Raw genomic sequence first — 70,815 nt, forward strand, 5'->3', positions numbered from 1 at the left:
GTTGTTGGAGGGCTGCTCGCAGGGGGCATTCGTGTCCTGGCACTTCCCACCCATGGTCACAGGCTGCAGCGCCAGTGGGCAGAGAAAGCCCTTGGGCAGAGGGCCGGGGACGTGGCAGCTGCGGGTCGGTCCTGCATCCGTGAAATGGAGATGCAGGTGGAGCATCAGCAGTCCTAGCGAATCATTCCTTGGGCCAGGACACAACGTTGCCACTGCATTCATTTGTCACGTGTGTTTAGTTCATCAGGACGAGCCCCCTGCCTCCTGGTGTCTTTCATGGCCACGGCATTCCCATTTCTGAAGAGGCCAGGCCACAGCCCACTCTGGGATCTTAGTCCATGGCATGTCCCTAATGGTCTCCCATAGAGAACCAGCAGCTCCGTCCTACGACCCAGGCTCAGCCATCCTGATACAACTCTGGGGGTGCGGTGGCGTCTGCACGATAACCAGTGTTTTGTGGCCCTCCGAGATCGGGATGCCCGGGTCACAGTGGTACCCAGGACCATCTATTGTTCAAACGTGGATTCCCCTTAAAGGGAAGGCATCTCCAGAGAACTCCTAACTGGAGTCCGGGCACCCGTCAATGTTACTTGGCATTGTTGTTAAACCTTCCAAGCCCCCTGTGGTGGTGGTTCCTCATTCTCTCCATTTTCCTCTTATAGGAATGGATCCCATAGCCGGGGATGTTCTGGACTGCAGTCGGGTCCCAACACTGGTACTGCTGTTGGGACGCACAAAATGGAAGCCTGCGGAGTTTCGCCCGCCGGTAGAAAGGGTCAATACTCGTCAATACCTTCTGGGATGAGGTACAGGGGAATGATCCTGTTATTAAAGATCCCCTAACTGAAAATACTGCAATTCAAACAGTCTGTATTTGATAGCTCCCTATGGCCAGTTTTAAAGGCAGACAAAATTGAATGGTGATGTCCAGCTGACTGTTGTAACTTAAATGTGGTTGTCGCGTCATACGTCTACCCCTGGCACATCCTATCGAGCTCACTGACAGCAGCTCCTTTCCTGGCATCGGTTTGGCTGGCATGTTTTTTTTTTCTTTAAAGATTTTATTTATTTATTTGACAGACAGCACAAGCTGGGGGAGCGGCAGGCAGAGGGAGAGGGAGAAGCAGGCTCCCCGCTGAGCAGGGAGCCTGATGCGGGGCTCGATCCCAGGACCCTGGGATCATGACCTGAGCCAAAAGCAGACACTTAACCGACTGAGCCACCCAGGCGTCCATGGGTAGCATGTTTTACTTAGATACCTGTATCCCAAACTTCCCAGCCCAAGGAAAGGAGGAAAACTTTTCCCTTCTTCCTTCCTGGGTTCTTTGGCTGGTCTAATAATTAAATTGACCTAAGACAGATTATCAGGAGAAAAACAAATTTAGTTTCATACGTACAGCTGCTCCTAGAAATATGGGACTCAAGGAAGTAACCAAAGCAGGCAGCTTTTATACCTTTTAGACAAGAAAACAATAAATTTTGAAGAATTAACAAGACAAAGGAGTTTGGGCTTGGGCTAGCAAATTACTGAAAATGTCCCCATGTCTGTTTCTACAACAGGCTCAGCCCTGAATTTCTTATCTCTGGTGGGAAGGATGCCTTTTACCCTCCAGGGGCTGGAGGGTACCCTTGACACGTGGAACTCATTTCCTGCAGGAGGACAGAGGAGGGACAGAGTGTTCTTGCACAGGCCATTTATGTTATGTTCATCAACATCATTAGTTTTTGATGTAGTGTTCCATGGCACAGGCCATTTCTTAAGTGATTTTAATTCAAAGTAATCAATTTACCAATGTGGCAGATTTTTGGGGTGGCCTGCCTCAAACCCCATCACGTTCACATTTGAAGGCACTCCACCGACAGTCGCCTGGTTTCCCACGGGTGGTTCCCTGCTATGGCACACGACCTCTGCCACCAGGGCTGGAACAATTAAATAATACCGCATTTGGCATTATGCGGATGGTATTCTGTGTGTGTGTGAGGCCCTGCTATAAAACAGACTTTCCATGGGGAAGAGACCATTCGCATGGGCAGATCGACCCAGGCCCTGAGGCTCCTTGGTCGAATGGCTCTAACTTCAGGTAGGGCCAGACTGTAGGAGGATGACTTCCCCATCTTAGCCCCTTGCCTGAGGCCATGAGGTGGGTGGAGGTACCCCTCAGCTTGCCCCCCTTGGCAGAATGGGGAGCCCCCTGGGATAATGGCAGTGGTACCGTTTTGCAGAATGGAGCTGATGGAGAGGGGTGGGCTGCCACCCCCTCATGCGCAGCCTGACCTGGGGTGATCCAAGGGGCTCTGGGCAGTTGGGAGGGTTGGAAGTGCTCTGTCTGGCTCTTCCAAGATGCCCCGAGGAGAGGCCAACCCCAGGTCCTTGGTTAACCTTACCCAGGGTGGCCGCTGACAGGCTTGCGACACGGTCTGGAAAATGGAAAGAAGCATCATTTTTATCATGAGGGGAACTGCTTTGAGGAGCCACATTTGGCAGGTGCTGGTGGATTTTCTCCTCCCGTCTGGGTTACCCATGTCCCAGCTCACACCCAGGTGTGCACACCAGTGCCTCCACTTAACGCCACGGCACACGATCCATCAAAAATTCCAACGGCCGCATTGGGGCTAGCCGCAAGTCCCAGGGTCACCGATGGGGCCACCCCAACACTGTTTTGCCTCCGCTGCTGGCCATCTAGGCTCACGGGACTTCCAGCCATAGTGGTATCCTGCCTCTGTGCTTGGCACCATCCTGGATGAGACAGCTGTTGATAACTGTCTTCTTTGTAAGATAAGTGAACACGGGAGATTCCCTTGGCGAGGAGCTGTTCCCCGATCCCCCACAGCCGGGCACCTTACTCCCCATGGCACGTCTGTCGCTATCGGTCCACTGCCCCTCTCCAGAGCCCTGCCCTGTGCCCTTACCGTGGGGGACACACACCCCAGGCTAACGCACGCCAGTGCAGGCCCCACACCACAGGCCTCAATCTACGTTGCTAACATGTGGTGCCCGGACATTACAGACTCTGTTCAAGGTTCCTGTTCACTTCACGCGCATATGAGCATGGGAAGGAGAACATAGCATATGGTGGATTTTTCAGGGGCCCCTGGCTTTCAAGGGGCAGGTAAGGGCCTCCTTAAAGGATTGCTATTTAAGTTATAATCAGGCAAATGCCCCCACCCCCCTCGCCAAAGTGCCTGAATGGGTCTCTCCTGCCTCAGGCTATGGTTCTATTAAGTTCTAGACTGGTAGGCCTTAAAAGACTGTAAGCTGCCACGGGTCTCCCCCTGTTAATTTCCAAGGGAGACATAAAAGGATTCCATGTCTGTGGAGATGCTATTTTTCTACTTACCTCCTCACCCACTTCTCCCTTCTGCTTCCCTTTCTCAACATCCGTCCCACAAGATCAGTGACAGGACTGAAGGCGGAGCACATCCTAGGACCCATGACAATAGAACGCCTTGGCGGATCCCCCCTCCCCCCATGGCCCTGCTGTGGGCCCTCAGGAAAAGCCTACCTGCTTTCCCTGCTCCTAAAGCTTTGCCAGAACTTGCAGCATGGGTGGGCTGCTTAATAAATCCTAATACCTCCTCCGACCCCTTGCAGGAAATAGAAATCATTGCCCAGGGCCGACCGCAGGTCCAGGGTGACCCACGAAGAGAGGAGATGACAGACACCCCCTGGTGAATGCTAACCATATCTGAAAATGAGGAGGGAGAAGTTGCAAGTTCCTGTGCCTTCCGTGGAGCCCCCAAACCACACACCGATCATCAGGGGAGCCACACCCTGGGAGTATGCAGACAAAGAGCACCTACACCGTGACGGGCCCCCTCTTCCCTGCAGACAGCGCAGCTCGCTGGAGAGTGGCCGCACGCTCGGCTAGACACAGATTTCTCCAGTGCACCTGTCAGCCGGCTGGTAGTGTCTGTATTTGGTCTGGGCACTTGGGCTGGCCTGCGGCACTCAGGCTCAAATGCTTTGACCCGAGTAGAGTTACGAGCTCCTGGACCATCAAACGTGCTCATGGACAGCTGGATGTTTTGAAATTGGAAATGTATGGAGTGCCTCCTCAGCTTTTGCAGACCTGCTTGCCGCTGTGTGTGGCTAACCCAGGGCCCGGGCCAGCGCAGACGGACCACCCCCCCACCCCCCGAAAACAAAGGACACAAGGCAGCAGATGGATGATGCAGATGGCACAGGGTGCCTGGGCAGGCAGTGACCACAGAGAAGCATGTCCCGCCTACGCTGGGCCCACCTGCACTCTTGCTGACTTGTACTGGGGCTGCCTAGGACACCTGTCTGGGCAAACTGTGTGTTGTTTCACAGCGGTCCTTCCGTGTACACTGGCCTCCTACGTGCTTCCAGTAAAAAGCTGTGTTGTCAGACTTGGAAATGATTGCACAAGCAGGTCGGACTTTTGCCAACCCAGAGGTCTCCTGGATGTTCCCAAGTCCAGCTCTCGAGCCCAATGATGCCAGCAGGTCCTCTCCAATTGCGCCAGCAGGTTTTTCTCTTATGGAGCCCAAAGTTAGGAACCCCGCACCGCTTGGGAAGGCTGTCCCAGGAGATGGTGTCACCCAGCCCCAGACTCACCGCTGGAGAGACCGTGTCTCAGATTCTCCCATTCCCCTGGGACCCCGCGGAGGGTCCCACGCAAGACGACAGCCCCGGACCCCCGAGCGAGCAGCTTCCCACAGAGCGCTGCCCCCCCCCCCGCCCCCGCCCCCGCCCCCGCCGGACGCCGCGGCCAAGAGTCAGCTGCTGTCATTGCCTTTGGCTGGCCTTGTGCGGCTGCTCGCTCCAGGACACCCGCGCGGCCGCGAGTCCTGCCCGTTCCCGCTGTGACCCCGACAAAACTCAAGTTTACTCTCTTTTAGTTTGACTCAATAATTACAAAACACTCCTAAAACAAAGGAGCCCCCCCCCCCCCCGTTACTGCCCTGTCTAGCCCGCGTGGCTCCCCGGAGGGAGGGCCTTCCTCTGCACGCCCTGGAAAACTGGGGGGCTTTCGTTGACCCCAAAGCAAACAGAACAAGCCCTCCAGGAGTACCCCTCTCTCTCTCGTGCTGGAGGACACCCTTTCCAATCAGAGGCCTCCCTGACACGCTCCCTGTCTCTCAAGCGTCAGAGAACGCCAAAATCGCTGGCGCTGGAGGACACCCATCCTCACATGAGGGCTGACAGCACCCCGTTACCCTAGAGAATACCCGTCCCCGAACGGGGCCTTCGCTCACACTCACACCCCCTTCTACACCCCAGATCACTCATCCCAGCGCCAGGCCCCGACTGCCCCCCACTCACGGGACACAGCACACAGCCTAAGGTGAGGCCTCCGGTCACGTGCGCTCTCCCCATTACCGCACGTAGGCTCTGTCACGACGCCAGGCTCCCGCTGGCTCTTTCTCGGTCCCACACAACTCCTACTGCTCCCCGAGTTCTTCCCGGACACCCGCTCTCCTACCGCGGGGAACTCGCGTCCCCGCTCCCGCGCGCGCTGGGCGCGGCTCCAGCCGCAGCCCCATCCCCTCCGGCGGCGGCTCGTACACCGGCCTTCAACACGCGTGGGTGGCGCCCAGATCACCGCGAGGGCTTCAGACAAAGGCATCTGCGGACCTGGCGAGCTCACGCCTTTTACCGAACCCGCCCTGCTCTCATCGGCTCCGCCGATGTCTCGACTGGGGCGGCACCTATGTGAGTAGGGACAGCCACCGTCAAGGCCCACCTGCCCTGCCCCATGTAGCCCGCTGTGCCCCCCAGGCCCCCCAGAGGACAGCCCCCGCTAGACCCGGTCGGTGTCTGTGCTCCCCCGCCTACTGTCCTCCCTCCACTGCTGGTTCTATCAGGTACTTCCCGTGACGTCACCCTCTCTCACAAATCCCCGCGGAGACCGGCCGACCAGGTTGTACTGTGGAACTCAAGCCTCCCTTCGCCCCTCCATCCCACCATATGGTGACCCCCTTTCTCACGGACCCGCTGCCCCTCGCTGGCTCCCTCCTCACTCTGGGATCTCCACCCCCACCCTGCCGGCATCCTTCTGCCGACACCACGCATGCGCCTCATCCGGCTCAGGACGGTTCATCCAGTGCAGGTAGATTCCTCGGGAAGGGGCGCTGCCTGTTCCAAAGAGGATGGCATGGCAGCCCAGACTTGCAGAGGTCAAAGGGCAAGTGTCTGAGACTTTAATCTCTCGCACGACGGAGACAACCCAAGCCTCTTAAATCAAGGACAAGGCTCATTCGTTAAAATGGTGTAGCTCTTGATTTTGTTTGCAAAATTGTCGGAACCTCCTGTTACACGTAGGGGAAGGACATGGGTCGAGTCACCGCGCGAGTGACTTGCTGTCCCTAAAGCAAATTTCACTGGCTTCATTCTGCATCACTCCAGGCTCTGAACATTTCCCAGGATGTCGTGGATTGATTTTCATACTCGCCAAGTGGGCCACCTGGCTCTGCGATGTGCATCAGGGGGTCATAATTACTATCCTAAGAAGAGACCCATGCTGTGATTTTCTTAAATGCTATGGATGCATGGCGACCAGATCTCACCCTATACTCTACAGGTGTCTTGCATTTCCGAGGTCTCAACTACCGAAATCTCCGTGGTGATCTCCACGCATTCCCTGAGTATACCTAATGCCAACAGTGGTGCTAAAGCATGATGGGGCCACCTGCATTAAACACACTTTATTCTATTTTATTGTTATTCTTTTTTAAAAAATATTTTATTTATTTATTTGACAGAGATTTTATTATTATTCTTTTTAAAGTAATCTCTACACCCAACGTGGAGCTCGAACTCATGGCTCTGACATCAGGAGTCACATGCTCCACCGACTGAGCCCACCTGGCACCCCAAACATACTTTAAATTTTGGTAAGCTGATATTTTAACACCCACACAATAGGAATTAGGTGCTCCTCAGTAAACCTGGGCCCATCCAAAAGCATGTGGAGGCTCTAAATAGCTCCAGGCCACATGCTCTACTAGTCACAGTGAACACGGGACCACGTTCAGGGGAGCCAGCCAATCCCAAGCCTGCTCACCTGCCTCACCTGATCCTTTCCAGAAAGCCACAATATAGGCTGTCTGTGCCCACTGCTCCGCTCTTAGTGTGCTTTCAACCCCAGTTCTGCTGCTGCTGCTGCTTCTTTTTTTTTTATGTTATGTTAGTCACCATACTATACATCGTTAGTTCTTGATGTGGTGATCCACGATCCATTGTTTTCGTATAACACCCAGTGCTCCATGCAGTACGTGCCCTCCTTAATACCCATCACCGGGCTAACCCATCCCCCCTCCCCCCTCCCCTCTAGAACCCTCAGTTTGTTTCTCAGAGTCCATCGTCTCTCATGGTTCATCTCCCCCTCCAATTTCCCCCCTTCATTTTTCCCTTCCTTCTCCTAATGTCCTTCCTGCTATTCCTCATGTTCCACAAATAAGTGAAACCATAGGATAATTGACTTTCTCTGCTTGACTTATTTCACTTAGCATCATCTCCTCCAGTCCCATCCATGTGGATGTAAAAGTTGGGTATTCATCCTTTCTGATGGCTGAGTAATATTCCATTGTATATATGGATTTGCAAATCAATCAATGTGATAGAACACTTTAATAAGAGGGAGAAGAACCATATGGTCCTCTCAATTGATGCAGAAAAAGCATTTGACAAAATACAACATCCTTTCCTGATTAAAAGTCTTCAGAGTATAGGGATAGAGGGAACATTCCTCAAGTTCATAAAATCCATCTATGAAAAACCCACAGCAAATATTATCCTCAATGGGGAAAAGCTGAGAGCCTTTCCCTTAAGATCAGGAACACGTCAAGGGTGCCCACTCTCACCACTGTCACTCAACATAGTACTGGAAGTCCTAGCAACAGCAATCAGACAACAAAAAGAAATAAAAGGTATTCAAATTGGCAAAGAAGAAGTCAAACTCTCTCTCTTTTTGCAGACAACATGATACTTTATGTGGAAAACCCAAAAACTCCACCCCCAAATTACTAGAACTCATACAGCAATTCAGTAATGTGGCAGGATACAAAATCAATGCACAAAAATCAGTTGCTTTCTTATACACTAACAATGCAACTGTAGAAAGAGAAATTAGAGAAACAATTCCATTTACAATAGCACCAAAAACCATAAGATACCTCTGAATAAACCTAACCAAAGAGGTAAAGGATCTATACTCTGGGAACTACAGAACACTCATGAAAGAACTTGAAGAAGACACAAAAAGATGGAAAAATATTCCATGCTCATGGATCGGAAGAATAAACATTGTTAAAATGTCTATGCTACCCAGAGCAATCTATACTTTCAATGCCATCCTGATCAAAATTCCAATGACATTTTTCAAAGTGCTGGAACAAACAATCCTAAAATTTGTATGGAATCAGAAAAGACCCCGAATCACCAAGGAAATATTGAAAAAGAAAAACAAAGTTGGGGGCATCACATTGCCTGATTTCAAGCTATATGACAAAGCTGTGATCACCAAGACAGCATGGTACTGGCACAAAAACAGACACATAGACCAGTGGAACAGAACAGAGAACCCAGATATGGACCCTCAACTTTATGGTCAAATAATCTTTGACAAAGCAGGAAAAAACACGCAATGGAAAAAAGACAGTCTCTTCAATAAATGGTGCTGGGAAAATTGGACAGGCACATGCAGAAGAATGAAACTCGACCATTCTCTAACACCATTCACAAAGATAAACTCAAAGTGGATGAAAGACCTCAATGTGAGACAGGAATCCATCAAAATCCTAGAGGAGAACATAGGCAGTAACCTCTTTGACATCGCCCACAGCAACTTCTTTCAAGATACATCTCCAAAAGCTAGTGAAACAAAAGCAAAAATGAACTTTTGGGACTTCATCAAGATAAAAAGCTTCTGCACAGCAAAGGAAACAGTCAACAAAACAAAGAGGCAACCCACAGAATGGGAGAAGATATTTGCAAATGACACTACAGCTAAAGGGCTGTAGTATCCAAGGTCTATAAAGAACTTCTCAAACTCAACACCCAAAAAACAAATAATCAAGTCAAAAAGTGGGCAGAAGATATGAAAAGACACCTCTCTGAAGAAGACATATAAATGGCTAACAGACACATGAAAAAATGTTCATCATCATTAGCCATCAGGGAAATTCAAATCAAAACCCCGTTGGGATACCACCTTACACCAGTTAGAACGGCAAAAATGGACAGGGACAGAAACCCCAGTGCTTCTTCCGAGTGCCCAGAGCCACAGGTTGTGTGCTCCTCCAACACTGTGAGTATGGAAAGACCTTTAAACTCTCGGGCTCTCTCTCCACATCTGCGGTCTGCGTCTTTGATTTCAGTTTCATTGTTGCTGGGCTGCTTTTCAAATGCAGTTTCCAATACCTCACTGCAACAGTTGAGATCACTCTCTTCTCGCTCCTACCCAGGATGGATAGCCTGAGGCATTTACATTTTTTGCTACTCAGGCGGCTTTAAGCTGACATCTCTCGGGACTTGAATTAGCTTTTCCCTAACTACTAGTGAAGCGTAACGTCCTTTATCTCTGTGGACGTTGGGCTTACTCTTCTGTGCAATGCATGCTTCTCAACATGTCTGAAAACTATTTGTCTTTTTCTGGTCAATTTCTAAGAGCTCTCAGAGGCTATAAATATCAGCTCCCTTTCATCCAGTTGATAAATATTTTCCAAATTTATCATTTGCTTGTTAACTCTGATAAAAGTGAACTTTGCCATGCAAAGTTTTAATGTTTGTATGTTCAACTACGTGAATTTCTTCTTTCATAGCATTTGATTTTCTGGTCTACTTAATGAAGTCTTCTCATGCACAAGACTGTGCCCTAGAGTTTCTTGTATTTTTCTTCTCCCTTTTTATACTTTATATTGTTTATGTATCTAGAATTATTTACACGTATGGTGTAAGAAGGGAAATCCAATCCTATTTTCTTTGAGGTGGATAGGCGTTTATCCAGTATCATGTGTTAAATAATTCATTACTGTCCTCTGGATTATACCCCCCCTGTTAATCATATCTTAAATTCTCATATAAATAAAACCTAATTATGAATTTTCTACTCTGCTCCACGAGAAGTTTTGTGTAACCTTATACCAATACAATTATTTTTTTACTTTTTATTTATTTAAAATCAATTTAATTAACACAACCTGTATTATTAATTTCAGAGGTAGAGGTCAGTGATTCATCTGTTGCATAGAACACCCAGTGCTCATCACGTCACGTGCCCTCAATGCCCATCACCCAGTTACCCCATCTCCCACCCCCTCCCCTCCAGCAACCCTCAGTTTTTTGTCCTAGAGTTAAGGGTCTCTTATGGTTTGTCTCCCTCTCTGATTTCATCTTATTTAATTTTCCTTCCTATCCTCTATGTTCGTCTGTTTTGTTTCTTAAATTCCACATATGAGAGAAACCATATGATAATTGTCTTTCTCTGATTGACTGATTTTCTCTGATTTCGCTTAGCATAATACCCTCTAGTTCCATCCACACTGTGGCAAATGGCAAGATTTCATTCTTTTTGATGGATGAGTACAATATGATTATTTAGGTAATTGTGGCTTTGTAATACGTTGTGAGGTCCAGTCAAGACAGTGTCCATCACTGATACTTTCCATGAATTTTCTTTTCAGGAATTTTCTCTCTGGCATTAATTTTTTTTGTACATACACCAGAAAAAATTTGTATATGATTTTAAAAATTGGACTTTTTGGGGAATTTGAATTATAATTGCTGGGGTGTATGCATTATTTCATGAGAATTTAAATTTTAATAAACTGTCCAAAAATTTTGCATACATTTTCACTTGTTCAGATGTTATTTTACGCCTTCAAAGATGTTTTCCATAGAGGTTCCATCACTCTGGTTAAATTTAGTCCTAAGTATTTTGAGGTTGTTATGATTAGAATGCAGGTGATATTTTGCTCATTTCCATTTTGTGGTGCTTTGGTGTAAGTTTTGTGTATTTGTCTTGTACCCAGTCAATGACAGAAGTCTCTAGGTGTATTCTAGTATATTCTTTTCTTTTGCATTATATTTGCATCCTTTAGGACAATTATACTATAGTTAGTGACTTCTAAAGTATGTCTATTTTCACAGTATGACAACTTTTTTATTATCAGAGTTTAGTTAAATGACTGTAGCATTTTGTAGTACAGAAAATAACTGTTGTTTTTGGTAAATTCACACTACTTCTTTTAAAATAATTTCATTTATGTATACATTTCTAGTTTATTGATGTAATTGATAGGTAACCTTGTGTAAATTCAAGGCAGTGTGATGATTCGCTATACATATGTGCTGCAAAATGATTGCTACGGTAAGGTTATTTACTACATCTACCACCTCACACAGTTACTTTGGGGGAGGGGTTGTGAGACCTTTTAAAATTTACTATCTTGGCAATTTTCAAGTGTACAATACAGTATGATTAACTAGAGTCACCATGCTGTTTCAATCCCCAGAACTTATTCACTCGACAAAGGAAAGTTTGTGCCCTTTGACCACCTTTGCCCATTTCCCCCCCACAGCCCTAGCCTGGCAACCACCAATCTACTGTCTGTTTCTGTAAGTTCGGCATTTTAAAGAGTCTACATACTATATTGGAAATGAAACTGAGGAAATTTTAAATATTTATGTGTTGTGTCAATAAAAAAATAATAAGCCTATGACATATTAACATGAAAGGTACCTTTTATGAAAAATAAAAATATTTTCCAAAACAAAAACTCATCAGGGACAAGAGTGATACTGTTTGGTATTTTTTTTTTTAAAGATTTTATTTATTTATTTGAGAGAGAGAGAGAGAGAGAATGAGAGACAGAGAGCACGAGAGGGAAGAGTGTCAGAGGGAGAAGCAGACCCCCTGCCGAGCAGGGAGCCCGATGCGGGACTCGATCCCGGGACTCCAGGACCATGACCTGAGCCGAAGGCAGCCGCTTAACCAACTGAGCCACCCAGGCGCCCTGTTTGGTATTTTTGAAAATCGAATGAGTAGCCCAAGAGAAGACAACGGGAATATCAAATCTGCTTCTGCATTCCATCTGGTACAACATCCCACACTGTGCAAACCTCTGGAAAACTCCACTGTATACATATGAGATAGGATGAAAAAGGAAAATAGTATCTTGGTCTCATGAAGATAGTCTTTCTCTTATGCCTCAAAAAGGGATTTTTAGGGGCCTCCATGGGGCCTGTGACTACACTTTGAGAACCATTGTTTTGAAGTTCAGATGAAGCCAGCTTCTTTTGGTCCTTGGCCACCAGAGCTCTTCAATATTTGAAATTAGCAGGTATGTTATAGGGAATATAAATAATGTAGGAAAAGGAAAGAAAAGTGGTGGGAAAAGGCTACACAGTGCTTGATGTCCATTACCGTGAGGATAGGAAAGTCTGCACCAGTGACATAGGGAAGGGCTCATGAGGGAGCCTGGTTCTGACACAGTCGGTGGTTGAGATTGAACCAGCTACCTTGGCGTGATGCCTTGCCTTAAGAGTCTGGATTAAGAATGTGAATGTAAATTAAGATAATTGTGATCTTGGATTTTGCATAGATTATGGAAGGGACCAATTGGAAAAATCCCAAGGAAGATTGTCCTTGTGTTCTTAAAACCCTTAGCCTGGGACGCATTGCTTTAGCCATGGGGAAGTACATACTTGGTTTATCTGCAGTTAGTTGCTCACCTCATAACCAATAATTGTGTCTAAAGATGCAGGCTCTGTAAACTCCAACTCTGTAAATTGGAGCTCCTTATGACAGAGCAGGTCACGTTTTTCTTTCAGAATCCATACGTACAAAGAATTATCTTGCTCTCCAAACACATTTCTTTGTAATCGGAAAACCGCAAGGATGGGAGCAGCAGTTGCTCAAAGATAGGGAACCAGAGGGGCACCTGGGTGGCTCAGTCGGTTAAGTGTCTGCCTTCAGCTCAGGTCAAGATCTCAGGGTCCTGGGATCGAGGCCCGCATCGGGCTCCCTGCTCAGCGGGGAGTCTGCTTCTCCCTCTGCTGCTCCCTCTGCTTGTGCATGCTCTCTCTCTGACAAATAAATAAATAAAAACCTAAAAAAAAAAAAAAGATAGGGAACCAGAATGCATGAAGGAAAGTTATGGTGCTATTCCAGGCGGTTGTGACAAATGTCACAAAGATGCCAAGTGTTAGGTTAAGTTTCCCCTTGCCAGAGAATCATTTCTGCCGGTTGGTTAGAGTATGTCTAAAGCACTTTTATGACTGGAGAGGAATAGCATCTACAATGAATTGTCCTTAGTTTCATGCTAAGTAGATTAAGCTTACTCTACCAATCAAGACATGGGAACTGATTTTTGTCAAGTATCTAAAAGTTGGTTACATTTTGGAAAAATCATCTCCGAAACAGTTTGCATTGAAATCACAAATTTAACATCACTGATGAGACAAAGTGGAGAAAAACAGGCAAAAGCAATGATTGTAAAAATGTTATTGCTAGACCAACACCTAGATTTCCTTCAAAAAAGTTTGGAGCTCTGGAGTCTATCTGAAAGCTTGCCACATCCAGGGGAAAGCTTGGCCGGTGAATCGAGCTAATATTGGTCGATTAGAGCCCTCAGAGTGGTAGTTCCTAGAATCCCCAACCCCCCGGCCTGCGGCAGGTGGCTGTGAGGATGCAAACAAGAGGTCTGGTAGGGTTTGTTGGATCCAGGGTGGTCAGTATCCATGTTCTGTGTTTCGATGGTAGGTTGCTGCTTCTGCCTGCTGCCTGCAAATACAGAGGCTCTTGCCGTTGTTTTATACCCCAAAGGGTATAAATCTTAATGTGGATTCCAGGAGATTTCAAGGAGCCATCTCTTCTTTTGAAGGCATTCAAAAACACTGTTATTTAGGGCGTGAGTTTGTGGGAGGGGCTAGCATCATTCAGTTCATTTTGTACCTAGCCGCACAAAAGGGATGCTGAGGCAGCGACGTCATGCAGTAGTTTAGCTAAACTCCCAGCAAAGCCATACATTAAAAACCCACAGCTGACGTCCCACTCAATGGTGGAAGGCTGAAAGCATTCCTCCTGAGATCAGGAGCAAGATAGGACACCCATTCCCACCACTGCTATTCAACATTATACTGGACCCTCTAGCCAGAGCCATGAGACAAGCAACAGAAACAAAGGGCATCCAAATTGGAAAGGATGAGGGAAAACTATTCTCAGTCACAGATGACGTGACCTTACGTACAGCAAATCCCAAAGGGCTCATAAGGAAACTCGTAGAGCTAATAAACGAGCTCTGCAAACTTGCAAGGAGCAAGACGAACATACAGAGATCAGTTGTGTTTCTACACATCAGTAGTGAACTCTCCCAAAGGAAATTTTCTGACAGGTACAGAGTTTTTGTTGGGGATGACAAAAATGTCTTGTGTAGAGTTAGTGGTGATGGTTGTACAACATTGTGTATCTAATGCCACTGGACTGTGTAGTTAGGCATGGTCAAAATGACATTGTTATGCAGATTTTGTCACAGTTAAGACATAATCTATAGAAAGATAATCATAGATATCGTAATGTCTACTAATTATATGGAGCAGAGATCCACAAAGTGAGCCCGGCTCACTGCCTGTGTATGTATAGCCCCCAAGCTAAAAATGACTTAGACATTTTTTTAATGGCTGAAAAATCCAAAGGACGAATAATATTTCAGGACACTTGAAAGTTATGGGAATTCCAACTTTCAGTATTCAGAAGTAAAATGTTTTGGAACCAAAAAATTAGCGGGATTTGGATGCTTGATTTATCCTTAGTTAGGGCCCTGATATGGTTGCCTCTCCCCAGGTGATTCAAATCCAAGCCACTGATCACCAAAATGACCTCTTTTTTTTTATGGTAAACCTTTACTTTCTACACACTTTAGAAAGTGCCCGTGACTTTGCCTTCCTTATAGGTTTTAGTATTTTTGCAACCTGGTGTCTCATGAATGGACCTGCCTTTTAGAGGTTCCGTTTACCAGTGTTATGGGATCCACAGGATTTATTCACCTCTCTTCTACACTGTGAAGCTCTTTCTACACTTGATCTTAGCCAAAAGGCTGAGAAGCGATTGTGAAGCTCTTTCTGTGCTTGAGCACCGGACCACTGACCCGTCACTTGTGTGGCCACTGGTGGATCCATTGTTCCTGTACTCGATACACTTCCTGTCCATACACCTGCCGCCATTCTTCCCACCTGGTGCCTTTCACAGCTGCTGGGCTTGCCTCAATGTCCCGCTTGCACAAATAGAGACGTTCAAATCTCTACTCCATCACCTGCCATGGATATAAAAGAAGAAAAAATAGTCACGTCCATTCACCTTCCCGCACTTATTAAAACCGGTGACAAACTCAACATATTTTATTTGTGTTCATCCAGCTTTTATACTTCAACCGCCTTTTCCTAACCTTTATATTAATTTTCTGTTTTTCACTGTAATTATGAACTCGTGGCTTTTCGTAGAATCAACTTCTTCCAAATAATGATGTTAATGTTATTTTCATTTTCAAATTGTCACAGGTGGTCTGGCAGGATTCCTTCCTTGGATGCCTTGTTTTATCAGCCTTGTTGCTGGCTTGATTTCTGGCATCAACATGGTGGTCAGTTCTGTCCTGAATTTTCCTGATGCAAGACACAAATACCTACTCTCTAAGAAGACAGATTTCTTTTCGGAGGAAACAGAGCTAGGGAGTAAACTCTAGTCACTGGTATCACACAAGAGAATTGGGGGTAGGTAGTGATGCTACTAGGTCCCGTTTGCCTCCCTTAGGAGAGACAGAGCCAGAAATAGTATCTTAAACATAATTTTAGAAGTATGAGCTCACATCACATTTCCGATTGAATATATTTCTTCAAGGGTGAGGTATTGTCAACCACTAATATCTTGTGCTATGTTGACAGTTACTTTATTAAAGAAGTTGGTTAAAGGAAATTAAAATAAAATGGAGAAGCCAGGCAAATAGAAACTGAGGTTTGAGACGGTTGAGAATCGGTACTGAGGGGGAATTGCAGATGCCGATTCAAGGTGGTAGTCTGTATCAAAGGCCAGAAAATACCAACAAGTGTTTCATAATTAAACAATCCCTGGTATGAACGATGCAACCCAAGGAGAAGGTGCCAGTCACTGAGCTGGCTTTGGGCAAGCTCAAAGGTCTTGGAAGAATTTCTAAACTCAGCAAAGGCAGAGACAGAGCAGTTCTAGTTAGAGGGGCCAAGACAAGACATCGAAGGGAAAGGACAGGAGACATCTGAGCAGAGGAGGCCAGGAGGGCGCAGGTTGAGAAGGCATTTGGGGACTCTAAATCTGGGCAGGCTGAACACCTGCTGGCAAGTTCATTGTGACCAGTTATGCAATAAAATCTACAAACCCAGGGACTTTTTAAAATGAATCTTAGTCTGTTTCCTCAAAATTAATACAGTTTCATTTAGGCATCTTAAAAATTGGCTACTCCAGAACAGAGACCAGAATCACAATAAAATAATAAATATCACAGTAATGGTCAACATTCTGGAGTGTCATACCCCAGGTACGCATTGTTTACATAGTGAAATCTTACTTTCTTCACCATCATTGTAGCTGATCTTTTCATGGAATACAACAATTTTTTTTTTTTTTTAAAGATTTTTATTTATTTATTTGAGAGAGAGAGAATGAGAGGCAGAGAGCACGAGAGGGAAGAGGGTCAGAGGGAGAAGCAGACTCCCTGCTGAGCAGGGAGCCCGATGTGGGACTCGATCCTGGGACTCCAGGATCATGACCTGAGCCGAAGGCAGTCGCCCAACCAACTGAGCCACCCAGGCGCCCCTGGAATACAACAATTTCAACAGACTCATGAAAATGGTATTTCATTTTCAATGCATATTTTCTCTTCCCCCCACATATTTTTAATATTTATAATGCATATTCTCTTTTTTATTGAGATATAATTGAGGTATACCATTATGTGTTTCAGATGTACAGCGTGATGATTTGATATTTGGATAGATAGTGGAATGATGGCCACAGTACGTCTAGTTAGCATACGTTTCATGCACATCTCCTATGTGTAAGCAAGGTGCAATAGACTTACTGGGAGTCTAATGCCTTTTTGAGAGGAGAGGAGGAGATGCTTTAATGCACCTGATTTAGGCACGAGAGAGAGGGAAAAGATTAACAGAGTCAGAATCCAGAAATCAACCTAACAGCGTTAGTCAGCCTCTTGTGATGATATGGATAATACATGCTAGAAAAGGAGTGTGACAGCCCAATAGTCTGTTTAGAAATTTTTCAGTGAGGTATCACAATACTGTCACAGGGTCAATGAGCTAGGAATTTTCATGCTCTGTTGATCAGAGTGTAAACACTGATAGGGCAGAACCTTTTGAGAAATTGGCTTGGAAACATCAGATAAGGGCTTCAAAATATATATATTTAATAATTTTCCACAGCGTCATAAAATCTGAATAAACATCATTATAATTTCTTTTTTCAAAACTGTTTAGGTAGTCTGTGTACTTTCTATTGCTACATATCATGAAGCAGATAATGCCTGGATTTCAATTGCTCTTTTATTTATTTATTTTTTATTTTTATTTTCTTAAAGATTTTATTTATTTGAGTGAGGGAGAGAGAGCACAATCAGGGGGAGGGGCAGAAGCAGACTCCCCACTGAGTAGGCAGCCAGACATGGGGCTCGATCCCAGGACCCCGAGATCATGACCTGAGCCAAAGGCAGACACTTTACCGACTGAGCCACCCAGGCACCCCTCAATTGCTCTCTTAATTTATCAATTCAAACTTGGAAATGGAGATAGGCCCAGAGTTAGAGCTTCATTAAATAGGTTAAAAACAAAATTAATCAAAGATTAATCATTCTAAGACCATGTTAGAATAATACAAATGTATTGGGATTGTCAAATTCAACTCAAAATGGATTAAAGACTTAAATATAAGACCAAGAACTTTAAAACTCTGGAGGAAAACATTGGAGAAAATCTTAATGACATTAATCGTGATTTCATACCAGAAGTACAAGCAACATGATGAAAATAAACAAGTGGGACTTCATCAAACCAAAAAGCTTGAAAACAGCAAAGGAAACCATCAACAGAGAGAAAAGTCATTCTCTGAAATGGAAGAATTTGGCATTTGCAAACCATGTACTTGATAAGAAGTTCCTTTCCAAAATATATGAGGAACTCCCACAACTTGTTAGTAAAGGAAACTAATAAATTCAAAAATGGGCAAGGACTGAAGTAGACATTTCTTCAAAGAAGATATGCAAATAGCCAAGAGGTACATGGAAATATGCTCCACATCACTCATCATCAGGGAGATGCAGATCAAAACCACAACATCACTTCATACCTGTCAGGATGGCTATTAACAAAAAACAGTGGGTAACAGGTATCAGAGAAGATGTGGAGAAATTGGAATTCTCAAGAATTGGAATGTCAATGTTACAGCCATTTCGGAAAACACTTGGCAGTTTCTCAGAATGTTAAACCTGGGTTTGCTCTATGACTCAGTGATTCTAGGCTTACGTATAGACCCAAGAGAATTGAAAATGTATGTCCACACAAAAACATGTGCATGGATGTTTACTTAAGCATTATTCCCAGTAGGCAAAGAGCTGAAAAAACCAAATGTTTGTCAACTGATGAATGGATAAGAAGCATGCGGTACATCTGTACAAAGGGATGTTAGTTAGCCCTTAAAAGGAATGAACGACTATTACACACTATGACGTGGACTGGCCTTGAGAACATTATGCAAAGTGAAAGCAAGCAGCCACAAAATGCCACATAGTGTAGGAATGCATTTATATAAAATTTCCAGAATAGGCAAATCCAAAGAGACAGAAAGTGGCTGCCAGGGGTCGAAGGGAGAGAGGAGTGGGGAGTTGTTTCTATGAGTATGGGGTTTTGAAGGGTTATGAAAATGCTCTAAATTTGTACATGGATAACAAGTCCAGGAATAGACTAAAAACTGCTGACTTGGGTAATTTAAAGGGGGTGATTTTATGGTATGTGACTTATATCTCATTAAAGCTGTTAAAAAATGTCAATTATATTATTTTCTCCCCTCAGCAGATTTCTTTTAATAAACAGCCAGAAGAGTGCAAAGAGATGGACCCAGTGAAAGCTTGCTCTATAAAGCTGAATGACGGACACCTCATGCCTATGTTGGGATTTGGCACCTCTGCTCCTGGTGAGGTAGTCGCAATGACATTGGGGATGGGGAGTAGCAGACATGGGTCCTTATCAGAATCAGAATTTAGGAAATGCAGGAAGGCCTCATTTTCTCCATTTGTAAGCTGCGTCTCTCCAGGCTAGGTTGTTTTGTGCATTAGGTCAATGCTTTTCAAATTTTAATAGGCATACAAACACCTGAGGACCTTGTTAAAAATGCAGATTTGGGGGCTGCACCCACAAAGGTTCTGAATGAGTAGATCTGGGATAGGCCTCAAGAATCCACATTTCTAATGAGCTACCCAGTGACTCTGATGCTGTTTATCCAAGGATCACACTTGGAGTGGTGCTCTATCAAGGGACATGGAAGTGTGTCATCTATCAGCAGTCCGGGGGTGGGCAAGGCTGTTTCTGTTCCTTTCACCTGCTGAATGGTTGTAGCCATTCAAAGCCTGTCGGAATCAGTGAAAGCCAGGAGTCAGGGACTTCGCAGCAACCTTGCTTGTCATGAAGTTTCTTTGTGACGCCCAGGGTCCAAGACCTCTCTGTCCATGCATGCTCGTAGAATATCTAGAGAAATCTCAGCCGCTGAAGGATCTGGAGAGAGGCGAGATTCATGTAGAGAGAGTGTTGGTGGTCTGGAGTGGAAATACTCTCTTCGAGGCCCGGTTGTTAAGACTGTGCCATGGGGAGAGCCATGTGGCCCTTGGAAATTCTCTCTGTGCTTGGAAAACTGAGCTCCATGCATGTTTCTCATTTGAACATCGCGAATTTACAAGAGCACATCTTCAGTGGTTCTTGGTGGAGGAGCTTATAACTATTTAAAGCAAGTTGTAGGATTTGTTCCCCAGCATGAGAGTCACGTGGGATGTCATGCTGAGGACTCAGCGAGGACCCTAGCACAGAGTGTTTCTTTTCTTTGGACGTGGCTTTTAAGTCTGTATCGTTGGGAGTTACAAGTTAAAAAATAATCCTGGAGACATTTTAAGTGAGGGAGAGGAGGGTCACAGAGAGGGGAAATTATGGATAACTTTAAAAGTCCAGCCTGGTAAAGCAGCAGAATAGTAGGCAGCTAAGAAAAATAACCAAGTTGTCTATTGATCATAGGAGAAAGTATCACCTACAGACACCAACTTAGTGACATAACAACAAATTAATGAGCTATTTTTGCGTAAAAAAATAGTTTATTTTCTTTTACCTCTTTGTCCTTCCTCAAACGTTGTTTGAAGTGTTTTTCCAAGTTGACATAGGTAAATCATTAATTTATTCTGTGTAAAGTTATACCTTCATTGCACTGATAGATAATTTTGAGCCTTAGACTTCTGAATTGCAATCAGTGTAATAATCTCTTACCAGTGAATTAATTTGGGACTGTAAATCTATAGACTGTATAAAACCACAGAGCATGTAAATCCAGAGGCAGAGGGTTAAACCAGTGACAAGTGGGGCCAGCTCATGGGCTCACGAGATCCGACAGTGAGCACCTTTTCCTAATGTTCATAGCTTGAAGTTAGCAGTGATGGGAGTATTTATACCATAGAAACTGGCAAATATTCTAAATCAGGACTTCTTTTCTTCAGAGAGTCTGTTGTTAAACATTTACCGCTAAGGTTATAAGTCATCATTTAGCTCTGTCATCTCTAGCTCTCAGCGCTTAGAAAAACAATAGGTCCTGCTGAATAGCTCTGCTTGTGGAACTGGCCATTCCTGAATCTAGTAGGTCCTTGTCTTTTTATGGTCTTCTAGGTTGCAAAGAGCAATGTAGAAGAGGCCGTCAAGACAGCAATCAGTGTAGGCTACCGCCATATTGACTCAGCTTATTTGTATCTAAATGAAGACGAGATTGGGAGGGCCATCTGGAAGAAGAATGCCGATGGCACGGTGAAGACAGAGGACATATTCTACACTTCGAAGGTTCTGTGTATAGTTCCCTCTGTATCTGTGAATAATAGACATGTTAGGTCTCTTTCCTCTGAAGTAGGAAAATAGAACTGCTCCAAGCATGAAATTAATATTTGTAAAAATACTTATGTATCTTGTTAACTTTTTAAACAAAGATGTACTTATTTATTTTTTTAAAAAAGATTTTATTTATTCAATCAATAGAGAGAGAGACAGCGAGAGAGGGAACACAAGCAGGGGGAGTGGGCAAAGGAGAAGCAAGCTTCCCGCCGAGCAGGGAGCCCGATGTGGGGCTCGATCCCAGGACCCTGGGATCATGACCTGAGCCAAAGGCAGTCGCCCAACCGACTGAGGCACCCAGGTGCCCAAGATGTACTTATTTATTTTAGAGAGAGAGAGTGTGCATGTGCACCAGCAGGGGGAGGGGCAGAGGGAGAGAGAATCTCAAGCCGACTCCCCGCTGAGCATAGAGCTTACACGGGGCTTTATCTCATGACCTGAGATCTTGACCTGAGCCTAAATCAAGACTTGGACGCTTAACTGAGTGAGCCACCCAGGCGCCCCTATACACACACACACACACACACACACACACACACACACAGACACACACACACACACATTTTACTTTTGAGCATTTTCTCCTCTATTCCTCACGTCCATGGATATCATACCTGAAACAAATAAAAGAACTTTCATATTTGAGTCAGACTAGAAAGAGAATCCAAGAGGCATTTTTCCAGTAGTGTTCATTGAGCTCATTGAGCTGACTACTACTAGAACCAAATGTATATATTTTTTAAAGATTTTATTTTATTTGAGAGAGAGAGAGAGAATAAGCGGGGTGAGGGTCAGAGGGAGAAGCAGACTGTGCTGGGCAGGGAGACCAATGTGAGACTCCCCATCCTGGGACCCTGGGATCATGACCTGAGCCAAAGGCAGACGCTTAACGACTGAGCCACCCTGGCGCCCTAGAACCAAATATTTAAACGTGAGGTGAAGTAGCCCATGAAGAGAGAGTTGAAGTTCACGCAAATGAATCCTAGGCAGGTCTGTGAACAGATACCGCTTCCTTTTCGCTCCAGAAGATGAAGCTGTCTCTATGTGTTAGACACGGTATCATCATCTTACTGTCATCTGTTTATCTCCTTTCCATTAGATCCTTTTGTTTTGTTGGTTTTAGCAATTTTGATTGGTTTTCCTTAAATTATTCCTTCTTTAAAATAAACTGACTAAAGTACCTTCCCCACCCAAATCCCTACAGGGCCGAATTTTCTTGGGAACACTGAACCATTTAATACAGTCAAGACACAATGTCCTGAACCACAACTGCTTGAGGTTCTTGTTTAAAATGCGATTTCCCAGCTCAATCTCTAGATACTGTGATTTATTAGGTTTGAGGTAGAACCCAGGGATGCGTTCTACACAGGGAGGCCAATTAATTCCTTTACGTTCTAAAGTTTGTGGGGCGCCTGGGTGGCTCAGTCTTTAAGCGTCTGCCTTCAGCCCAGGTCATGATCCCAGAGTCCCGGGATGGAGTCTCACATTGGTCTCCCTGCCCAGCACAGTCTGCTTCTCCCTCTGACCCTCACCCCGCTCATTCTCTCTCTCTCTCAAATAAAATAAAATCTTTAAAAAATATATACATTTGGATCGAGCCCCACATCGGGCTCCCTGCTCAGTTGGAAGCCCGTTTCTCCCTCTCCCACTCCCCCTGCTTGTGTTCCTGCTCTCGCTGTCCCTCTCTGTCAAATAAATAAATTAAAAAAAAGAACTTTAAAGTTTGAGACCCTCTGTGTAGGGCCATACTTCTCCGTTTCTACCGCATTGTCTTAATTCAGTATGAAAAGGAAGCCATGAGGATACGGAACTTAGGAGCTTGGCAGGATGACTTCCCAATGACAGCACTTGGATTTGTGGTTGTTGTTGTTGTTGTTGATTTGCCATTTTATTATTTTCTCCTAAAGATTCTTTTTTTTTTTTTTTAAGCTGAATCAAATAGTTTTATTTGTTTCCGCTTGGGCTAGAACCAGGCAGCAAGCCCCTGATGACTCAATCAACTAAGCCATATTAAAATACAACATTTTTTTTTTTATTGAAGTGAAGTTAAAAGAGCATTTTTTTGTTACAGAAGTAGAGTTGAAACACAATGTTCTTTGAGTTCCAGGCATACAACAGAGTGGTTTGACAAGTCTATACATTACACAACACTCACCACGATAAGTGTAGCCCCCATCCGTCACCATACAATGCTGTTGCAACATTATTGACTATATATAGTCTCCATTCTTCATGACCTCCTTACTGTATAACTAACTGGAAGTTCATACTTCTTGATCCCCTTCACCTCTTTCACCCCTCCCCTGCCTCCCGTCCCTTCTGGAAACTACCAACTACCATTTTCTCCTCTGTATTTATGACTCTGTTTCTCTTTTCTGTTTGTTTGTTTGTTTGTTCATTCATTTGTTTTGCTTTTCAGATTTCACATATAAGTGAAATCATATGGCATTTTTCTTTCTCTGGGTTATTTCACTTAGCATAATATCCTCTAGGCCCATCCATGTTGTCACAAATGGCAAGATTTCATTTTTTTATCGATAACACTCCATTTGTATATATACATATATATCACATCTTTTTTATCCATTCATCTATCAATGGACATTTGGATTGTTTCCATATCTTGGTTGTTGTAAATAATGCTGCAATAAACATAGGGGTGCGTGTATCTTTTTGAATTAGTGTTTTCGTTTTCTTTGGGTAAGTACTCCAAAGTGGAATTATAGTAGTAGATAATATGGTATTTCTAGTTTTAATTTTTTGAGGAACATCCTTCCATGCTGTTTTTCACAGCAGCTGCACCAGCTTGCAATCCCACCAACAGTGTAAGAAGGTTCCCGTTTCTCCACATCCTCGCCAACACCTGTTGTTTCTTGTGTTGTTGATTTTAGCCATTCTGACAGGTGTGAGGTGGTATCTCATTGTGGTTTTGATTTGGGTTTCCCTGATGGTTGATGATGTTTAGCATCTTTTCATGTGTCTGTTGGCCATCAGCATGTCTTCTTTGGAAAAATGTCCATTCAGGTTTTCTGCCATTTTTAATCAGATTAGTTGTTCTTTTGGTGTTGAGCTGTATAAGCTCTTTATGTATTTTTGATATTAACCACTTATCAGATATATCATTTGAAATATCTTCTCCCATTCTGTAGGTTGCTTTTTTTGTTTCGTTGATTGTTCCCTTCACTGTACAGAAGCTTTTTACTTTGGTGTAGTCCCAACGGTTTATTTTTGCTTTTATTTCCCTTGCCTCAGGAGACATATCCATAAGTATGTTGCTGAGGCCAACATCCAAGAGATTACTGCTTGTGTTTTCTTTTAGGCTTTTTATGGTTTCAGGTCTCACATATAAGTCTTTAACCATTTTGAGTTTATTTTTGTGTATGCACGTTGCTGTCCTGTGTTTCCACTACCGTTTGTTGAAGAGACTGTCTTTTTTCCATTGCATATTCTTTCCTGCTGTGTTGAAGATTAATTGCCCATACAGTTGAGGGTCCATTTCTGGGTTTCTGTTCTGTTCCATTGATTTATGTGTCTGTTTGTGCCAGGACAATACTCTCTTGATGACTACAGCTTTGTAGTATAACTTGAAGTCCAGAATTGTGATATTTTCAGTTTTGTTTTTCTATCTCAAGATGACTTTGGCTGTGCAGGGTCTTTTGTGGTTCCACATACATAGTAGGATTGTTTGTTCTAGTTCTGTTGGTATTTTGAGAAGGATTGCATTGAATCTGTAGATTGTTTTTGGTAGTATGGACATTTTAACAATATTAGTTCTCCCAATCTGCGAGCATGGTGTATCTTTACATTTGTTTGTGTCATCTTTAATTTCTTTCATTAATGTCTTATAATTTTCAGAATCCAGGTCTTTTACTTCTTGATTAAATTTGTTCTTAGGTATTTTATCCTTTTTGGTGCAATTGTAAATGGGATTGTTTTCTTAAGTTCTTTTTCTACTGTGTCGTTATTGTATAGAAATGCAACAGATTTCTGTATATTAATTTTGTCTCCTGCCACTTTACTGAATTCTGAATTTATTAGTTCTAATAGTTTTTTGGTGGAGTCTTTATATGGTATCATGTCTGCATTACAAATAGTGACTGTTTTATACTTTATTAATTTCTCCTAAAGATTCTTAAAAAAAGGGGGGAGGCTGGGTGGCTCAGTCAGTTAAGCATCTGCCTTCAGCTCGGGTCGTGATCCCAGGGTCCTGGGATCGAGCCCCGCATCGGGCTCCCTGCTCAGCGGGAAGCCTGCTTCTCCCTCTCCCGCTCCCCCTGCTTGTGTTCCCTCTCTCGCTGCGTCTCTCTCTGTCAAATAAATAAAAAAATCTTTAAAAAAGATTCTTAAAAAACATCATCTCTTTACCATTTCTCTTTCGACCACTGCAGGTGTGGGGAACCTTCTTCCGTCCAGAATTGGTTCAAACTGGCCTGGACACGTCCCTGAGGAAGCTTGGGTTGAGCTATGTGAACCTTTATCTCATTCATTTCCCAGCAGCTTTGAAGGTTAGCAAAGTTATTTTACTTTGATGATCAACATAACGATTAGTAGCTGAATACAGCAGAGGATATAGTTTATAAAAATGAGGAGAAAACATACATAGTACTTTGAGATTCCCCTTTTTCTGCTACAATTTTCCCATCTCAGTCCCAGAGTGACAGAAGCTCGTTGGCTTCCATGTCTTTGCTTCGATCTTATGAATCCATTGCCTGTATTTTGAAGATCCCATGCTCCGAAATCTCAGCCTCTGTCCTCTTGTGTCTGGGGCAGGTCCCGACGTGGAGACCAGTTGAGGTACCGGAGGTTTAATGAGTCTGGAAGTCAGGCCTTGAGATGCCGGTGAGTCATGCTCTCGTACGGCCACCTCCAGATGGAGAGCAGGGGTGGGAGGGGCCTACCCCCCCAGGGTCGGGGCCAGAGGCCCTGTGGGGTCCTGGCACCACCGTCACTTCTCTCTACGGTGGGGCCTTGGGTGTCTCAAGTTGTGCTTGACACAAACAATATTCATTAAACCTTTAGCAGTTAAAAACACACTTTCTAGGAAGTATACTTCCTCCACATACTTTCTTTCCCTTTAACCTAACCTTTCCGTTCGTTTCAAGAACGAGAATAGATTGTGGCATTAGTCTCCAGGTCTGTGGGCTGTAGCTGGCTTGGCTGAGGCCAAACGTAGCTTTATACGACCTCCCATTCTTTTCTGTGTCCCAGCCCAGGGAGGAACTTTTTCCAAAGGACAAAGATGGAGAAATCATTTTTGACACAGTGGATTTCGGTGCCACATGGGAGGTGAGTACAGTTCCAAAGGTGCTACCCACGTCTCTGCGTGTTGGGAGACAGAGGATGGACAAGGAGTCCAGGAAACATGTGTCTCGTCCAATTCTGCTCCCGTGTAGACTTGGGCGAGTCCCCGGATGTCCCTCTGCCTTGGTTTCACATCGCCCCCACTTAATAATTCAGTAAGTACTTATTGAGGGCCTATGGTGTACTCAGCGCGGAGAATTTTTAACTTCTCAGGCTACATCAGTGAGCAGATCAAGGTCTCTGGTTGCATGGCGTGGAAGGTGCTGTGGCAAGAGGTTGGAATGGAAGGGAAGGCTGACTCACGGGACTGAGAGTGCCAAGGTAGCTATGGGGTGCGATGGGCAGGGTGGGCCCTCCTGAGCAGCTAACATTGGGCAAAGATTTGCAAGAAGTAAGGGAGCTGATCGTGTGGGTATCTGGAGGGAGAGTGATACAGGCATAAAGAAAGCCAAGGCCCAGGGTTGCTTTTTTTCTTTTAAAAATTTTATTTATTTACTTGAGAAAGAGTGAGAGCGAGCGAGAGAGAGAAAGAGAGAGAGCATAAAGGGAGAGGGAAAAGCAGACTCCCTGCTGAGCAGGGAGCCTGATGTGGGGCTCGATCCCAGGACCCCAGGGTCATGACCTGAGCCAAAGGCAGACGCTGGACGACTGAGCCACCCAGGTGCTCCCAAGGCCCAGTTTTTAAGGTGAGAGAGAACCTGTTGTGTTCAAGAACAGCAAAGGGGCATGTGTGACTGGAACAGAGTGAATCTGGTAACCCTAATAGGAAATGAAGTCAAAGGGAAAAGAGGGAGCCAGTGGTCTGGGGGTTACATGTATGGCCTCCTCCCTGCTTCCTGTGCTTCCCAGCCTCCACTTCCTGTTCTCCTGGAGCTTGTTTTGCCATCGCTCAAGGTTTTCTAGCTTTCAGCTAAAAATCGCATTAGCCCCTTTAGCTTTGTCATGAACCGCTTGCCTTCTTTCCTTATTCTATCTTCTTACTCATTTTTTTCCTATTATTTTCTTTTTCATTCTCATACTCGGTTAATTCCTAGCTCATTTACTGACATCGGCACCTTTCAAGGCTTTCTCTCTCCTGCTGTGTCTCACCTTCTCTCCCAGCCCCAGCCCCCAGGCTAAGCATGCTACTGTTCACCATGCTTCCCCAGGTGGTTACACAGATAACTCCTCACACCCCCTCCGTCCACAGGCCGTGGAGAAGTGTAAGGATTCAGGGCTGACCAAGTCCATCGGCGTGTCCAACTTTAGCTGCAGGCAGCTGGAGATGATCCTGAACAAGCCAGGGCTCAAGTACAAGCCTGTCTGCAACCAGGTGAGCCTCACCAGTCCGCCCCCCCATGCCCCAACCTCTTCTCCCTCCTCAGCTTCCTCTTCCCTCATTTCAACAAGGTCACCAGTGGCCTCTCCCTCCCCTCTAGAGAACGGAGTGCATTGCAAGTTGTTGAAACAGGTCCCAAGGCCACATTGCTTTATAAACAAACATCAGAGGGTCAGGTTGGAGTGTAATCAACTAGAGGTGCTATGGTGGTTGGTCCCAGAAAATTAAAGCTAACCAGCTACTGGGCTTTCTCACCTCCGGTCAATAAAGTTGGAACACCCTTGCGTAAAGGAAAACGGGGAATTCTGTTGAGTTCTGTGTCACGAGATAACCACTGAGACTCGAAGGTACAAAATCAGCCTGCCACAATGTGAATACGTGAATGCCATTGAACCCTACACTTACAAACGGTTAAAATGGTAAACTTATTTTTTTATTTTAATTTTAATTTTTTTAAAGATTTTATTTATTTATCTGACAGAGAGAGAGAGAGAGCGCACAAGTGCGAGGGAGGGGCAGAGGGAGAAGCAGACTCCCCACAGAGCGGGGAGCCCGATGCGGGGCTCGATCCCAGGACCCCGGGATCATGACCTGAGCCGAAGGCAGATGCTTAACCGACTGAGCCACCCAGGCGCCCTGGTAAACTTATTTTTTATAAAAAATGGTAAATTTATGTTATGTGTATTTTACCACAATAACAAATTTACAAGTAAAAAAAATTAAGAAGTCCACTTGCTAAGATAAATCTGCTTTAATAAGCCACACATACAACTTGCTTATTTTACGGAATAAAGTAAGAAATCCTATAAGTAGGGAAGGGAGCGGCCACCCCTCTGCACTAGGCAGGGCCCACACGCACCCTGGTTTTATGTCAACTCCTTTTAAATTTCTTACCTGCTGGCTGACAAAGAGGGATAGGCAGTCCGTGTATTAAATATTCGGGAGGCTTATTTTTAGATGAAAATACAAAGGAGTTCTAAAAACTTGAGCATAACTAGGGAGGTTTACCTCCACTTTGGGCATCACAAGTTTAGAGGAAGTAAAGAAACTGGTTCTGACCGGGGTAGTGGTGATGAATTAAGAAGTCGAACGTGGCCATGAGCTCTACAGAGCCAGCAGAACGCGGCCAAGGGGAGGTCATTGGTCGGCGGGGCATCTGCACGGGCCCGAAGAGCTGGTGCAGAGTATAGTCCCTGGTGACCTGTGAGGCAAACAGGTCATCATGGACGGTGGTTGAGGTCAGGTGTACCCGGGTCCAGGTTTGGTTTGGGGCCCGGCATACAACACGTCCCCCTTCCTCCCCACCTGAGCTGCAAACAGGAGTGGCCGTGACACAGAGAGTTAATTTGCACTTCCCGCCTGAGCCAGCCCCAGCAAGCCAGCTCATTCTGGATCTCTGCTCCCTCGGATCTGACCACCGGAGTCAGAGGAAAAGCAGCGAGAAAGGCGTGCAGCAGAAAGTGCTTCTGCCGCACTTCCGGTTTGGGCTCTGGCACGTTAAGGAGCTGGGGAGTTGTGCCTTGCGTCTGTACAATAAGGAAGAAGCTGACCCAACAGAGAACCAGCCACTCTGTTTCGATCCCTCAGATGACTGGGGTCCAGGCAAGCTGCTGCCCCGAAAATTGGAGAGGCAGACAGGCAGATGCAGGGAATCACAGCTTCCCAGGAACACAAGGGCTGCTAGGGTCCCTTTGGGGCAGGAAAGTGTCGAACAGCAGCTGCTGACTTGCTGGAGGCTCAGTGTGGACGAGTCTGAGAGCTAAAGACTCCGTGGGGCTCATCTATTGGGTGGTTCCACACACTTTTGTGATTTTTACCTCCAGAAGCCCTACCAGGTTTTCCCAATGAACACTGGAGAAAAAAAATCCCCTCATGCTTCTAACCGGGGGAAGGGAAAGTAGTCAGCTTGAAAAATGGTTAGAACATTCTGTTTCTGTTTGGGCCCACCCCACAGCGAAACCACTACACTGCAGCCTAACCACCTGGGGTTTAACTCTGGCCTAACTGATCTGATGGAAGGGAATATACCCAACCCCAGCCCAAGAATCCACAATTGAGCTGAGCTGGCCCCTAGCCCACCCGTCCCATGGCTGGGTTGACGGCCTTGGCCCACATATACCTGGACAAGAAGGCGGAGAAGACGTGGTTGGCATTGTGGGTAAAGGTTCTGGATTTCCTGCTCTCCGGGTGCATGGAAGGAAGACAGATGGAAAATGAGGAGACAGTACCACTGAATACCTGTTACTGCACAGAAACCTCTCTCACTAGCTGTGTGTGCGTCTCATAACACTAATAACAGTTTCTGACGAACAAAAACTAGCCATTTCTTTCCACTTGATGGCAAAGGGGCCAAAAGTCACAAATCCCTTTACACCCAGGACAAGACTGAGCTTAGGCAAGGGAACAGGTGCAGGGATGCAGAGCAATTCTGGCGTTTGGAGGCTCCAAGGATCACTCGGAGACATCACAATATGATGTGGTGGGAAAGAGGAAAGCACTCTGGTTTCGGGAGTCAAATTACTCAGACGTGGGGGATGAGGCGGGGCGGCTGTGAAGAGAAGAGATCAGTGTAGGGCTGAGGATAATTAGGAAAGGCAGAGCTGCTCCTCGCTAGATACGAGCAACGCGTATCCTCACACAATGGGTGTCCTCACACCCAAGGCCTCCCACCCCGAGCTTGTCCCTCCTGAGCCCCGAGCCCATTTCTCGGTACTTGCTGTCTCTGGGCAGTAATCCAGAGGTCAGCCTCTGGCCACTCCACTGGCCCAGCTGTGGGTGACGATCCTGTGGGACGCCTAAATGCATTTGTGACCATGCGACACAGCCCCATATGTTCCTCATCAATTTGGTGGCCCTGGTCCTGAGATCCAACCCTCCTGCTTGGCACTCTGCGGGTGGAATGTCACCCTTACCTCAACCAGAGCAAACTCCTGGAGTTCTGCAAGCCCAAGGACATCGTCCTGACCGCATACGCTGCCTTGGGGTCCGACTCCAGGAAGGAATGGTAATGACCTCTGTGCATTTTTTCTAACCACGGGCGCCGTACCTTCTGGGGTCGTCATTGCTCAACCCTCAGGGGGAGGTTGACTGTAGACGGCAGGAATAATCCATCCTTGAAAACCCTTTAACTATCCTACGTTGTAACGACTCAAGAACACAGTATTAGGTAATAAAATCACTGATTAAAATATTCACACAATTCAAAAGCTTTGGCCTTCAAGAGTGACCAAGGGAGCCCACGCCACGATTCTGACGCTTGAGGGTTGAGTGATAGGAGACAAGTAACAACTTCTGTAAGTCTTAGTTTCTTTATCTCTTGAAGAGGAATATAAAAATGCACCTTTTAGCACTCGACAGAACAGATCATTACTTGAAAGCATTTTTGAAGTTGTTATGAAATAATTAGATTATTTATTATCATGGAGATTATTGGGTCCTGCTTTGGACAAACATTTTATCTTCTTGACCTATCCAGTCTTTTACTACATTACTCAGAAAAGTTTGAAAAAAATGAAATAATACCGGGGAGTCCTTTCCTGCCTTCCTTTCTCTGGTCCTTCTCTGGAGTTACTAAAAGAAGCAAAAACAGGGATGGAGGCAGCCAGAGGGTAATGAGGCAGATTTCAGAGGATGAAGCACCCGCAGCGTGAGTGGGTATGCAAGCTCAGGCACACGGCACCTCTGCCTCTCTTCCAGGGTGAACAAGAACACCCCCGCTCTCCTGAAGGATCCAGTGCTCAAGGCCATTGCCGAGAAGCACAGGTGCTCTCCTGCCCAGGTGGCCCTGAGCTTCCAGCTGCAGTGGGGGGTGGGGGGGTGGGGGTGGTGGTGGCCTTGGCCAAGAGCTTCAACGAGAAGAGAATTCAGGAGAACTTCCAGGTTCGTGGTAGGGCTGTGGGCAGCAGGGGACCGACAGAGGTGCCTCATTTCCCTCTGGTCTGGGTTATCTGTGGGACCCCCGAGGACTGTTTGGGCGTATACTGTGTGCATCTGAGTGCTGTAGGTAACTACTCCATCCTCCGGCTGAGGCAGGGAAGGAATGTGGGAAAGGACTCCAGAGGGTCAGGTTTGGGTCTCGATGTTGTTTTTTTTTTACCTCACAGTATGGCCTTGATTTCTTCAGGGGCAGAATGGAGGAGTTAGATGAGATGTGATTTGGGCTTAAACCTGTCTAGGATTCCTTTGTTCCAGCCGCACCCACACCCGCCCAGCAACCCCGAGGGTGGTCTGAGTTCAGTGGACACACGGCCACACTCTTGCAGGGGAATGAGCCCCAGGTTCACGGCCACCGTCTCACAACACCTGCACACATCCCTACACAACTATGTGTTTCTCCGGGGGGGGGCAGTCAGGGGCACAAGGAAAAGGAGCCAGTCTTCTCCCGTTTCTGACAGGTTTTCGATTTCCTGGTGACACCAGAGGACATGGAAACTCTGGATGGCCTAAACAAAAACATTCGCTGTTTTGCAGATCCGTAAGTAGCTCGGTGCGCTGTAGACGCTGGGGAGGAGGAGGGTGATGGAGTCCACTGGTCCCCGTCCAGAGGGCCGCCTCATCTTTGAGGAAAGTGGCCGGGAAACATCCTTCCTTCTGACCTTCCGACCCCTGTCCCCCGTGGCTCTCCTCTTTGTGATTCTGTGATTCTGTGTTATAGTTTTTCAGGACGGTACCACTGGGGGAAACTGAGTAAAGAGTACATGGGATACTCCATATTATTTCTTATGACTTACTCTGAATCTACAATTAGTTCAAGATAAAAAGTGCTTTATAAAATAAGAAACCAGAAAATCGGTTTCAGCTCCACATATTCCCTTTCCTTTTGGAATCTTTTCTAACCCAGTGTCAAAAGAATTTGGGTGAGACTCTAACCATAGGCCCCTCTACCAGTTCTTGAGTAATCCCAAGGACAATCTCAGAGCACAGCCCAGAGGAAGTGGAATTGAAAACAGGAGTGATTTAGCTCAGCCAGTGAAGCCGGTGGCTCAATACACCTCCTTCTCTGAACTTGAATGATGGGGATTTCAAGCCAGTTGTAGGACTTGGCATTGTTAGTTACCAAGTGGTGGGATAATTCAGAATTTGGGGTGAGGGATTCAAAAGTCCAAATGAACCCCAAGGGAAGAACAATCCTTTCTGGAAATTGTTGTTAAACTCAAATTTTAATTTTCCCATACATTCAAATGATTAACCATAAATACTTTTCTTTAGCAACATACACTCTTCCACTTGAGAATATGGGGGGTTCAAATGCTATCAATTCATAGACACATTTGTAAGGACTTTGGAATATAATCCCAACTTTCCTCCAGGAGATCTTTATAAATTTATAGTTCTCCTAAAAGTTACTGAAAGGGTAATTCTTCAAAAAACTTAACATATATTGGAGAGTCCAAATTTCAAAAATGGTATAATTGGTAAAAGGGACTGAGAAATGAGTGCCATGATTTATTAAGAGCTTCCAAAGGTGTGCTTTCTCCATTTGCATCAATGCATCTTTGTGAGGAATTTCCAGGCCCAGCTGCTTGCCATAAAGACCATGTTTCAAATGGAACTGAGTTTAGAATCAGAATTTCAAATTTCTATATCACAAAGTGTTGAATCAAGATTGACATATATATATATATATATATATATGTAAAGCATAGTCAAACTATTGCTTTGAAAAGAATTTGTTAGTAATAAATTAGTAAGAACAAAGAGTTTGGACCGTGATTAAAGTTCTTATTTTTCAATTTTTTATTTCATCCCTGGCTTAATTTTTTTTCTATTTTGCGGCATATTTTATAATGTACATAACGGATCAGTAAAGAGTGCGTTTATATAATACATAAAAAATATACATGTATTTGGGTGCAAGTTCAAAAACTGTTACTAATAGTAGAGGTTCCATCAAGAAAGATGGACCCCATTGTTCAGAGCTCACGTTGCCCTTATGTGCACGAGACGGGAGAGCAATGGTGTCCTTTTTCACCAAGGCTGTCCACAGCGCGGAGAGAGAGGCCCCCCTGGCAGCCCTCGAAACCACTGTTCCTCTCCCTGTGGACCAGGCGGGACTGGGCCATTCCCAGACGGGGGCAGGCGCCACACCTGCGGGGAGCCGGGGTCGCACCTGCGGGGTGCCCGGGCCAGGGTCACACCCGCGGGGAGCCGGGGTCGCACCTGCGGGGAGCCGGGACAGAAGTCGCACCCGCGGGGAGCCGGGGTCGCACCTGCGGGGAGCCGGGGCCGGAGTCACGCCTGCGCGGCGCCTCGCCGGAACCCCTGGGCTGCCTGGGGAGAGGTCCAGTCTCAGAAGCTGGGTAAGCAAACAGAGCCCAGCTGCCTGGCCCCCGTCGGCTCCCCTGCTCCGCCTTCCCAGCCAGCGTCCCCGATGTCGGTCCGGGCTCGGGAACGAACCCCTGCCGCCTCCCCTGAGCTGGCCCGTGCGCTCTTGCAGTCCGTTTCCGTCCTCGAGCCTGGATTTCACGACTCCCATCCCCCGGACGACCACCACCCCCCAAGTAGAGCCTCCAACCCACAGGCGGAGGAGCGGCGCCCCCTGCCGCCAGAGCCGCGAATGCGCCGGCGCCCCCCGCGGACCCGCTTCTGAAATCCTCCGACGCAGGCGAGGCCTGGGGTCGCAGCTGGGGTGCCTGCCTGCTCATCGACAGTCCGCGCCCTCGTGCTTTGCGGAGGGTTCTCAGACGTGCACGGTGCGACGGCAGCTGTGGGCCGCCCGCGCTTGGCCCAGCTGATGCAGAGGCGCAGGGCTCACCGTGTGCACGCGTCCTCCACCCCAGCTCTGTGGGGCCGAGTGTTTCTCGGCTTCCTGGTATTTGCCATGGTGTTGCTATTCCAAGTGGTCCTAGTCAAAAAACCACTTACAAATGTGTAATCCTTTTTTTCCTGTAGAATATAAAGTGATGGAACTTACAGTACTGTGTGGTCCCTCAAGGGACGTTTGTTTAAGTTTAAGGTGTAGAGATGAGAAGCAGCACAACCCCCCCCCCCCCCCATCGAACAGTGCCTCTGCAAGGCTGGAATTACCGTGAGGAAGATTCAGTGTAAGATGTGGAAATCATTTACACTAGGCAGGGAGCTCGGATGATTAGTTAAAATTATTTGTCAAAATATTAAGTGAACAGTTGCGTGAACTGTACGTCCAGTATATACATTCATGCATTTTTAAAAAGCAAGTTGCAAATGACATGTGCTGTGTGGCAGGTTTTGTGAAGTGTTTATGTCCATTTATTAGATGTGTATATGTGTTACATATATTTTTTTAAGATTCATTTATTTGAGAGAGAGAGAAAGAGTGAGCAGGGCGAGGGGCAGAGGGAGAGGGACAAGCAGACTCCTCCCTGAGCACGGAGCCCCACTTGGGGCTCAACCTCACAACCCTGAGATCACGACCTGAGCCGAAACCAAGAGTCCCACGCTCCACCGACTGAGCCGCCCAGGCGCCCCTGTGTTACATACCTTATGTAATTTGTTTATCTACATAATGTCGTGGACATGGGCAAAGATTAGAAGGAGCCACTAGAAAGATGATTCTTCTTAGATACTGCTGTTTTAGGCCATTTTTGCTTTCTATAATTGAGCTTTTTTCCGTTCTCTTTGCATTCTGAATCCGGCAGAATTACTTTGTTAAATAGAAAAATTCTGTAAATATTGATAGAAAGCATTATTAGCCAATTGTGTAGAACTTTTCATACACTTAACAGAAACAGGGAAACACCTGGCAACTAATTCATGAAAATGAGCCTTCTTAATCTAACATAATAATTGGTCCGAAGCTTGGTGCCGAAGTGCCACCCAGTGAGACGAATCACACGCTGCCCTGAACGAGCCCATGTGGACGCGCGCCCTCATGCTCTTCCTGACGCGGCACGTGGACAGGCTGGACCCTGAGTGCATGAGGGGGACAGGCCACATGTCCTCTCTGAGCTGGGTTTCCCCAGGTATATTTAAATAAGAAGAAAAGCCTCTGTTGAACCGAGACCTCGCCCACGTTCAGCCAGGTGTTCTCTGGATGTGTGAAGGTACGGATTTTGGGGGGACTGGCAGGGGCAGAGGAGCACAGATGACACGAGGCGGGCCCAGGGTTGGTGAGGGGACTTGAGTGACAGATGTAGAGACTGATGCGATGATCCCAACTCTTGTATTTAAGTATTTCCATAGTACAATCTTTATTTCGAGAGTACAGGCCACATAGCTTATCTTGTCAGAATCCCATCACGCTGTGCTCAAAGGGTCCTTAGGACTGAGGGTTCTCCACGGAGAGTCCTCACTGCTCCCATGGTGCTTGTCTCCGTCACTGAAACCGGCTGAACCGTGTGTGTTTCTCAGGGAGCTCAGCTTCTGTTCCAGGTGGGAACCCACCCGAATCAAACCCCGTCCCTCCCCTCCCTGGCCACCCTGCGCAGAGGCGGGGGTCAGACCTGGGGCACCTGTCCGGGCAGCAGGAGGACGAAGCGGGGAGCCATGCTCAGTAGTCTATGTTGAAAGGATAGTCCTTGTGGTTTTCAGCTCTGAAAAACAGGAAAACAAATAAAAAATAGAGATGTTCATTCTTTTTAAGAGAAACATACTAAAAGCTACAGTCGTGTACTTTCAAGCTCCCTGATACATTAAATTAAATTAGTCTTTGGCTTCACTCAGTGGCCCAGCCTCAAATAGGAAAGACTGATGAGAAGGCCCAATTTAACCTCAAACGTATATAATCAGCATCTCTTCAAGAACCAATCCCTGTCGTGAGAGGAAGTAAAGGAGACATATTTACATGGGTAACCTGCACATTCGGAAGTTCCTGTCCAGGCCGAGGATGTTGTTCATATCCTGTTCTGATAATTCGAAGTCAAACACCTGCAGCCAAAACAGATGTTCACAGCCAATTCAGATCGGTGAGCATTCCGCTGAGCACGCGTCGCCTGCAAGGCGCTGAGCCAGGCCCGTCGGGGACACAGCGCTGCAGATGCAACACCACGTGTGGCCCCTGCAACTCCCCCAGAGCATCGGCCTCCGCACCCGCACGTGGACTGTGAGCTGCCACCACCGGACGCCGGCTGCCCGGGGCTGGGTGGGAACCGCATGCACCCCGCGGGAGTAAGGACACCCCAGGAGAGTTAAGAGGTACAGCAAAGCATTTTTCCCCCACTACTCAAAAAAGCCAAAAAATGAAAAACCAAAGCCCCAAACCACTTGTGCCCCACACCCTGCCAGCCCGGAGGACACGTGGGCCCCGGGACCGTTAAGTCTCACAGTACCCGTAACACGGTGTGATTTTCGTGTCCGTTCCTTCTAAAGCAGAATTCTAAGCTGCCCCCTGCCACTCCGTCTGCCCTTTTACTCTTAACACACTGGAGGACTAGGAGTCACTCCTAAAATAAGAGCTTTCCTCCCAGGAGAGCCAACCCTAGTCGCCGCTGAGGAGCTGGGAGAGAAGGTGCCGTGGCCGGGGGCCCGGCCTCTCCCCAGAGGGAATCCTCCACCCAGTCCGGCAGACACCAGGGACTCGGTGTCCACGCAGTGCTGACTGGAGGGCGGGCTGGGGCCCCGGGGGGGCGCTGGGTTCCGTTCTGGAGGGCTCAGGGCAGCCCCGGGGCCAGCGGTCCTGAGGGTTGGGGAGCAGGCTCCTGGCTGGGCAGGCAGCCCTGGGCGCCTCTGGCTGACTCCCTGGTTCATCACCTCTCCGTTCCCCGTTTCAGCTGGTTTGCCAGCTCCTGGGCCGGTGTGGTCACCCTCTCGGGTTCCTTGTGCTGTGGCCGCGGCTTCATCCCGCCCCTCTGTCGTGTCAAAGCCACAGGGGGCCTGTTTGCTGCAGTGGTCAGACCCCCAGCTAACTAACATATGATTCCAAACCCTCCGAGTAAAAGAAGAAAAGCACTTTCCTGGATATTCTCAAGAATCCGCTTTGGGGTGACTGATTTGGGGATCACTATCACATTCCTCTGGATCTGAAATCGGAGCAAAATCTACAGAAAAAAAAGTCTAATATTAGACAAGGGGAAATCCCATGGAGTTAGCTGTTTCCCGCATAGTCTATATTATATTGTGCAATGAAGTCCAAAAGTCAGGGGCAGCTAAGCCTTTTATTACAAGCTCTTCTGTTCCAAAATCCTTCCAGAACCAAACTGGCGTTTCCTGGATGGTTCCTCCAATGTGTGTGTAATGACTGCCACTGGCCCATGGAGAATTCCGTGAATTAATGAGAATTAATGAGGCGCCCAACCCCCAGACGTCGGACATGAGAGCACGGAAGAGTGGTAAAGGCCATCCCTGTCCCATTGGGCTGGTGGGCCGAGGGACACGGCCTCAGAGCTCCCATCCGGAGTGCCGCCCACGGGGCCTCGCAGCCTGCGTGGCTGGGAGCACGGCCCTGGGCTGGTGACCCGAGGGAGCTCCAGACACGGGGTCATCTGGGCCACCGTCAGTGAACCCTTCCTCCGTCCAGTCCCTGGCTCCCCGAGGAAGAGGGCATGCCCCTCCCCTCCCCCCCCAGGCAGCCCCTTCCTACCTGGGCTGGAGACTTGTTGTACTTCCGGGCCACCCTCTGAATCACGGGGTCATCCAGCAGGTCCACCCCCTCACTAGAGAGAGCAGGACCGGGCAGGGAGTTAGGGGGTCAAACGTGTGCTTCTTGCTTTAAAACACACAATACTTCCTCCACAACATAAAACCTAGACCTGTGTTTGAGCACAGTACTTGCTCCCTGTAGGGAAGTTAAATGGTACAGGAGAGCTCATCACCCAAATCCCACCGTCCAGCCACAACCAGTGCTAACACCCCCGTGGAAACAGCCGGATGCCCTGCTTTCACGGTCATTCGGTGTGTTCTCGAGAACGAGGGGGCAACGTCGGAGGGCCTGCCCATGCTCTGGTATGTGCCCTTCTGACACTTGCCGCAAGGCCCGGAGTGTGCCCATGGCCAAGTCATTGTTGATGATGATGGCAAGTTCAGAAAAGTTCAACTCAAATACCAGCACAAGCCCAAGACTGGGGACGTGTCGGGCTCCAGTGCAGAGAATGGCCCTCTCCCTCAGTGTGGGTCCCACAGGCCCTAACCTCCCCAGAGAGACATTTCGGCAGGAACATTCTATAAGCCGCTCGTAGGTTCTGAGCACTGCTCTAGAAACAGTGCTCAGCATCTCCTGAAGGAACTAAATGGCTGATTTCCTTTGCCACGGGCCCAGCACTCAGCTGGTTCCCCGCCCCTGGGCGGCTCCCAACGCCCACTATGGCCCCGGGATCCCAGGCTCAGCTGCACACCACCACCCGGCTTCCAGCAACTCGCTTGCTGCTACCAAGTTCAAACCCCTTGCCTGCTTCCCACGGGAGACACACAGAGAATCAGAGTCAAATGCTTCCAGCCCTCGCGGGGCCCCTGCTCTGTCCCAGGCACTGAGCCAGGGGCTGGCGGAGTCACACATCACACGCTGTCCCTGCACTCAAGCAGCTCTGACAAGTGGGAAAAGAAATTAATGGCAAGACAGTGTGATGAGGGCTATGGACAAAACCTGACTATGGGGAGTCCGGAGGGCTTCCTGGAGGAGGTGACGCTGAATTCAACCATATACTAGAAATCAGAGTTAGCCAGGTTTAAAAAAAAAAAAAAAAAGAATAACAGCAAGATTCTAGGTAAAGAGAACAGTGTGCAGAGGCACAGAGACTGGGAAGAACGCGCTCTACCCTCGGAGCCCCGCGTAGTTTAAAGTGGTTGGTGCGCACACTTCCTGCAGGAAGAAATGACGCAAGAAGTAGGCAGAGGGCAGACCAGTCGGGACTCCTAGGCCATGCCAAGACCTGAGGAGTTTTTAAGCAGGAAAGTGACCTGATCGTATTGAGATGCTCCCTTCAGCTACCGTGAACATGAACGGGGCAAATCTGGCCGGAGGGAAGAGGCAGCAGAATTCCCCGTGAGAACTCCCCGTTAACTAAGGCAGGGATGGCGAGAACAGAGATCAAGAGACAGATCCCAGGTCTCCGGCGGAATACTCAGCGGATGTTGCTGATGGATTGGAAAGGCTGGACTTCCAGGTGTCTGGTCTGGGGGCCGCGCGAGCCGGGGCTCGTTAGCTTAGCGGAGGGAGGGAGCGCACAGCTCAGGTTCTGGGGAAAGAGGACAGGTGGAGGCTCTGTTCTGGGGAGATGGGGATGTCTGCGAACCAGCCCAACGGAGAGGCCCAGCAGAGGACCCTACGTGCTAGTCCAGAGCTCTGGAAGAGGCTGCTCCCAGCCACTTCTGTCCCTCAAAGTGACTCTCCTCCGGCTCCCAGCACCAGCTCCCTCCCTCAGCTACAGGGCCCAGGGGTGCTGTGAGCGCCCCCGGCAGGGTGCCTGTGGTCCCTGCATGCCCTGCCCACACCCTCCTTCCTGAGACCCTCTGCCAACTACCCAAATTCAGCCGGACGGTGCATCTTTCCTGCTAGAGCCTTGACTCAGCACCACTGACGCAGCCCTACCTGGAACCACCGAGGGGCCGGTACGCGGTCACGGACACATCTCTGGACTGGCAAAAACGGATCAGATCCTTCTGGGTAAGATACGGGTGGCACTCAATCTACAAAGAGAATCCCAGCTTACCAAGAAAATTCAGACCAACCGTACATCAGGAAACAGGGCACGCATTAATGTCTCGGCTCTGTCGCTGAGGGGCTACATGACCCGCGCCTGTGAAGTGACAGGCCACTGAGAATGCGCAGGAGGGACACCTGCGTTCCCTGGACACTCAGACAGTGCCTGCTCGGTGAGGCCCTCGCTCTGGTCCTTTACTTTCCGCTCTAGCCCGAGTCACTGACATCCTCGATGTTGTACCTATTTGCCATTGTCTGTCTCCCTCCATGAAGGCACGGGTTTGGTCTGACTGCTGTGCCCCCAGACATCTCCCCAGCATCCAGAATAAGTTAGCCAAACAGAACGTGCCCCATCAACACTTGTGAGGAGAGCGAACGAGGCTGGGGGAGTCACGGGGCAAACACGCTCCAGGGGACGCCAACGGACATTAAAGAAACTGGAGCGCAGGATTCCTGTCTCCACATTCTCTAAATTCTCAAGTACGATGCCAGGTTCTCAGTGGGCTGAAAACAGATGCTGGTTTAGGGTGAAGGAAGAGCTACAACAGTGCCTTGCGGGCTCCAGGACAGAGCTCAGGGGCGTGCTGGGCACGGTCATCGGCAGCAGTGGAAACACAAAGCCACTGGGCTCTCTGAAAACCCTTCTGAGCCCATGTTCCTGGGGGCTCAGAACCCTAACTAGGAAACATGCCCTCCAGCCCCTCTGCACCCCACAGACGAGGCACCAGCCCTCCCCCGGATTTATAGTGCTGCCCCAAACCCTGACGGGACAGGAGCTATGACGCACATGAACAGATTCTAGGCGCGCAAGGCTGTAAAGCAGGGAAACTAAGCTGTGCCTCACGTGGGGACAGAGGCTAGAAGAGCTTCCAGAAGGCAGAGGCTGTTCTGCTTCCTGCTCTGGGTGCTGACCACTTGGGCACCTCACCTGCGGAGACTCACCAAGCAACAGCCTTTCCCGTATCCACGTGGTACTTCAGCTAGGAAGGTTTTTGAATAAAAAATGGAACGTGATGCTCTATTCTTAATGTCCCCAAACTGGAAACTACCCAAGTCCCCATCAGCGCTAGAATAGATAACTACCCTGCACTCTACTGACGTGACGGAATACCATGCAGAGATCAGAACGAGGGCCAGTCATACATGAACACGGAAGCATCTAACAAATACAAGGTTGAAAGAAGCCAGATACAAACGAGCACATAATGTGTCATGTTATCTACATAAAGCTCAAAGCCACTCTGTGCTTTAGTAATCGGCATAGAGACTGCCCTTTGTTGGGGGCTGGTCCATAGAAAAAAGAGCGTGGTGGGGCTCCCCGGTGCTGGTCACACTGTTTCTAGACCTGGATGCGGAGCACAGCTAGGCTCCATTTAGGAGAATCTATCAAGCTCCACTGTCATGTGTATGCACTTTGTAAATGTACATGACACTTGAGCAAACATCTAGGTAAAATAAAGTGCTACAAAAATGCCCTTTCCTCACGAGCCAGCTCTCTGCACAGAAGTCCTGGGAGCGGCTGTGAACGTGGCGGTCTTTCAGCTGCCCGCCCTGTGAGGCTGGAGAGAGGGGAGGGGGCCCTGGCGCTTTCCCAGGAAGCCCGCACCGCTGTGAGCACCACGGTTAGTGAGGGAGGAGGGCACGCCGGGACCCTTCACCGCTTCTGTGCAGAGAAAACGCAGCTCAGCCCCCGCCCTGCCTTCCGAGGGCACCACCTGTCCAGACAAGCCTCTGGAGCAGCTCCCCTGCCTTGGCGCCAGCTACCTGCCTAACTGCTCCCTAAGTCACCCATTTGCAGCCACAGGAGAAAAATGCCCACTGTGTGCCCCACCCCTTCTTCTGTTTCCCATTTAGCTCCTATTTAGCCGCATGAAAGGGACAGCTGAAAAGCCAACTCCACCTGTTAAAGCCTCACCTGGTTAGTGATTGGCTTGAATCTCAAGTTGGGTTTATTCAGAAGTCTCTCAAGCTGCTCGTGGTTGAAGTTTGACACCCCGATGGCTTTCACCAGCCCCATAACCACCAGGTCCTCCATGGCCTAAAGAGAACAAAGGGTCGTTCTGCTGCACTGATAATCCACGTCCCTCACTCCTCTGCACACTGCACAAACCAGCTGCATCCACGATCCCTAAATAGCCCCCGGACGCCCCCCAGGCATTCTGCCCCCAGGGCCTAATCCACTTCCACCTCTCCCTGGCTGGGCGGGCTTGGGTGCATTTATATGATCGCACTAAACCTCAGTGTCCTCACCTGCTAGCAGGGACAAGCTTGTCCATGTCACAGGATTGTTTAAAGATTCCATCAAATAATGCAGGCACAGCATTTAGCTCAGGGCTGGAAAGTGGTAAATGCTCAACATGGTAGCTATTATTATTCCTCTTACTCTGAATACCTGTTGAGACGGTGTTGGGCAAGGACGTCCACTGCTGTTCGCTCACCCCTCTTTCTACCTAGATTATGTGCTTCCTAAGCCCAGGGAGGGAGCGTCCGCAGGAGTCCAGGGTGGTCACAGCGGGCAACCCTCGAGCGCACAGCAGCTACAGGCTGCACAGCTGTCCCCCTGGGCACCACCCGGCACCCCGCCCCTGTGCACCGACAGCCCAGAGTTCAACCCTTGGCTTCCCGAGTGGCAAGGCGGTGGGTCAGAAAGGGCTGGGGCCCCTGGCCCCCGCCGCACAGCCCAGACTGCTCAGCTAATCTGTTCCGCTGAGTCCCCTGTTTAAGAGGAATAGGGGGAGAGGGTGGCCTGCAAATCCTCCCCGTCTGTGTACCCCCTCGTTCTGCCAGCTCCGACTCTCCCTGACTCAGTGTGGCCTCACCTGCTTCCCACGCCTCACCCCTGCCCACCTCTACCCCACATCGGTGGGCCACGTCAGCCCGGGGCAGCGGGACCCCCCTGGCCCCCTTCCACACCGGGGCAGTTGGCACCCCTCGCCCCGACTCCCGTGCTCGCTGCTTTGCTCGAGGCCTCTCCCTCCCCTCCTGTCTGGACTCCAGCAGCAGGCTGCAAGCCTGCATACCACCCTCCAGCCCCCAGCACTCCCCAGACCTGGCCGCGCTGCCCGGCATCGCTCCGAGCCCTTACAGACGAGCCCTCGGCAGCTACAGCCTGGCAGTGGTCGTTACCACCGCGTAATGGAAAAATGGATTATTAAATTTTCTTTTTATCCTCTTCTGTATTTCTGTAACGACTGCGTGATGTTTTCTAATCAAAAAACAAGTCGACACTGAGCCTGACAGGGAGGTCTGCCTCAGTTATCCCTCAAACAGACATTTCGGAGAGAGGAACCAGCTGGGACTAAGGAAGCAGACGGCTGCCCAGGTCTCTGAGTTTCTGGGTCAGGTGTGTGTTCCCCGTTCAGACTGCACACCTGTGTGCCTGAACACAGCTCACGGTGGCCCGGCACCCTGCCCAGAGGCCCGCCAGCCCATGGCTCACCTCCCACGTGTCCAGGAAGTCGGTGTCACTGGGTATCACCATGCCGCTGCGGTCCAAGGGCATGTCTTCCTCCCCGGGCTGTGAGGCAGAGGAGGGAGCTGATGGGGGCCCGCGGGCGGTGGCGGGGGGGGGGGGGTGCCTGGAGCCCAGGCTTCTCCCGAGCTGAGGCCCACGCTCCCTGCACCACCCGGAAGGTGTGACCTGGAAGGAAGGTGCCGCTCACACCTTTCATACCTTGAAACCCATGGGCCAGTGTATGAGGTAGAGGTCCAAGTAATCCAGCTTCAAGGCCTTCAGACTCTTGGCGCACGCTGCTTTCACCAAGGACTTCTGATGGCTGGTGCACCACAGCTGCCGAGGGGAGGGGGGAAGCCAGGGTGACCACAACGTCTGCCCCTGGCCCCACAAATCCAGTATCAGGAAGACAGACAACATAGAAGCCCAGATGGCAATAGATAGAACAGGGCCGTGACGTTATCCTCCGATGGTTCCAGGACTCCCTCGGGGAGGGACCTCCAAAACTGGGCTCTGTAGCCCGAGTCCTACTAAAGGGAAGTTGGAGGTACTGTGAACTATTTGGTGGGGGGGCCATCTGGTTAACTGGATCCACTGGGACCAAAAGAAAACCAAAGCCAAACCAAACCAAACCCAGCGCCTGGGAGCAGAAAGGGGAAGAGGGAAACTCAGAAGAAATTCTGCATTGTGTTTCCCACGTCAGTCAGTGCCATGCTGGAGTCCTCGGGGACGAAGGCCTCACGCTCGCGCAGATAAGTCCGGTGGGCGAGTGAACATTCACCGGTCCTGACTTGGGTATTTCCCTCCCCGCCCTCAGCTAAGTAGAAAATCCGTGACTGGTTTTTCCTCTCGTTACTTCCCATCAGACTGTTTAGTATTAACCGTGACGGGAGCCTCCGGGAGCCAATCTGAAGGCTCCAACACAGCGAGAGAAAACACAAAACAAGTACAAGAAAGGATGCAAAGATGTAAAAACACACCGTAAACACAGTGTATTGACAAAAGAGAAGAAAAGCAAAAAAAACCCTAAAAATACCTTGTTAACAACAGGACTCTCTAGATGGTGAATACATAAAGTGATCTTTCTTTTTTAAATTATATTTCCATGACTTTTGCAAATGTCTAGAGTAATGAGCACAGCTCCCCTGGTGGTGATGCGCTCAGGAGCACTAGTCCCCTGACCTCGGGCTGGCCTAAGCAGTCCCGGCACCCACCTCCCTTCCTGGGGTAGCAGGAGACACGTCTGGTCCTCGGCCAGGTGCATACCTAGGCCTCTCCCTTACTCGCCCTTTGCTCCAGCTGTGGAAGCACCGACGAATTACAGAAATCATCAGAGAGTAAAATAGAAGAGCAAATCTTCTACAGAAACAGCAGTGAATTGTGCAATTATGGACATTGGACCTGGAAACTACTCAGGCGATGATCAAATCTGAGTCTCACTTTACACACAACGACACTGTGACCCAGCGCCGTCCAATGACCGACCCAGGCTCTCGGGGCTCGGGAGAGACAGCTTGGAATGAGGGCCCGTGGCTCCGGGACACAGGGTGTTAATGTTCTGCTTCAAAGTCAAAAGCAAAGGAGTTCTTGAACTCTGCTGCCGGGGTCTGCCCCTAACCGGCTGCACGGCTGTCCCCCTCCTCCACCATCTCCACTGTCCACGTCCAGGCCACCCCCCCTCGCCCACCCACACTGCCCTCAGTGTCTCCTGTCTTCTGCCTCCTGCTCAAATGCACGCTCCGTTCAGTGGCTGTAATCGCCTAGATAGGACACAAGTCTCACTGCTGTAGAAGATAAGCTCCCTACGTAAAAACCTTCAACTGTGTGCCTTTGTCTATGGGAAAAAGAGTAAGGCCCTTAAAAGGCACGCAGGCCTCCGTGATCGGGCCTGTCCCCTGCTCCAGACTTTGTTTCTCAGGACTCCGCTGCCTACCCTTTTCCAATCCAGGAACACCAAGCTTCTTCTAGGTCCCTGTACCCAAGGTGCTGTCTCACGCCTCGTGCCTCTGCACGGGCTGTCCCCTCTGCTCGTCACCCTGTCCTGGACGCCCTCACCCGCACCACTCCCAGCATGTGGACCAAGCTGCCCAAGTCTAGTCAGGTCTGGTTCCAGCTCCTGGGAGACCAGAAACCCCTCCACACGCTGGGTCAGCCATCTTGCTACCCAAGCCCCGAGCGGTCGACACCCTGCTCGCCCCGTGTGTACAGTCCTACCTTACTGACGATAAACAGGTCCGTGCGTTTCACCACACCCTCCTTGATCTTGCACTGGATCCCGGCTCCGATCTCACTCTCATTGTGGTATAAGTAAGCGCAGTCGAAGTGCCGATATCCGGCGTCGATGGCCAATTTCACTGCCTCTGTCACTTCCCCTGGAGCCGCCTGCAGAATGAGCACGACAGAAGCAAGCCACCCACATTCAGGAGATCCCACCTTTTCACTCTAAACTGTAGACTCAAACGGTGTGTAAGTGAGGAGGTCATGGAATTGGTGCAAGTATCAGCACTAAAATTAGGGAACGTCAGAGTCAGAAAGGATTTAAACACAATCCAAATTCCAACTCCTTTCCTTATTTTGGGAAAACTCTATAGGTATTTTTAGTGCCTGCAAATAACAGAGCCAGACGCTGTGCTTCCTGAATGAACAGAGGAATAAAGAAATGGAGGAGGAATCCTAATAGTAACTGAGATACTAGAAGGTGTAGACTCACTCTCTACCCAACAAGACCAGAAGTCCAGGGGTCAAGGTGAACAGGTGTATACTCACATGAAGATAATCCACCACCCCTGCAGCATCTCCCCAAACCCACACGAACGATACGGATTCCATCGAGGCTGTGGAAGTTCAGAAGCACTCACTGTGAACTGGGGCTGCTCAAGCAAGCAAAGGGATGGAAGCAGGGAAGAAGCCCGGGCAGGGCTCACAACACATCGCACTGAGCCTTCCCAAAGGGCTTCGTGGTTCACAAAGCACCTGCTCACTCGACCTTTGTGGAAGCCCATGCACTGTGTGTGTGATGGTCTTCGCTTGACGAGCAGCACATTCAGAGGGGCTGAAAGCTAATGAAGCATCCATCTCAAGTCAGAAGTTAGAAGGAAAGAGAAAATTTGAAAACAAGAATGAACATCCAATAAAGACATGACAGAAATCAACAAAGCCGGAGGCTAGTTCTTTGAAAAATCTGAATGAGGTGGACAAACTTCTGATGAGACTGACGGGACCAATTTTTTTTTTTTTTAATTACCTGAATGAAAAACAGTCATACAGATTAAACAGAGACCCAAAATCTCAGAAAATATTATCAGTAGCTATAAGCTGACAATTTGGAAAGATGAAAAGAATAGGAAAAATCCCTAGAAAAACTTACTTGAGAAGAAGTAAAAGCTGACTTGTCCTATAATTATCTTTTAAATGAAGCAATTAGTTAAACACACACACAGTTCTACAAAATTTTCAAGGACGAAATCATCCCAATTTAACACAAAATCTTTCAGAGAAGGGAAAAACAAAGAATACTCCCAATTCATCCCACTAAACCAGCATATCTCTGGAATCAAAAGCAGACAAAAATATTAAAAGGACAGTCACACACTCATCTCACTCGTGAATGACAGTTGCAAAAACCCTAAGTAAAATAACAGCAAATTGGATGCAACAATATATTATGGAAAAAGAACATACCACACCCACCCTGAGTTTATCTGAGAAAGCCAAGGATGGCTTGATAGGAAATCCATAATAATTTACATTAATAGACTAAAAAAGAAATCATGTCAATCAATGTTGCATAAGATTCAGCACGCATTCCTGATTTAAAGTCTCAGTGAACTAGGGCAAACGGGAACTCTTTAACCTGGTAAGGAATACCCACATTTAAAACAACAATGATAACAAAAATATCAAGAACAAACACAGCCCAAAAAACCTAGGAGCAGACATCATGCTAAATGTGTAAGTATCAGAAACATTCCCTTTAAGATCGGGAACAAAACAAGAATGTCCACGGTAATGGAGGCCCTGGCCATCACAAGCAGCTCAGAAAAGGCAATTTGAGACTTAAGGATCAGAAAAAAAGGAAATGAAAGTAGCATTATTTGAAGCTGGTATGATCATTTATGTAGGAAACCCAAATGAATCTATAGGCAAACGAAGAGAATAGGACATTTTAGCAACGTGGCTGGAAATGTGTTGAATATACCAAAGAAGATTGTTTTTTTCTTTTAACTAGGCTCCACACCCAACATGGGGCTTGAACTTCTGACCCTGAGATCAAGAGTCCCACCCTCTACCGACTGAGCCAGCCAGGCGCCGGAGAAGATTGTTTTTCTATGCATCAACAACGAATGAGCTGAAGACATAATTTCAGAGAAGTTTCATCTCCAACAGTATCACAGACTGTCCAGTATCCAGGAATAATTCCAACAAATGAAGGGAAAGCTGAATATACAACCAGATGAAGAGACAGTGAGAAGATGCCATCTATCTAGGACAATTTATTAACAGAGAAGTATACTATGTTTGTAGAAAGCCAGATTTAATACCATAAAGTTGTGAGTTCTTTCCAGATTGATCTATGGATTTAATGTGATGCCACAGACTCAGAATGAGCTATATTCCCCCGGCTCTTGAACCTGGGCTGTCCCTGTGTTTTACTGCGCCCAACAGAACGCGGAGGAGATGCTGGTTCCAAGCCTAGGCTTCAGGATGCCTTGTGCATTTCTCTGGCTCCCTTGTGCTTCAGCCATCACCAGGAGGATATCCCAGATTAGCCTGCTAGAGGCTGAGAGTTAGGTGGAGCCAGGTGGAGCAGCCCAAACGTCCCAACCGAGACCAGCCAGACCCCAGACATGGGAGTGAGCTGCGCCAAGATCCCCAGAGCTGCCCAGCTGAACACCTGCACGCAGCAGTACTAAGCCACAAAACAGTGAGTTTTCGTGCTTGGTTGTTGATGCGGCACTTCTGGGGCATTAGACAGCTGATGGTAGTAGCTCTGTGACCTTACACTACTGAAAACTACCACATAAAAACAACACTCTGCATGATCAGGAAGAGGCGGCTAAGACTGATCCAAGTCTGTGCACCTGAAGTCCAACAATAACAGAAAGGAGTGTTTTGGCCTCTGAAGCAGTGATTGGAGGTTTTCCTTGCACTGTGTGCAAGGCAGGGCTCCCACACTGAGCCAGGTGCAGAAGACAGCCAGGGAAGGCGGGCAGGGAAGTCAAAGCATTTTACCTGGCTTAGCGCTTACTGAGCTGCTAGATGCCGTGCGCCACCACGAATAAAGTTACATCCTTGCTCTTTGAGAGTTGTAAAGTATTTAGAAGAAATCATTTGAATAATACTTGGTTGAGCCGGGGTTGATGATACTAATGCCTACTCATCCGATCGCTTCTTTTATTAAACACGACGTCTAAGCAAACAGTGCAAAGCCACCGGTGCGGAGGGCTCGCGGTGAGCGCTGGGTCCCACGTCCCGGACAGCGGCGACAAAGTCCGAGGACACGAGGGCGCCCAGGGCTCCGCCCCCGGCGCGCACAGGGAAGTACGCTCTGTCCCAAACCGCAAGTCTTCGGGATGCAGGTCCCCCGGCCCAGGGCGCCCGCGGGCAGGTGGCCGCCAGTCCTCCCGCCCCGACACCGGCCTGACCACCGTCTGCTCCCGCCTTTCACCGACATTTACTGGCCAGGGCTCGGGAGGGGGCAGGGGCGGCGGCGCGGGGGGGTGGGGAGGGAGGGCGGCAGGCGGCCCCGCGGGTGCCCTCCGCGGCTGGGGAAAGGCCCCGCCCGCCCCGGGGCGCGAGGTCCACCTCACCTGCCAGGTGCCCAGGCCCACAGCCGGGATCCGCTCCATGCTCCGAGCAGCTCGGCGACCGCAGCTCGACCACCCCGGCGCGCCGGCGCGCCCGGGGTTCCCAAAGGCCGCGGCGCGCGCGGTGGGCGGTGCCGGCGGGAGGCGGCCCTGATTGGCTGGCGGCACCTCGGGCCAGGGGACACGCCCACATCCCCCCGCGAGCCCGAAAGCCTGGCGTTGGGAGTGGTTGTGCGCAAGCGCCCGAGTCCGCGGTCTCACGGCCAAGGGTTCCAGGCGCGCGGCATCGCGCATTCCTCAGAAGCCAATGCCAGAGAAAGGGTGAACCCGCCAAAGTCCCATCAGTGCATACATTTGCCTAGCAGTGCTGATTCTAGGAGTTTATCCAAAAGAGATTCTTGCGCAATTTTCCAAAGATCTATTTAGAAGACGACTCCCACAGTGTCTGTAGGCTGTTCACTGCAGGGCTGTAGCCTGACCCCCCTGCTCCCTCCAGGCACAGCGCTCCTTCCTCTCAGTGAACCCAGCATATCTAGGGCAGCTCGGCCAGGCACAGGGACCACCGTGGACATGCTCCATCCAGGGGAAGTTCCCAGTTGCAACAGCAGGACCCACTTGAGCTTGTGTGAACACAGGAGGCTTTTGCCAGGTATACAGAGGGAGCTCAGGAAAACTGCTGAAAGGGCAGAGGATCCGGCTCGGGGCTTTAGAGAGGGAAAAAGTGCTCAAACCACATCTAAGGCTCTACCAAGAGTGGCCACTGCACTAGCCCCCATCCCATGTATCAGCTTCTACATGGGCCTTTGGTCGGTGGAAAGGAAGCGGGGAGCCCTCAAGGCAGGGTCAGGTGGAGTCGGCTTGGGCTGAGGCTGTTGGGTGAGGCCACAGTCAGCAATGTGTCTGCCCAGACTTGGAGTCCACTGAGCAGAGAACATCAGTCCTCAAGGGGGGACACCGAAAGCACAAGTATAAAAGAAAATATAAGCTGGCTTCATAAAATTTAACATTTTTTGCATCAAAACATAGCATCGATAAAGAGAAAGACAACCCACCAAATGGGATAAAATATTTGCAAATAATATTTCTAATAAGGGACTTATGTAGATTAAACAACTCTTACACCTCCATAATACAGTAATATAAACATTCCACTTAAAAAGTGGGGGAAGGATCTGAATATGACAAATTCCCCTAAGAAAATATACAGGGGTGTCTGGGTGGTGCAGTCGGTTAAAATGTCTGACTCTTGGTTTCAGCTCAGGTCTGATCTCGGGGTGGTGAGTTCAAGCCCCACGTCAGGCTCCGTGCTCAGCGGGGAGTCTGCTTGAAATTCTCTCCCTCCTTTCCCTTTGTCCCTCCCCCCCACTCTCTCTCTCTCTCTCAAATGTCCTTAAAAAAAGATACACAAATGGCCATAAAAAGAAGGTATACACATGAAAACTGCTAAGCATAATTATTCATTAGGAAATGCAAATCAAAACCACAATCAGATACCTCTTTACATTCAAAAGGACATCTATTATTAAAAAGACAGATAATGAAGTGTTGGTGAGGATATGGAGAAATTGCTGATTGAAATATAAAATAGCAGTCCTTTGGAAAACAGGTAGTTCTCCAAAAAGGAAAACATAGAGTTACCACGAATCCAGCAAGTGCACTCCAAGGTATGCACCCAGGAGAACCAAAAACATGAAAATCTATGTACATTAATGGTCATAGCATCATCATTCATGATAACCAAAAGGTGGAAACATCCCCAAAATCTACCCACTGATGAACAAGTGGACCAAATATGGTATATTTATGCAACAGAAAAGTGTTCTGCCATAAAAAGGAATGATTTACTGATAAATACCACAAACATGGAGAGAACCTTGAAAACATTAAGCTACATGGACTGTCAGTCACAAAGGACCACATATTATTGTAGGACTCCAGACGTACGAATGGTCTAGAATAGGCAAACTGCAGAGACCCAAAGAGTAGTGGTTGTCTAGGCTCATTGCTTTCCACAAAGAGGTACCTGCTGAGGCATTTTATGGGGATTACATTGAATCCAAAAAATCAAACTGGGGAGAACTGAATATTGTGCAAGGGGAGAAGACTCCATAACTTTAAAAAGGAAGGAAGGATAAGCTGGGACAAATGTCCACAACTCCTGTCTTGGGCAAGAGCCTAACAAGCCCCTGTAAATAAAGAGATCCTAGAAACTTATAAGAAAAAGAGCAGAGAGCGCCTGGGTGGCTCAGTCGGTTAAGCGTCTGCCTTCGGCTCAGGTCATGATCCCAGGGTCCTGGGATCGAGCCCCGCATCGGGCTCCCTGCTCGGCGGGAAGCCTGCTTCTCCCTCTCCTCCCTGCTTGTGCTCTCTGTCACTATCTCTGTCTCAAATAAATAAAATCTTAAAAAAAAAAGAAAAAGAGCAGCCACACAATATAAAACAGGCAAAAGACATTAAAATAAAGTTCACGAGAAAGAAATATAAACAGCCTTACACCTGTGACGTATACTCAGTCTCAGTCATGACAAAATGACTAAATCCAAAAGATTACAAGGATACTCGGAAGCTGTGTAGAAAGAGGAACTTTTTATTCATTGTTGATGGGAACCCAAGCTGCCCTCCCGTGGAGGCGGTCTGGCCGCATGTAGCAAAATTACAAATGTATTTCCCCTTTGATTCAACAGCCCCAGCTTGGGGAATCTATCCCACGGAAACGCTTCTACACCTGACCTTCCTCCATGGCTGTGCACCACAGCCTTCTTCATATGAGCAGAGATTGCAAACCACCCAGCTCCCTTCATTAGCGTCTGGTGAAATGAATGACCCCCATCCACGAGATGAAACGCAATGCCGAGGGGGGGGGGGACAAGATGAGGAAGAAAACGTGAAGAGTGAAGTTTCTTTCTGATGGTTTGCCAAGATAGCAAGCCCACGGCCCCTCCAGCCCCACCCAGGTTCGTCCTGAGCTGCTGGACGAGGAGACGCGGGCAGCCTGCTAATCGCGGTTGCAGCTGCCAGCTGAGCCCGGGCCCCGCGTGCCCTCATTTCAGCCCTGCCTCCATCAGCTGCACCCAAGCTGCTTTATTCCCAAGGCTCCAGAAGAGTGTGTAGCACGCAGTAGGCACTTGCCCGCATACTGACTCAGGGTCAACCTCCCAACGGTCATAGGATGTGACTACTGTTATGTTACAGATGTGAAAAACCAGAGATACAATGGCCTCTTGGGTTAGCTGACCGACTCATTCGTTCGTTCGTTCGTTCATTCATTCATTCATTCATGTATGTATCCAGCGCCTGTGTACTGCTCCCTTCAGTGTGCAGGCAGATACTCCCCTAACCCTCAGAGCTCACAGCTGACCAGGTGGGACAATGTCTACCCCACAGCCAGGAAGGGGGGGTGGTTACGGAGCTGCCCCCACCTCTAGCACAAGATCTGGCCCGGGGAGGGAGGGGGAGCCCAGAGCTAGGACCAGCTCCAGAATTAGAGCTCCGTCCAGCGTCAGCACTCGGACCGCTAGAGACTTAGCCCGCTCTGGTTCTAGATCCAGACCGGAAGCACACCCATCACTGTTCTCTCCCCAGTTCTGGTACCACCACCACAATCCAGGGCCAGCCACAGAACAGAGCAATTCTAGAACCAGCCTTCGCATGACTGCCTGCGATGGAGCCAGCTCCAGCTCTGGAACCCCGTCCTGGGCTAGTTGCCGAGCCCCGGGCCCGGTGCATCTCCAGCTCAGCTGTGGCGCCCCCTCCCCTGGGGAGCCCACCTGGCACCCCCCACACGTGTTCCTGAGCACACCAGAGCCAGCGCCGCTCGAGCTGTCCTTCCCTCCCTTGTGATGACACGCTGGTTTCTAAATCTTCTTCCTATACTTTACAGCTTACTAGATTTTATGCTTTAAAAAGTACACAGTGAAAACTTACCTTTTACTCATTTTAAATTCAGTGGCATTAAGTAAATTCAATATGCTGTGCACCCATCACCACTATCTATTTCTAGAATGTTTCTAAAGACAAATCCTGTATCCAGTAATGCAGACACCCGGACTCTGCCTGTCTCCCCAGGCCCACTCCCAGCTCTGGGGGACTCTAGAAGCTCTGCGCAGGAGCTGGGGGTGCAGAGTGGGGAACACTGGCACCGGGAAGGGGTCCCCGTGCCCACGTCCCTCACCCCTTGGCCACCACTAATCTCCTTTCTGTTTCTATGCATTCCCCTCTCCCAGGCCTGCAGCCACCTCCGGAGCACAGCTGATCCTTCCTCTGTCCCTTCTTCGGCCCGTCCCCCACCAGAGCTGGAGACCCCTGACAACGCCAGCCTGTTCTGCACCAAGAACCCTACCACCAACTGTGTCTTTGTCCTGAAGAATCAGACTTTCACCAGGAGGGCAAAGGCCAGGCACGGACCCAGCTCAACCCTCCCTCACACGAAGCAGACGGGACTCCAAATTGCCAAGGATTCCTTCTCGTTGGTCCCCTAGCGCCAGCTGGCACGGGGCCTGGCGGGTCAGGGAGCTAAGTACTTACAGACCGCAGTGTCCCGGACCAGGTGGGCATCTTCTGCCCAGCCTCCAGCCCAGGCCACTCCCAGGGTCTAGATCCACCCCGAATCTCGCCGGCCGCTGCCATGAATGCCTGCCCTTCAACAGGCTGGCCTCCGCTTGTCCGTTCACAGCCTCAGGTGTCTTCTGTTCCCTGGGAACCAGAAGACTGGCTGCCGCTTGCCCTGCTGCCCCCTGTATGCGTCCGCACACGTCCTGAGTGCAGGTCACAGCCACGGCGCCCACAGGCCCGTCTCCCCACCCCGCCGCACGGCCGCCGATGCGGAGCCCAGGACCAGTGGCAGCTCCACTCTTGGTCCTCGGACCCGCTCGGGGGTGTCGTCTACCTCCGCGGCATGCAACACATCACCTCCTGCAGTTCGAAGGGGAGCAGATCAAGGTGAGCAGTTCCCTGGGGTCCCCACTGGCCAACCTGTGAAGCTCCTGCCTCGTCCCATTGCCTTAGTGATCTTCTCCCTCCCCATCTCCCCCTTCCTGCGGCCGGTGTCCCCACTCTGCACCCAGGGAAAGAGCCAAGTTCTCCTGGCTCCTGAGCAGCGCTTCGGGAACCCCCCCGAGCTGGAAGGAGCCTGCTGCTCTTGCTGTCCCCACTGTTCTGGGGACCACAACCCCGTCCCACCCAGGTCATCCAGCACAGGCCCGCCTCCAGCAGCCCCTCTTCCTCTCCGGCTTTAGCACCCCGCCGGCCTGCGCGTGGAGGACAGGCTCATGTGCAGGAGCATCCTGGGGGCGCTGCCCAGCCGCAGCTCCAAGTCCCGTGCCTGTTACAGATGCAGCCCCGCCTCAGCAGTGCGGGTCTGGCCGCCGTGCTCGGGGAGCCCTGGACCAGCCCCTCCGGCCCTGCGGGGGAGGACAGCAAGCGAGCGCCATCCCACACTCCTCTGATGGCCTCCCTTCCCCAGGCCGGTGTTCCCTAATCTCCACACGAAGAGCGGAGAACCCAGTTCCCAGAGGCCCCGAGCTGCCTCCTGGCATGGGGTACTCCGAAGAGTCTGGGGCTTCTGCTCACTTTGCCACCTCCCACCGTTCTGGAAGTCGAGCTCCTTACTGTCCCCCCCCCCCCAATCCACAGCATCACTTGGGCCTCGAGCAGCACGTCCTCCTGCAATCAGAGCCCCTCACTGCTCTGTACTCCGCAGGGGGGCCGTGCTGCCTCCTCCTCCTCACCCCTGCAGGAGGCCAGCAGCAACATTTCCGGAAGCGCCCTCCTGGGTCGGGGCAGCCCCTCTGGTCCCGCCACAGCCCTCACTGTGTGCAGGAGGACACTGGAGCAGGTCTCATGTCTGGGTGCTGCTTAGACGTCCATGCTCTGGTGTGGGTGATCACATGCCCACTAAGCTCCCTCCAAATCTAGGACGCTGTGGCTCTGAGAAGGTGGCCTGGATTGTGCCTCCTGCTTGCCCCGCCCTGCTGTGCCCCTGACTCTGTGGGGCACTCAGAGCGCCTCCCAGTGTGTACCCCTAACACCCCGCTCCAGCCCCCCCCTAGAGCCCTCCTCACCCAGGGAGCCCACCAAGCCCTTGCCCCCACGGAAACCCCTGGCTGCACTGCCCCTCTGCGTGACCCCCACCGACGACAGACTCACAGCCAAGGCTGGGCTCAGAGGCCGCCTCCTCAGGCTCCCGAGCACAGCACACCTGTGGGCCCGAGCGCCTGGGGCTGTGTCACAGCCCTGTGACAGGCAAGCTCATGTCACCACTTCTGAGAGCCTCAGTTCTGCTGCGCTTGGTCACTTGAGTGACCTTGAGCGCTGGTGCCCCCACTCATCTAATATGGGGTGAACTGAGTGACCAGGAAGGGCCCCCCCTCCTTCACCTCCTACACCAGCCACGGAGCTGGACCTGTGTCCCCAGGGCCTGCTAGGAAGACAACGAGAGGAGGGGCAGAGGAAGAGGGGGAAGGGGCGGCCTGACCTCCCTGCCCGGACTCAGGTTTTCCTGACCCGGCCGCGCACCGAGCTGGCCCCGAGGTGGAGCCTGGGGACCAGCACACCAAGGCAGGAGGTACGCCCGACTCTGCTCGGTCTCCGGCCTGCCTGGCTGGGCTGGGGCGGCCTGGGGGTGCTAGGGATTGTGAGGTCTCACTGCACCAGCCCCCAGGGACTGCAGGGGCCGCCGGGCGGGCCGCGGTTGGTGAGTTGAATGCGCACGCGCGCCACAAGTTGGAGTCTGATGCACGTGCCATTGGTGCTGTCCGTGGGCACGAGGGTCGGCCGCCCCAGGGGTTCCCCTCTGGTCTGCATGTGGGCAGGAGGCCCTGCGCATCCCACAGTGCACCCCACCAAGCCCACCCAGGGTCTGGGAGCCCACGCTGCATCCACACCACCAAGGGGGAGGCGGTGAAGTTCTGTGTCGGGCCCTCCTGAGACAATTGGGAAACTGAGGCCAGGAGAGGCAGGAAGTGGCTCCGGGCACATCCGATGGCCAGAGTTCAGAGAAGTAGGGAGGGTTCTGGCCACCCAGGCCAGGGCTCAACCCTCCTGTGGGGTTTGCTTTGGAAATGAGAGCCCCTAAGATTGTGGGGGACCTCTGCTCAACCCCCCCCCCCCCGTGTGGGGCCCTTTCCTCTGCGCGGGCCCATGGGAGCACCCCTCCTCCCTATTTGTCTGCATGCCTGCTATGGAGAGAACATTGCTGGAGCCCAGAGACACTTAGCAGTGTTACCTGGGGGAATGGAGCAATGAAGTGGAAGACATAATTAAAGGCATTTTGGCTGTCGTGACATTATTTTTATGATATATGTAAGTTTTTAATTTTTAAAAATAGTTCATAAATTGAAGTAATGTGGAAAGAGGTATTTTATAGATTGAAGTGTAATTAACATACAGTGTTACATTAGCTTCAGGTGTACAACATGATTCAATAATTCTCTACATTACTCAGTGCTCATTACGGTAAGAACAGTCCCCATTTGTAATACCAAACGGTATTACAATATGATTATATTGCCTATGCTACTTGTCATCTCTATGACTTATAACTGGAAGTTTGTATTTCTTTGAGAAGGCCAATAATGTAGGCTAGCATGTATTTTTTAATAGATATCATTTTAGAAATAATTGTTTTATTGTTATTTATAGATTTTAGAGAAAATTCACAAATTATAAATCAAGTAGATGACTATTTAGAATGTGCTTCACCTGAACTTGGGAAATGTCTTGTAATTGTAGAAATGGGTTTATTAATTTAGGAAAAATAATTGTATGGTAAAAAAAAATAGTTACCTATTCGTTGAGAATACTCCTAATACAACACCAATTACAGGGATCCGCGCGCAGACTTCAGCTTGGCTCTCCTGCCCTCTGGTGGTCACTCTTCAAAATGCAGACACAGCTGTATGCAGGTGGAAGGTCTGAAACTATTCGGACAACCCACGTGTGTGAACTGCACTCCCAATTTTTTAGATTTGAGGAACCTGAGAAATTTTCTCATTCAGGTTCCTCACTTTAATTTTGCCATGTCATCACTGTGTCTCGATTACACAGTCCCTTGAGATTCCTGATACAAAACTGAATTCTGGCGTCTCTTGACTATTTGACTTAGCAGCTTTATCCAAAGCTACACACATTTTCTGTAAAATCTTTTACATATATACTATAATCTTAGGCCTTATAAGTACCACACAAAAGGTGTTTTGCAAATAAAGAAACTAGTAAATGTACTTATCCTGTGTCTATTAGATAAGTCCTTTGTATATTGTATTTTTTTTATTCCTCGTAACCAGGCCATACACCTTGTGAAGTATACACTGTTATGTTTCAGATTTCATGGAAATAAGGCAACATTGGGGGAGGCTGACACGAACGTAGGCAGTCGTACAGCCTTGGCCTGAAAATCAATCTGACTTTAGATTGGGTCGTTAACTTTCCTCCTTCTTTTTAAGATCCATACAGTTAATTACCTTTCAATTGATTGTAAATTACTTAATGAGAATAGCTGGTAGTATGTTTCAATGTTTTAACATGCTCGTTTGTTGAAAGCAACATTTGTGTATCATATTTTTTCATACGCTGATGTGAGTCGCGCTCAAAGACCTAGACTCCTCTGTAAAGTTTAAGAACCAGGCTCCACGATTTGATTTGATTTATTTTGTTTTTAAGATTCATTTAGTTATTTGAGAGGGAGACAGAGAGAGAGAGAGAGAGAGAGAGAGCGCACAGGCAGGGAAGGAGGGGCAGAGGGAGAGGGAGAAGCAGACTCCCCTGCTGGGCAGAGAGCCTGACAACGCGACAACGCGGGGCTTGATCCCAGGATTCTGGGATCATGACCTGACCCCAAGGCAGACGCTTAACCGACTGAGCCACCCAGGCGTCCCTAGGCTCCACGATTTTAGAAAAGGGTAGATTTTAGAAAGTCTTAAAATACAGGTTTTTCATTTTTAAGCTTCCAACTTCTTTAATTTTTCAAGAATTTAAGGAGAAACTGGTGCTTAGCATCCTTTTCATGGAAGATGCCAGTGTATAGATTGTGATTTCTGATAAAAATAATTATTAACTTCAAAACAGATTTTTCACTGCTATGGAACTTCAGGGTAAACTTTCTAAGAGTCCCTTGTGTAAAATAACTTCATCAAAAAAAAAAAAAATCCTTTGGGCTTTCCTCTGATAGACAGTTTCAGGTCAAATCAGTTCTGATTAAGCTACCCGTGGTCCACAGACAGGTCACCTGATCATGTTAGCCAGTAATGACTTTTCCTCCCTTGAATTTCTACATCTGGTTTATGCTGCTCATACAGCACTAACTTCACAAATAAGAACAATGGAACAACCATAAGACCCAAAGAAAAAAGAATTATCATATTGGGTTAAGCCCAGAAACCTATACATAATAGACGAGGTTAGCTGCTCATATATTAACTAGAAATGTGTGGCTCTCCATGGGATCAAAGTAATTGGAGTGAAATCTCAGGGAGGCATATGAGAGGCTTGGCCATAAATAGGAAAGCTCAAGTCTGGCCAGTTGTACTATGTCCTGTGTGAAAAGAGTATTAAAACAATCATGTAACTGGTTTCATGTTAATTTAATAATTGTGGCTACGTGAAATACTTAAAACCCAATTATTCTAAGTTCTAATGCAAGCAATTCCCACCTCTATCCCCAGGAGATGGGTATTCTTGTTAACCACACTTTTGTAATGAATAAACTGAGATGCATACAAGTCAGTAACTTTCAAGATTTCAATTTAGTAGATGATGGAGCATGATTCATCCTGGGTTCTCAAGTCAGGACACATCAACATGTTGCTCTAATACCTCATTTAAGATGGTCTACGCTTGTGATGGTTAATTTTATGTGTCAACCGGACTGGTCCACAGGGTGTCCACATATTTGGTCAAATGTTGTTCTCAGTGGTTCTCTAAGGATGTTTCTCCATAAGATTTAACATTTTAATCGGTAAAGCAGATTACCTTCCCTAATGTGGACGGGCCTCAACCAAGGCCTGAACAGAACAGAAAGGCTGACTCTTCCCTGAGTAAAAAGGAATTCCTCTTGCCTGATTGCCTTTGAGCTAGGACACTGGTCTTCTCCTACCTCCAGACTTGGACTCAGACTGAATTACAACATTGGCTCTCCTGGGTCTCTAGGTTGTTGACTGTTGATGTTGGGACTTCTTGGCCTCCATAATTGTGTGAGCCAATTCCCTACAATAGATACATATGCTGTTTATATAATACACATGCGTTCTATATATTACTTATACATATACATAATTCCATAAATTTATACATATAAATGTATACAATTTCTATACATATATATAATTTTATAATTTATATGTATACATTCTCTGGAGAACCCAGACTAATACAGATTTTTGTTCTGAGAATGGGCATGGGGAGATAGGTATCTATATCTATATCTGTATCTATATATATATATATCACCCTGATGTGTTGTAAGCTCCCAAGAATGTGGAAATACGTGTTATCTTTCCACTGCATATCCAGCACCTGTTATAATTTCTGCTGCAGGGTAGGCTTCCCAAAATTATGCATGTATTCATTGGAGAAAAATGCTAGATGAAAGAATACAGAAATAAAATACACAATTCCTGGGGTGCCTGGGTGGCTCAGTTGGTTAAGTGTCTGCCCTCTGCTCAGGTCGTGATCTCAGGGTTCTGGGACAGAGCTCTCCACCGGCTCAGTACTCAGCAGGGAACCTGCTTCTCCCTCAGCCTGACGCCGCTCATTCTCTCTCTCTCTCAAATAAATAAATAAAATCTTTAAAAAATTACTAGTTCCCGCCTTCAGGGTCCTCACACTTCTTAGGATGACATGCAGAATCTACATATATAAAATCTAATTAACTGGGTGACTTCCATATTAATCTCAAATGGGTACGGACCTAATAATGGAGTTTCACGACGTATGAATCTGAAGTTGATAGAACTGTAAAGGGAAATAGATCCACAATCACAGTTGGAGATTTCAATACGCCGCTCAGCAATAAATAGAAGACAACTCCATCCACCAGTGGGACAGAGTTATTAGCATGTACAGAACACTGAACCTAAACAAAGCAGAACGCACAGTCTTTTCAGGAGCACTTGGTGACGTTCGCCAGGAGAAACCATATTCTGGGCCGCAAGCTGAGTTTGGATGTCTTGAAGAGGACAGAAGAAATCCTACAGCATTCCTCCTGGCCTGGAAGCCTCCTGCCCTGGTTCAGGCGGAGAGAACCCAGAAGGGAGAGGGCCGCATCCAGGGGTGACAGGCGGCAGGCAGATGTCTGCGATGACACGTCCCCGAGCCGGACGTGTCAGAGAGCGTGGGGGAGACGCAGGGTGTGCGACGGGGAGAACCGGGGTGACGACGGGGACTGGGCTCCTCGCGGACGCCGGAGAGCCGCACCTGCTCCCCGCACCTGCTCCCCGCACCTGCTCCCCGCACCTGCTCCCCGCACCTGCTCCCCGCACCTGCTCCCCGCACCTGCTCCCCCGGCTTCCGGCGTGGGTAAGTGCAGGGGCGACGATTCGGCTTACCAATAACAGAAGTAAAAACAACAGGCCCCTTCCGTCCCTCCCTTCCCGCAAGAGGAACGCAGCCTCCCACTCCTCTTCCTCAAGTCCCGCCCCTTTTGCCCACCCGCCGGGGGAGACGAATCTGCGGCCGCGGAACCGCCCGCAGCAGCGCGCCGCGCTCCGGGGGCGGAAGTAGCTCTCACGCGGAGCCGTAAAGCGCGCTCCCTTCCGGTTAACGACAGCCGCCGCGACCGTCCCTGCCGGCCGACCTCCGGTAAGCGCCTCCGCCGGACCCTGGGCGTTTCCACAAATCTTCCCAGCTCGGGCTCTTCGCTGGGGGCGCCCCCTTCGCCTTGGATCATGTTCAAGAAATTCGATGAAAAGGAAAATGTGTCCAACTGCATCCAGTTGAAAACCTCGGTTATTAAGGGTATTAAGAATCAGTTGATAGAGCAGTTTCCGGGGATTGAGCCGTGGCTCAATCAAATCTTGCCCAAGAAAGATCCGGTCAAAATCGTGCGCTGCCACGAGCACATAGAGATCCTCACGGTCAACGGAGAGTTACTGTTCTTTAGACAGAGAGAGGGGCCGTTCTACCCGACCCTGAGGCTCCTTCACAAATACCCCTTCATCCTGCCGCACCAGCAGGTGGACAAGGGGGCCATCAAGTTTGTGCTCAGTGGGGCCAACATCATGTGTCCCGGCCTGACGTCCCCGGGGGCGCAGCTGTACCCCGCCGCGGTGGACACGGTCGTGGCCATCATGGCCGAGGGCAAGCAGCACGCGCTGTGCGTCGGCGTCATGCGGATGTCCGCCGAAGACATCGGGAAGGTCAACAAGGGGATCGGCATCGAGAACATCCACTACTTGAACGATGGGCTGTGGCACATGAAGACGTACAAGTGAGCGCCCGGAGCGGCGCCCCGGGACTGGAGCTGTGGACGTGGTGCTGTGTCTGTGTTTGTGTCTGTGGGACGGCATGAAGAGCGTTCCTCCGCGCTTACGACAGATGCTCGAGGGAACAAAAACCAAGTAAAGATTTGGAAGGAGCCCAGCTGTCTGTATCTGTGTCCTTGCGCGCGTGTGAGTACGGGTGTGCGTGTTGGCGGCGGGGCGCTTCGTGGAGAGGCGCCGTGTCCTCTGCCCCAAGCGGATGTCGGTTCAAAGGCAGGTGCGTCATCTGTGGTAGAAAAGTAGATTTTTCAAAGCGAAGAGCATGCGGTTGGGAGACAGACCCACAGTTGGGATCCAGGAGTTGGGAGGGAAAAAAATGACCGGAGAGGGGCCCGAGCAGCTCGGTTAACAGAGCCCTGGAAGGACGAGCAGAAAGCTCAGGACAAAGTGTCCCGCAGGCATTAGTGGCCGTCTGCCCGACGAGCATCATCCCGCCCCCCCTTGCTGGCAGAGCTCGGTCCATCCCGGCCCTACGTGAGCCAGGGAAATTGCCATTAGGTTGGGCCCACCGCAGTGCTCCGTTTCCCAGTGAGACGGAGTCATTTGTGGGTGGTCATGGGACCTACGGCCAAGTAGAATCTTCCTGTTCAGGAATCCCTAGGAATCCGTAGGTCCTTCCTCCCACGGTTTTTTGTTACTGACCTGGGCGGCCATGTGACCTGTGTTAGGAGGGGCTGCTGGAAGATTTCTGGGAAAGGTGTGCCGGCTCTCAAAGAAAGATGCATGGGGAGAAACAGTCTCCCTGCTTTGGGCGGACGTTGGCATGTGTGATTTTGCTCTTGCCGCACACATACGCGCACATAGACTGACACACACACACTAACGTGCACACAAAACCTTGATGAGCATCAGGTCTGAACATGGAAAGCAACCAGGTCCTTGCTGATTTATGAGCTGATGATTAATCAGCTGTTGAGATTCCATATACCGGGACTCTTCATTAAGGGATGTGGTGAAGTTATGTGAGATAAAACAGTTTCCTTATCAATCACTTCATCTTGCCTTGGGTTTTCTGAAATTTAAAGCCAACGTTATCTCAGTTTTTACAGAATGGCATCATAGACACCCAACTGAAAAATTGTGTAAAGGAGGGGAAAACAGGTCAACTGAAGGCTCACTGGCGACTTCGCCGTGATCGGTTTCAGTGTCACTCCTATGAGGGCAAGATAAATTGCGGTAGATTTAGGGGTGAATGGAAAGTGAAAAGGTAAAAGGTGGTTATTTAGACTCATGTTATTCCTTACAGAAGTTTGGTTGTGAATGAAAAGATACTGGGTAAAAACTAGAGGAAGGTTATAGTCAAGATATTTTGTTTCGGAGTCCAGGTTATTTTTCTGTTATTTTTATTGTTGTTGTAGGTTGTTGATGGGGTATCTAAGTACGTCTACTTGTTGAGGAGAAAGATTCACTGAGAGTGGGAATACTCGATGGGGGTAGAATCAGTGGGCTAGAAAAGTGGGAAGGAATGGCTCCAAGAGGAGAGGAGGGGCCGACCTGCCCTCATAAATCCGCACATTTAGATTATGTCCTTTCATCACAGAGTTGTCCTGTAACAACTCAAACTCTCCTCATTAGAACACTATTTTTTCCTCAAAGGATTAGGGCTTTTGCCCCATTTAATTGTCTACCCCAGTCAGCACCCCTCTGGCCGTTGGTGGACACCTGTGGAGGCCCTGGAAGCATCTCATGATAATATTCGGGAGCGGCAGTGACTCTGACGAACACGGACGGAGACACTCAAGGTAAGAACCTACAGTTCTTTCACTGTGTGTCACCACCAACTATCTCCACCAGAAGTTGAAAGAGGACCCTCTGCATCTATTTTAAGCCTTCTTTCAGGACTCCTCACTCATGCATATGCATACTGTCTTCCATTATTGGACGGTGAGGCTGACCCTTGTATTGATACCAATCCCACCAAACAACTCACGGTAGAAATCCCGCATACACATTGGAAGGGATGGAGGGCAAGAGTTAACATGACCTTCCTGGAATGTCATACAAAATTTGGTGTGTGTATTCAGAGATAGATGTATTTATTAAAGCCTTCTCTACATTCATCATATGTTTAAGGTGATCTGTGAGCCAAAAGGTTATTATGAACAATTAAAGTAGAAGAGGATTGTCTCTACTTACTCTTGGCTAATACCAATGTCTAATTCGATGGTGAGGAGACTGGCAAATACAAGTGATAGTCACATCTTACCTCAAGAATCCGCTCACTCCAGTGCTGTTTCATCCAGAATAGTTCAACAGACATTATTGGGTACTTGCTTTGGGGCTAGATACTGGACTGGAAGTAAGATGCAGAAATATAAAATACCACCCTGTTTTCCAGGAGCTTAGTCTTGTTAGGAAGGCAAACATGTAGATACATAATTTAATTTCAAGTATTTGTGTATATGTATACACCTACATATAGTAAATGTATGAATTACTTACTGTAATATGTTATGAATGAGTGAGGGAAAGTTGTCTCTGCCTCGAAAATCAAAGAGGATTTCTTAGTTAGAGGCTGTCTCACTAGAAATGTTAAAAAAAAAATGATTAAGGATGTTTTCATAATGAAAATGGTGAAAAAAATTCCAGGAAAGGAAATAGTGTGAGCAATGCAGTAGAGTCACAGAAATAGAAGCGGCCTGACTTCTGTAGGTCATCATTTTCCAGGAGAAGAGATGAAACTAGAGGCTTATGGTAGAGACCCACTTTTAATGTGCTAGAGGATTTATGTGCTTACAGTTGAAATGGGTCTTTACAAGAGTGCTGAGAAGGAGTGCAGTATGAGCGAGATTATGGTTTGGGTAGATGATAGTGGGAGAGTGGATTCGAGGGGACCTGGGACTAGAGGAAGTAACTAATACTGCGGCATTGCAGATCCTATTTTAGTACATGTGCTGCCGAGGCGAGCACAGCATTGCAGATCCTGCAGGCAAGGGACGAGGACACTGATTGAAGGGATACGAATTACTCTAAACATTTTTGTGGAGGAAAACTTCAGACATTTACTGGGAAAAGGAAGTCTCCGCTTGGTGGGAAATGGCCCCATAAATAGAAGAGGAGCCAGGAGGAGGATGGTTTGGGCAGGGCAGCAGACGAGGAGAGGGACATCATTCTAGTGACGCGTATGAAGCATACATTTCCTACGGGACCTCCAAGTGGGACTACCCAGCAGACGTACAGGTAACAGGTGTCTGGAGAGCGGGCAGTGCCAGGGCTTTGAGGCAGATTTCTGAGCCATTAGTATGCAGGTGGTGGTTAAAATGATGAGAAGTAAATGCTCGTGAGTTTTAAAATGAGGAGGCTGGAGATGGACTGTGTGAGCGGAGGAAGATCTGTCCACTCGGAGAACGAAGGGGACAACGAGTCGGTGGGACCATGAACCCTATGACCCACTAATTCCTGGGAGGAGAAAAGCGGTTTCCTTCAGCTCTAGAGGGCGAAGTAAATACCTAGAATGGTGACTTATAGGGCCTGGAAAATTTTGAATGGGACTCACTGGGACAGAAAGAGGCTTGTCTGTCTTCACATATACAGTGCCCACTGGTGGCAGAAAAGGGGGACATGTGCGTTTTCCCAGCAGTCAGCCTTGGCCAATCCCACTGGACTTGGGTTGCTGTTTGGACAGTTAATGTTCCTAATTCTGGCCAGCCACCTTGAAAATCTATGTAACCTCAAGATTCAGAGAAAGAATTGTGTTGGGCAGGCGGTGCACTCTGGCGCCGAGGGCCTGGCAAGAATGCAAGGCTCTGACCACGCAGAGTCGCTTTCAGCGTTGTATTGGCAGGCGTTGACCACGAGGGATGAGGTGACCCCTTCCTCTGGAGAAGGAGCAGCCTTGCTTCTGCCCGTAAGAGCCGCGGATGCAGCAAGCTTGGACCCCCTCTGCAGCACGAGCCCCTGTGTTTGCAGTCATCACCTGTGGGGTGTGAAGGTCTTGGGGAGTCAGTGCAAACGAACGTGAAGCTCTGGCTGCTGCTTTTCTCGTGACTCCTCTGTCCTTTGTCCCTGGCTGCGCAGCCTTGTGCCTTCTGCCCGCATTCATGAAGCAAGCTAGCTTGCTGGTGTGCAGGTCGGGTGAAGTTGGAGAGCCGGCACAGTTCTTGGCAGTTTGGGGGATGGGGATGGGATGCTAACTGAGACATGGCTTCTGGAAGAGAGAAAATGAGGACCCCCCACAGGCCAGGCAAGAGGACTTTAGAAGACCCCTCAGGATCCTGTGACAAAGGCCCTTGTCGTACCAGCAGCGGGTGAGAAGGGGAAGCGGGGCACTGCCCTCGCCTGTCTGTTCAGCAGCAGGAGACGGGATTGACACCAGCCTTTCAGATGGCACCTTGGTTGTCACACCCTCCCTCCTGAGTGAAGGAAGAACGGGGTGCTGTCACTACCAAGGGCAGGCCCCGGACTCTAACTGAAAGGTGATGTGGTTTTGATTGCAGAGTCAGGGGGTCTCCAGCGCTGAATTAAATGATGTCCACAAGGGGATGAAAGGTTTTGGAGGGAAAAGTTTGTTTATTGAGCTCAACAGGCAGCCTCTGGAGACCAAAGGTAAATGCAAAAATCTTCCTTCCTGTTCCTTACTTCCTACACTGTTCCCTGAGGCCCTCCTGCCTCCCTCCCTCTCTCCTGCCTCAGCTGCTTTAGGAACAAAGCCAAGTAAGTTAGCCCCTGAGGCACAGGTGTTAAATCCTTGATCTGTGTTAGCATTTTGGGGGTGGTTGTGGGGAGCAGCATCTGAATTCAACTGATAGGTCTCAGAAAATTCACAAAGAAAGTGGTAAGAACCAGCTCACTCAAGAACCAGGTAACTAGGGGCGCCGGGGTGGCTCAGTCAGTTGAGCATCCGACTCTTGATCTCTGCTTGGTTCTCGATCTCGGGGTCATGGGTTCAGGCCCCCCGTTGGGCTCCATGCTGGGTGTGGAGTCTACTTTAAAAAAAAGAAAACAGGTTGCTAGAAGAGTACTGTTGTACAGGAACAATTTAACTTCTACCCTTCTAGCTTCTGTGGCTGGTCAAACAGTTACAATAGCATAAGACAGGTTAACAAGAGAAAACCAAATTTAATTATGTACGGGAGCCCCATAAAGATATGAAGACTCACAAGGCAGCTCTGGGCAATTGAAGCTTATACAACATCCTGAGCGATAGAGAGGGTTGGGGGCCTGGGGAGACAAAGGGAAGGAAGGCTGTTCACAAGACGGCAGAGGAGGTGTTTGGAGAATAAAGGTTTCCCTGTTATCCACACAGTTTCTTAGGTAAACTGGCTGTCTCTGGTTAAAGCTCTCTTCCTGGTACCAGGCCCTCTTTCCCATGTAAATTTAGGCAGTTGAGAGAAAGGTGAGAGCTTCTCCTGAATCTGCTGGGTTTTGATCGCCTTTAGCTCAAAATAATCCTTGTGCCAATGTGACATATATTGGGGAGACTCGTCCTGAAACCCTGAGTTTTGTACTTATTAAATTAATTAAATTTGTAGTTAAAGTTCTTCAAACAAAGAAAATTCCAGACCCAGAAAGTCTCACTGGTGAATTCCACTAAACATTCAAAGAAGAAATAAAAATTTTACGGAGTTTCTTCTTTAATAAATAAGTTTAGGGGACACTTCCCAATTCATTTTATGAAGCCAGTGTTACTCAAAAATCCAAACCAAAGACACGACAAGAAAATAAAATCAGACCAATATCCTTCATGAACATAAACACAAATATCCTAAAAAATATTAGCAAATTGAGCCAGAAATATGTAAAAATAGCAAAATATGGGATTTATTCTGGAAATGGAAGGCTGGTTGTCATGAGCGAGCCATAAGGTCGCACACACGAGTTGTGTCTTTCCACAATGTCAGCTTTATTCAATCATAAAGCAAAGTTAAATCACAATTATAGAGCAGGTTCAGGATTCCAAACTCAGTGACATTTCACCATGTGATTAAACTTGGCTTCCTACATAGCACAGAAAGCAGGACGTGAGACAAGCCACACAACAAACAAGGCAACAGAAGGGCGCAGGAAGTTACCGAACCAAACGCCAAGTCATCCTGTGGGCGTGCAGTTGAGATGAGGCCTTGGTCTGCCCGGGTCAGCCCTCGGCACTTACTGCTGCTTATGTTCAAGCAGTGACGGGTCTCAGTTCTGTTTGGAGATCCACTGGGCAGAACCTTTGGCCGCAGCTGCCTGTTGTAAGTGGTCAGACAGAGATGGGTCAGGTCTGAAGAGTCTGACAGTTTGCTGCCCAAGTCCTTCCCTTTTTAAAGGGATTTAATTGGTTTTGGGGTCCCTACAGACCTCTTCTGGTTCTGGTCGTTATCAGTTCTGGGGTGTCAGCTGACGCTGGTCCCGTTGATATCTCTTAGCTGCGGTACCTTAACTGCTCAAGTCATTGCTTGACACAGGCGCCTGCTTGACATGAGAGACTCCATTTTGCTCTCTACACTGGTTCAATATTCAGAACTTAATTAATGTAATGAACCGTATTAGTAGGTTAAAGAAGAAAAATCACATGCTTATTTTACTAGATGCAGAAAAAAATGGATATAATTCAATATTAATTCGTTCAATAAAAGAAAAGTTCCCCAATCTGGTAAAATAGATCTACAAAACATCTACAGCTCACATTATATTTATTGGGAAAGACCGAATGCTTTCTTCCTAAAATCAGGAGCAGGACAGATATGTCCCCTGTTACCACTTATATCAGTCATTCTACATGGTCCAGTAGGGGAAGAAAAAGAAAAGACATATAGCTTGCAAATAAAGAATAAAACTGTCTGTTCACAGACAGTATGATTGTCTAAGTGGAAAATCCAAAAGAATCAATAAAAAGGTTTCTAGAACAGATATGTGAGATGAGCAAATCAATTTATTCCAAAATCAGTTGCATGTCAATATGCTAGCAATGAATATTGGAAATTGAAATTTAGAAATAGACCATTTTCAGTAGCATGGAAAACTTGAAATAATTATGTATCAATCTCACAGAGTACGTGTATGATCTGTATGTCAAAACAACACAAAACACTTAGGAAAGGAGCCCAGATTAAAGGGAACCCTAGCAAGCACAGAGGTATGCTCTGTTCACAAACTGCAAGACTCAATAACGGTGTAATTGATGTGGGAAACAAAGGCAAAGGGAAAAACCTCAATTACCTTTCTGGCTACAGCCTATTGACGAGTCCTTGAGACAGGCAGAGTGACCTTCCTGTACGAACTCAGCTGCCTCGATGTGGGAAGCTTTGCTAAGGGCAAAAGGTAATCTTAGCCTGACCCCCTGGGATCCTGAAATTCAACACATAAAAATTCCTTTGGAAACTTCCTTTGTATCTACCCTCCAAGATATACGTTGGCAATCATCCCCCAAGCATACGACCCACCGATATACATCTACAGGGTCTCATGACTAGGGTTTTACTAGACAGTAGTAAATGACCTTTTCCTAACAACAGCTAGCCCCTCAAGGTCCTGGAAACCTTGCTTCCAAATTCCTTAGAGGCTTACTCTCTCCCCAGCCCCCTCCCAACTTGAAAGTATATAAATAGTCACCTATCACAACCCCAGAGCAGCTCTTTCTGCCCACGGGTCTTATGCCCATGCTTTAATAAAACTACTTTTTTTGCACTGAAGATGTCTCAAGAATTCTTTCTGGACTGTTCACTCTGAACCCCAACATTTCTACATCAGTAATGTCAATTCTCCCCAAATAAATGTATACATTTTATATAATTGGAGTCAAAATCACACAAGATTTTTCATAAGAATTGACAAACTATTTCTAAAGTTTCGGGGGCAGTTAAAGGGCATGGAATAGCTGAAAACATTTTGAAAAGAGAAAAAAGTTGGGGGCTTACACCACCTGACTCAAGGCTTACTATAAAGTGTCATCACTTTAGTGATATATAGTAAGTACCGTATAGTAAGTACTGACACATCAGTAGGGCATTAGCAAAAGGATAGACATGTGAATTAATGGAACTGAGAAGAGAGTCCAGAAACAGACCCACTAAACATTGTCAAATGGCGTTTTACAAAGCTGCAAGGGTAATCCAATTGAGGAAAAACAGTCTTTGCCACAAATGGTGCTGGGGACATCCCCGTGCAGAAATATTGGACCTCGGACCATCCCTTGCAATGTAAACAGGTGTTAACTCAAAATGGGTTATAAACATAAATGTACTAAATTTCTAGGAGCAAACATAGGAGAATGCCTTTTTGACCTTGAATTCAGCAAAGATTTCATAGACCTAACACTGAAAGCACTATTCTTAAAAGAAAAAATAGAATTAATTGAAATTAGGAATTTCTGAGTTTTGAAAGACAGCTAAGAAAATGAAAATACAAACCATATACTAAAAGAAAATATTAGCAAAACCTATGTTTAATAGATAATTTAGCCTTAGGAATATAGCAAACTCTCCAAATGGTGAAAAAGCAGAAGCATTAAAAAACTGGACAAAAATTTGAACAGATACTGCACCAAATAGGATGTATACACGTGAAAAGATGCTCAGCACCTTTAACCACGAGGGACATTCAAATTAAGCCGCCGTGAGACACCACTGCATATCTGTTAGAATGGACAGCAACAACAGAACCCTGACCACGTATGTGTTGGTGAAAATGTGGTTACTGGTAGGAATGCAAATGGTATAGTCACATTGGAAAGGAAATGTGTAAGTGGGTTTATTTGTAACCTTCCCGAACCAGAAAAACAGGAACACTCCTACCGTTGTCCCACGTTTACCTGCTCCCTGCTCTCAGTCTGTATTTTACTAGGAATCTTGTAGTGGTG

The 70,815-nt window shown here is 48.2% G+C and overlaps 3 protein-coding genes across 8 annotated transcripts; 2 read left to right on the forward strand and 1 right to left on the reverse strand.

The window, feature by feature from the left end:
• The first annotated feature begins 19,108 nt into the window (after positions 1-19,108).
• LOC113921662 (aldo-keto reductase family 1 member C4-like) lies at positions 19,109-34,486 on the forward strand. Its single transcript, XM_035729345.1, is given in 10 exon segments — positions 19,109-19,195; positions 20,918-21,085; positions 25,522-25,638; positions 26,342-26,419; positions 27,624-27,745; positions 30,646-30,756; positions 31,449-31,560; positions 31,563-31,631; positions 32,147-32,226; positions 34,189-34,486. Coding segments are annotated over 10 exon segments (1,242 nt in total).
• Positions 34,487-34,505: 19 nt separating this feature from the next.
• On the reverse strand, positions 34,506-49,693 carry AKR1E2 (aldo-keto reductase family 1 member E2). Of its 6 annotated transcripts, XR_003520045.2 has the most exons (12): positions 49,567-49,693; positions 45,971-46,138; positions 43,976-44,137; positions 43,742-43,819; positions 42,218-42,340; positions 40,192-40,289; positions 38,248-38,320; positions 37,622-37,705; positions 36,514-36,596; positions 36,173-36,262; positions 35,211-35,393; positions 34,506-34,637 (listed from the first exon to the last, which is right to left on the reverse strand). XR_003520045.2 is itself a non-coding variant. In XM_027594899.1 (11 exons), the coding sequence occupies exons 1-10, from the start codon at positions 49,603-49,605 to the stop codon at positions 36,220-36,222; spliced, it is 951 nt and encodes a 316-aa protein (XP_027450700.1). In that variant the 5' UTR covers positions 49,606-49,693; the 3' UTR covers positions 35,210-35,393; positions 36,173-36,219. The 6 variants fall into 6 exon arrangements, 5 of the variants coding, with proteins under 5 accessions (XP_027450700.1, XP_027450699.1, XP_027450698.1 ...); XM_027594899.1 differs by lacking the exon at positions 34,506-34,637 and having other exon boundaries at positions 35,210-35,393; XM_027594898.1 differs by lacking the exons at positions 34,506-34,637; positions 35,211-35,393 and adding an exon at positions 35,896-36,058.
• Positions 49,694-61,250: 11,557 nt separating this feature from the next.
• Positions 61,251-62,131, forward strand: LOC113922498 (malignant T-cell-amplified sequence 1). The gene has a single exon (XM_027594460.2). The coding sequence runs from the start codon at positions 61,443-61,445 to the stop codon at positions 61,986-61,988; it is 546 nt and encodes a 181-aa protein (XP_027450261.1). The 5' UTR covers positions 61,251-61,442; the 3' UTR covers positions 61,989-62,131.
• The last annotated feature ends 8,684 nt before the right edge of the window (positions 62,132-70,815 follow it).

Source organism: Zalophus californianus, chromosome 9 (genome assembly GCF_009762305.2).
Source record: "Zalophus californianus isolate mZalCal1 chromosome 9, mZalCal1.pri.v2, whole genome shotgun sequence".
Taxonomy (NCBI): Eukaryota; Metazoa; Chordata; class Mammalia; order Carnivora; family Otariidae; genus Zalophus; species Zalophus californianus.

What these genes read in the sequence shown, in the direction of transcription:
- LOC113922498 (XM_027594460.2), top strand. Translation starts at nt 61,443, where the DNA reads ATGTTCAAGAAATTCGATGAAAAGGAAAATGTGTCCAACTGCATCCAG.
- AKR1E2 (XM_027594899.1), bottom strand. Translation starts at nt 49,605, where the DNA reads ATGGAGCGGATCCCGGCTGTGGGCCTGGGCACCTGGCAG. An exon ending in TGGGCCTGGGCACCTGGCAG is followed by an intron (nt 46,139 to 49,566) that starts GTGAGGTGGACC and finishes CTCATTCTGCAG; the next exon opens with GCGGCTCCAGGGGAAGTGAC. An exon ending in ACTTCCTGGACACGTGGGAG is followed by an intron (nt 42,341 to 43,741) that starts GTGAGCCATGGG and finishes TGTTCTCTTTAG; the next exon opens with GCCATGGAGGACCTGGTGGT.